Source organism: Pleurodeles waltl, chromosome 4_1, assembly GCF_031143425.1.
Source record: "Pleurodeles waltl isolate 20211129_DDA chromosome 4_1, aPleWal1.hap1.20221129, whole genome shotgun sequence".
NCBI lineage: Eukaryota > Metazoa > Chordata > Amphibia > Caudata > Salamandridae > Pleurodeles > Pleurodeles waltl.
Window position 1 is genome coordinate 1015171467 of NC_090442.1, and position 72089 is coordinate 1015243555.

Genomic DNA, 72089 nt, shown 5'->3' on the forward strand with positions numbered 1-72089 from the left:
GAGGCGTTTATGTCAGATAAATACAAGAGGATGTCATCGGCGTATAACAACACTCTCCCCTCCCACCCAAAATGTCCCATCCACCCCCAGATCCTGGCATCGATTCGCAGCAGTTCTGCCAGTGGTTCAACTGCGAGCGCAAACAGCATTGGGGAGAGAGGGCAGCCTTGCTAAGTGCCTCTCCTTATGCCAAAGGTATGTGAGAGCTGTCCATTTGCCTTAATTCTAGCCAGGGATTTCTCCTTTCACTGATTGTTGACCCTAAAGCAGGCATTAGTTTGTGGCTGCCCTGGGAGAGATTTTATCTGTATTTTAATGTTGCACAGTGGCACAGACATAGGGTCCCTATAGTCTTTATCATTTAGTTTAGATTTAGTGTAACGTTATATCTGAAATCCTGATGTGTCTTTCTTCACTTTGTTTTGTATGTTTAGACATGTATATTTTCGTTTCATCTATATGATTGCTCTTTCTGACTTGTAAATGCTGTCACTTACAGATCAATGTAAAGCACTCTGATGCTCTTGAGCGTTGACCTTGCTATAGAAAGATGTTAAGAAATTAATTCACAAATAAATGTAAGTATTACACTGTCTACTATGTAAAGAAAAGGGACATACATGAGAAATAGGCAAATTCAGTTTAATTCAGGTATTACTGCTGCTTTGAAAATGTAGAACACTGTGCTGCCTGCATAACTAACAGTGCTGTGCATATATTTTGGTGATAAGAAAAGCTTTTCTGATTATATTTGCAAATGCTCATTGGATTGCTGCCTTTTCCAATCATATATTGAGCTCACAGTATAATAAATTGAAACGCGAATAGGGTTACGCGAGGCCCGCACGTCTCCATTCTCATCTTCAATCTGTTTTTAATGCTAATGAGAATATTCCCTCAGATTTATGTTTGTAGCCGGGTTTTTCTGGCTACAAAGTGCACTTTTTAGTGTCGGCACACCAAGGAAATTCAATTTTATTACCTTTTCCCTGTGACGCCAAACAATGGAAGTTTGAGCATTATTGTTTGTTTTGTGTCACTGTTCCGACTCAAACACAGCAGTTAAGTGGATATTTGCCCTCTACCAAAATAAGTCTTCTATTTCTGCACAGCACATAATAATTGGCTAAGTAGCTATTAAGGCTTTAGAATTGTACATGCTTTCTGCAGAGTAGGATACCTTGATACATCAGCATCTGTATTTAATCTGAGGTTTGAAAAAACTGACATCTTCAATGTATATTATGTATCACAGCTCACTGGCACTGCCAGGCGTGCCAGCTTGAAAGGGCAAGTGTGTGGGCTGTTTTTGTGGTCCTCTCACGGTCCATCTGGAAGTGCCAGGCTACTCGAAAGCCGAGTCCAAAACCGCCCACTGTCTTCAGTCCCTAAAACTTTTAAAAATACGAGCGTTCTGATTCTAATTAGCTATCCTAGTTTGCTGGTGGCATGGTGCAATGCTGGCCCTCTGCCTTTCCTTCCAAGGGCCTCTATTGTTCAGCGTGCTTTACCATGAGGTTTTGTGGAAAGGTGTCCATGCACAGGAAAACTGGCAGAAAGCACAGTGCCCTGTAACCTCCCGACCCACATCCCCGTCTCACCCAAATGCAATCTGGATTTTACTACATCACATAAAGTAGTTGTAGGGCTATCCACTTTAATAAAATGATTGATAGTTTTATTGTGAACTAGATAATAATTGACAAAAATAATCCTCCACATTATAAAGTATAAAAAATAAAGTATATAATTATAAAAAAGTACAAATGCATAAAAATATCTAGACTAATAAATACGAAAATATATCAAATGTTTTATACTTTATCTAATATATTGGCCGTATTCAAATCCAGTAGCAAAACAAAAATATTAAACTGCTAAATAAATGAGTAAAAATATAAGACAACTGAACAGGAAAGCCATCGCATAATTTCACTTTTCGGTTTATCGTTAAAACTGATTGGAAAACTACTATCATGGATAAAATCCAACTATGTTTGGCTAGTACATATCTTCGCACCTCACCAGACAGGATTCTGGGTTGGCACAGGAGTAATGAGCCGTAAAGGTATTAAACTTAACTCACTGATCGCACAGACATGTGATATGGACGCACTATTTAAATCAAGTGTTTTGTTCTGTGAAAATATTAGAAATGTGTAAGTCCATTGTTAGGGAGGACGTGGATCCTGTCAAACTGAGATCAGAAGAGCAACTTCACCCCTCCATGTTAACTAGGTCTCCTTTTTGCAAGAGTGGAGAGGTGAAATTCCCAATAGTGAAAGGAGATAGTATGGCCCTCATTGCAACCCTGGCGGTCGGTGTTAAAGCGGTGGTAACATCGCAAACAGGCGGGCGGTAAAAAAAGGAGATCACACCACGGCGGAAACCCCCAACATAGACAGCCACTTTAACACTCCGACCGCCACGGCGGTAGCAACAAACACCGCGGCGGTCACCGCCAACAGACAGGCTGAAGACAACGTACCGCCCAAACTATTATGAGAGGCCAATCCGCCAGCTTTTCCGGGTGGGTACCAACGACATCAAAAGCACGGTGGAAACTGTACAACAAATGGGAACCACTCACCTTTCGACACTCCACAAAGAACCAGGACGCCATGGAGCCCGAATTCCAGATCCTCCCCATGTTGATGTATCTACTAATACACCAGAAAGTCGAATGAAGGAGGTAGCAGCGACGACGGTGAGTACTGCACCTAGCACACAGGGGAAGGGAGGAGGGAAAAGAGAGTGACACACACACGCGGACGCAACACCCCCACCCCCCACCCTCACCCAGAACTACATACACACAAACACATCCAACACAATACAGATACACCTTGTCACCCCCTGGAAGAACGCAAGGACAAAAGGAAATGAGTCTAACCAGTGTTATATTGGAACATTCAGATATAGCAAGAGAAAATCAAATAATCAGTATATACAAAAGTTCACATTATATACACAAGGCCGTACACTGTCCTTGTAAATATCCATGGACCAGTGGTCCCAAAAAGCATGGGCGAAGCCCACACATGACACCTGCCTCAAAACGGAGAAAACACCACAGGAGCATCAGGTCGAAAAAAACACAGGCACCTTAGGGGGAAGGGGAGGGGGGACACGTCAGCCGGATGATGGTACGACGCCACTGCCCCTCGAGGGGGCTCCATGCCCACTGCTTGGTCCTGGGGAGTGCAAAGCCACAGTCTCTCAAGTCTCTCAAATGGGTGGTTTACCCACTGCTTGGTCCTGGGGAGTGCAAAGCCACAGTCTCTCAAGTCTCTCAAGTGGGTGGGTTGCCCACTGCTTGGTCCTGGGGAGTCCAAAGCCACAGTCTCTCAAGTCTCCCAAGTGGGTGGTTTGCCCACTGCTTGATCCTGGGGAGTGCAAAGCCACAGTCTCTCAAGTGGGTGGTTTGCCCACTGCTTGGTCCTGCGGAGTGCAAAGCCACATCTCTCTTGTGGGTGTCTTTCTTCACTGGTTCTGGAGGGGGCTTTGTGCCCAGAGTGCTTCATCCTGCCAAGGATTGGGTGAGTGGATGCCTTTCTCCACTGGTTCTGGAGGGAGCATTGTGCCCAGTGATGCTGCACTTGGGGTGTGGCAGTTAACATCCTCTCACCTGGGTGTGTGAGCCACGAGATGTACATGGAACAGGTAGCATGATACTCCATGGAGGCAGTGCCACACTCCATCCTGTGGCGACTTAGGCTGCCAACTGCTGGTCGTGCCAGTGCTGGTGGTGGTGCCTCAAGTGGTGTGTCCAGGGTCCAGGACGTCACCTGCAGCCTCGGACAGCTGCCCATTGGTGATGCTACTGATGTCTGATATAGTGGTACCAGCTGGGCACGTGGCGGTGCAGATGGTGGTGCAGATGGTGGTGCAGGTGGTGGTGGCTGCAGCGGTGGCTGCGGCAGAGATGCTGCAGGTGCTGGCCGTGGTGCAGGTGTCTTTTGTGGCGGAGGGAGACACCATACCGTCTCCGGCAGCCTCAGATGGCTGATCCTTGGGGAGGATGCTGCAGACTGACGTTGTGGCAGCGGCGGTGCAGGTGGCGGTGCAGGTGGCAGTGCAGGTGGCGGTGCAGGTAGCGGTGCAGGTGGCAGTGCAGGTGACGGTCATTGCGGCGGTGGTGACTGTGGTACAGGTCGCTGGCATCCCTGAGGAAATGGTGGTCATCAGCCCCTCACCAGGAGGCATCGTGTCCTGTGGTGACTTGCCCTTTGTCTAGTGTCCCTTCCCCACCTAGGCAGTCGCTGCTGGGACCTTGGCACTGTCCTCTCTGTGTTTGGGTGGGGCCCTGCTGGTTGGGTGGTGCGACCTTCCCCTGCTGGAAGCCGGCTCCTTTTTGACCTTGGCAGGTGGCGGAATTGGGTGGTCCTTCACATCTGTAGGTGTCACACTGGCAGCTCTGATGGGTGCCCCCTTCGATCCACCCCGACTTGCACAGATCACAGCAGACGCAGATGTGGTGGCTGAAGTGCTGGGCTGGGATCTAGACATCCTGGCCCTAGGGGACGGACGGGGGGAGGTGTAGGGAAGAGGTTCAAGTCAGCTAGGAAAAGGTTTTTAGACACACTGGGATGGGAAGATGGAGGGGGTGTGGGAGTGGAGGAAGAGGTAGTGGTTGTATGAGGTTTACGTCTGCTGAGTTTGGGTGAAGGTGCATGGGCTGGAGGCTGTTGTGAGGTGGATGGCTGTTGAGTGGGTGTGTGCCTGTGTTTGTGTACTTTGGGAGGAGGGCTCACAGACACACTGGGAGACGACACAGGGGACGTGTGAATAGTAGTGGGGCTTGTGATTGCACATGAGCGGTGTGTTGTGATGAGCGTGCTGGTGATGGAGGCAGTGGCTGATGATGTAGTGCATGCAGGTGTGAGTGTAGACGAGACTGGGAGGGAGGTGGAGGACATGCCGGAGGGGGACACAGTGGACGAAGTGGATGTTGTTATGTGTGCATGGGTAGGGTGCTTGTGTGAGTGCCTGTGTGATGTGTGGTGCTTATGTTTTCCTGAGCCACTTATGTGTGTTGATGTTTGTGCATGCTGGTCTGAAGGTGTGCTTGGGATAGGCTGAGGTAGAGTGGATTGGGTCTGGGTAGTGGAAGTTGGAGGGGGGAGGCTGGACACAGGGACAATGGCTGCCATCAGTGCTAAGACCAGAGCCTGAAATGCGCTCTCTTGGGCCACCATGCCAGAATGAATGTCCTCCAGGTATGCATTTGTTTGCTGCAAATGACTCTCGACACCCTGGATGTGTAAGGAAATGCCTCCTTGGCATCGTTACCCTCTAACTTTTTGCCGTTGCTGATGCTAAGTTTTGATTGAAAGTGTGCTGGGACCCTGCTAACCAGGCCCCAGCACCAGTGTTCTTTCCCTGAACTGTACCTTTGCTTCCACAATTGGCATTGTTCCTGGCACTCAGATAAGTCCCTTGTAACTGGTACCCCTGGTACCAAGGGCCCTGATGCCAGGGAAGGTCTCTAATGGCTGCACCATGTCTTATGCCACCCTGGAGACCCCTCACTCAGCACATACACACTGCCTCACAGCTTGTGTGTGCTGGTGGGGAGAAAATGACTAAGTCGACATGGCACTCCCCTCAGAGTGCCATGCCAACCTCGTACTGCCTGTGGCATAGGTAATTCACCCCTCTAGCAGGCCTCACAGCCCTAAGGCAGGGTGCACTATACCACAGGTGAGGGCATATGTGCATGAGCACTATGCCCCCACAGTGTATAAGCAACACCTTAGACATTGTAAGTGCAGGATAGCCATAAGAGTATATGGTCTGGGAGTTGGTCAAACACAAACTCCACAGTTCCATAATGGCTACACTGAAATTTGGGAAGTTTGCTATCAAACTTTCCAGCACAATAAATGCACACTGATGCCAGTGTGCAATTTATTGTAACATGCACCCAGAGGGCATCTTAGAGATGCCCCCTGAATACCAATCCGACTACTAGTGTTAGGCTGACCAGTTCCCGCCAGCCTGCCACAACCCAGACATTTGCTGGCCACATGTGGCGAGTGCCTTTGTCACTCTGTGGCCAGGAACAAAGCCTGTAATGGGTGTAGGTCCTTCTCACCTCCCCCTGCAGGAACTGTAACACCTGGCGGTGAGCCTCAAAGGCTCACCCCTTTTGTTACAGCGCCCCCGGGCATCCCAGCTAGTGGAGATGCCTGCCCCTCCAGCCACTGCCCCCACTTCTAGCGGCAAGGCAGGAGGAGATAATGAGAAAATCAAGGAGGAGTCACCCACCAGTCAGGACAGCCCCTAAGGTGACCCCTGCCTTTAGAAATCCTCCATCTTAAGTTTGGAGGAATCCCCCAATAGGATTAGGGATGTGCCCCCCCTCCCCTCCCCTCTAGGACAGTAGCCATTGGCTACTGCCTTCCCAGACCTAAACACACCCCTAAATCTAGTATTTAGGGGCACCCCAGAACCCAGGATATCAGATTCCTGCAACCTGAACTACAAAGAAGGACTGCTGACCTACAAGCCTGCAGAGACGACGGACGAGGACAACAGCTTTGACCCCAGCCCTCCCGGCCTGTCTCCAGAGTCAAAAACCTGCAACCAGCGACGCATCCAACAGGGACCAGCGACCTCTGAAGCCTCCCCGGCTCGAGGTCCAGGGAAACAACACCACAGGGAGGACTCCCCGGCGACTGCGACCCCGTGAGTAGCCTGAGATGACCCCCCTGGACCCGCACAGCAATGCCTGCAGAGAGAATCCAGAGGCTCCCCCTGACCGTGACTGCCTGTAACAAGGGACCCAACGCCTGGACCAAGCACTGCACCCGCAGCCCCCAGGACCAGAAGGAACCGAACTTCAGTGCAGGAGTGACCCCCAGGCGAGCCTCTGCCTAGCCCAGGTGGTGGCTGTCCCGAGAAGCCCCCGTGCCTGCCTGCACCGCTAGAGTGACCCACGGGTCACTCCATTGAATCCTATCTAAAACCCGATGCTTGCTTTACCCACTGCACCCGGCCGCCCCTGTGCCGCTGAGGGTGTGTTTTGTGTGCCTACTTGTGTCCCCCCCAGTGCGCTACAAAACCCCACTGATCTGCCCCTCCAGGACGCAGGTACTTACCTGCTGGCAGACTGGAACCGTAGCACCCCTGTTCTCTATAGGCGCCTATGTGTTTTGGGCACATGACCGGCCCTGAGCTGCTGGTGTGGTAACGTTGGGGTTACCCTGAACCCCCAATGGTGGGCTGCCTATGCCCAGGAACTGAGACTTGTAAGTTTCTTACTTACCTCAAAATCTAACCTTTACTGACCTCCCCCAGGAACTGTTGATTTTTGCACTGTGTTCAAGGACTGTCTATGATATTGCTTTAATTCAAAATTCCTAACTTACCTGTGTGAAGTACCTTCCATTTTATGTGTTTACTTCAAATCTTGAATCTGTGGTTCTTAAAATAAACTAAGAAAATATATTTTTCTATGTAAAAACCTATTGGCCTGCAGCAAGTCTTTGAGTGTGTGTTCCTCAATTATTGCCTGTGTGTGTACAACAAATGCTTAATACTACCCTATGATAAGCCTACTGCTCAACCACACTACCACAAAATAGAGCATTAGAATGATCTAATGTTGCCACTATCTTACCTCTAAGGGGAACCCCTGGACTCTGTGCACACTATTTCTTACTTTGAAATAGTATAAACAGAGCCAACTTCCTACAGGATTGCATTCAGAATGGTTGACTGCCCAACAGTGAGGGATCTCTGGAGGTCAATAGCCTCCTCACTGAGGGCAGCAGGGCTGACTGGGGCGGGCCTGAGGTGCCTGGGGCGAAGGAGATGCCCACTCTCCTGGGTGAGCGGGCACGGGAAACACGCTGAGGGGCTGCTGGGAGGGCGGTGCTGGTAGGGGGGGGTGGCAGCTGTACCTGTAGTTGGGGTGGGTACAGAGGTGTCCACCACCGCCAGGGAGCTTCCATCAGAGGAGGAGTCGCTGTCGCTGGTATCCCCTCCTGTCCCTGTCGTGGAGCTCCCCTCGCCCTCCATCCCACTGGTGCCTTCACCCTCATGGGCCATATGGGATGCAGCTCCCTCCGTCGCCGGTGCCTCTGCTCCTCCGCCAGATGATGCTAATGCACACAAGGACAGGGTGACAAAACAAGAAGGGGGAAAAGACAGAGAAGACACATGGTCAATGCCAGCAACACCACTACCGTTGGCCGACACAACACACACTGAGCTGCCCTGCGCACTAGGCCTTGCCCAACCAGTCACTATGGTAGTCACCACCCCATGGGGTACAATGCCTAACGCCAACACATGCACACCTGACACCCACAGGACCCTGCACACTAGTAGCTGCCCAATCGTACCATTGGGGTAGGGGTACTTCTGAGCCTGCAAACAAGGGACCTACCCTGGCTTGACCGCCCTGGCCTAGGGGCACCCACAGCCCACACCCCCCACCCAGATCCCTCCTAAACAGAGTCAGCTTTATGACATTGTACTCACCCCCTTGTGGCTGCTGCAATGCCCTCAAGCGCCCATCCAACTCCGGATAGGCCACAGCCAGGATGCGGAACATCAGGGGGGTCATGGTGCGATGGGCACTCCTTCCACGTTGGGACGCCAGCCCCAGCTGGGCCTCCGCCGTCTTCTTGCTCCAGCGGCGCAGGTCCTCCCATCTCTTGCGGCAGTGGGTGCTCTGTCTGTGATAGACCCCCAGGGACCGCACTTCCTTGGTGATGGCACGCCAAATACCCTTCTTCTGGTGGGCGCTGACCTAGAGGGAAAGTACTTGAGGAAAGGAAATTACTCCCCCGTCGGGACCGTCATACTCATTGCCCAGCAGTTCCCACCCATGCCCTGACACACATACACTGACCATCCTTACATGCAGCACTCAGACCACTCCAAACAGGCATTGCCCACGCATCATGCTCACAGTCTACTCACCTGTTTGTCTGGAGGACCGTAGAGTAGCGTGTACTGGGGGAGGACCCCATCCCCCAGTTTGTCCAAGTCCTCTGCAGTGAAGGCAGGGGCCCTTTCCCCAGACACTGTAGCCATTGTCGCATCCAGACTCAGGTCACAGCAGCACTTGCTCTCCTCTCTTGTTGATGGTCAGGTATCAAGAGAGTGAACACATAGAAAAGATAGAAAATGGTGGTCACGTCCGCGGCGGTGCGTACCGTCACCGCCGGCGTACATGGCCATTGGCTCCTGGAACCCATAGGGACCAATGATAACCAATGCTGAGTTGCGACCGCCTACCGCGACGCTGCACAACGCCAGCGCAGTTACCTCATTTCCCCTTGTCTCTCCTCACAAGTCAGGCAGCCGCCATTTCAGGGGTGCACATGGCATGGCACCTAACTGCATCACAGCACATATTGGCACATATGCGGACTAACTATTTCACACACGGATTGACTAACATTACTGCAGACACAGTTGTTCTACCTATGTGGTAAATTACTCTCTGCTCACCGTTCTCCTCCATAGGCTTCAACCGCTGGGGCAGCTGATGAGATGGTGGCATCCTTCGGCGTACAGACCCCTGGTGGACCTGTCGACAATGGAAGACAGACACATCATAATGACATACAGACTTGATCGTGCCACAATCCAAGAACTGTGTGCCCAACTGGAGCCAGACCTGATGTATTCTATCCATCAGCCCACAGGTATACCCCCTCTAGTGCAGGTCCTGTCAGTGCTCCATTTCCTGGCAAGTGGCTCCTTTCAAACTATAGTGTCCATGGCATCTAGGATGTCTCAGCCAATGTTTTCAAACGTGTTGACCAGAGTTTTGTCTGTCCTGCTGAAACACATGCGCAGCTACATCGTGTTCCCCCGGGTGGAGGATTTGGCCACAGTGAAAGCTGACTTCTATGCCCTGGGACATATCCCCATCATCATTGGTGCTATTGATGGTACACATGTGGCATTTGTCCCCCCGCAGAAATGAACAAGTGTACAGAAATAGAAAAAGCTACCATTCGATGACTGTGCAAATGGTGTGTTTGAGGACCAGTACATCTCCCATGTGAATGGCAAGTATCCTGGCTCTGTGCATGACGCCTATATCTTGCCGAATAGCAGTATCCCTTATGTGATGGGCCAACTCCAGAGGCACCGGGTGAGGCTAATAGGTGAGCCTAAGGCCCCCACACGGTATGAGTAGGTGTCTGGGTATGGGGTAGTCCCTAAGGGTTAGTGTGTGTCTAACAGCTGTCCCTCGAAAGTTGCAGGTGACTCTGATTACCCCAACCTCTCATGGCTACTGACCCCAGTGAGGAATGCCAGGACAAGGGCAGAGGACTGCTACAATAAGGCACATGGCCGAATTAGGCGTATTATTGAGAGGACGTTCAGCCTCCTGAAGGCTCCCTATACTACTCACCGAAGAAGGTGTGCCAGATAATCGTGGCATGCTGTATGTTGCACAACCTGGCATTGAGACGCCAGGTGCCTTTTCTGCTGGAGGATGAGCCTGGTGATGGTCTTGTGGCAGTGAGGAAGAGGAGGCATAGGAAGAAGTTATTGACAACAGAACAAACATCATCATGCAGTACTTCCAGTGACACACAGGTAAGAGACTGTAACTCCTCCTCACATTTCAGTATACTTTAGGACATTGTACATGTCAGCCTCTTAACCTCTGTCTGTTGACACTGGCTGTTCCCTTTGGATTTCCTTTTTTCAGATCTGGGTACCCCATTCTGCCTTCTGCTACATGTACTGCTGCCCAACAACTGTCATACATTGGTATGAGTAAATGAACATTTACATTGCTATTTGTTGCTAATGTTGTAACAATACATTTGTGAAAGTTCAGACTGACTCCAGATTGGTTTTTGATTAAACAGTGTTTATTTAGGTGCTAATGGGTATAGGGGTATGTGCAAGGGGCTGGGGTGATGGTGGAGGAAGGTCCATGGTAGAGTCCAGTCTATTTGTATCACAGGTGCATTGTCCAATGGGGCATAGAAAGGGGAGTAATGGCAGTTCAAGTTGGACAGGGTGACATAGTGGGACAGAAGGGTGACAATCAGGAGAGTCTTATTTCCTGGCGGGGGTCTTGGCAATGTTCTCTGTCTTGTGCCTGGATCGCAGGGACCGTTTGTGTGGTGGTTCTCCTTCTGCAGGAGGTGGGGTTCTGGTGGCCTGTTGTTCCTGTGGTGGGGCCTCCTGTCCACTAGCGCCGGCGGAAGTGAAAGGCTGTTCCTCGGTTTGGCTAGTGTCAGGGGCCACTGCCTCCCTCATGGTCTTGCCCATGTCAGCCAGCACCCCTGCTATGGTGACCAGGATGGTGTAGATTTTGGTGAGGTCATCCCTGATCCCCATGTGGTGTCCCTCCTGCAGCCGCTGGGTCTCCTGAAACTTGGCCATTACCGTGCCCATGGTCTACTGGGAATGGTGGTATGATACCATGATGTTGGAGAGTGCCTTGTGGAGAGTGGGTTCCCTGGGCCTGTCCTCCCCCTGTCGCACAGCAGTCCTCCCAGCTTCCCTGTTGTCCTGTGCCTCTGTCCCCTGAACCATGTGCCCACTGCCACTGACCCCAGGTCCCTGATCGTCTTGAGTTAGCGGGGTTGCCTGGGGTCCCTGTAGTGGTGGACACACTGCTGATGGACGTGACCTGGTGAGAGTGGCATGGGCCCGCTGGGTGGGTGCTGTGCTAGTGTTTCCTGAGGGGGGAGGTTCTGTGGTGGTTTGGGACTGTGGCAGGGTAACCGACTGTCCAGAGGTCCCAGATGGGCCAGGCTGGTCATCCTGATCCAGGCGTGCAGAGCTGCTGTCATCACTGTGGGCCACTTCTGTGGTGGGGGACTGGATATGGCTGGCACCTCCTGTCTGGTGACGTTGCGTAGGGGTCCTGTTGGGATGCAAATGCATTGTTATTGTATCTGTGTGTGCCATCTTCTGCAATGGGTGTGTTTCCCTGTATAAATGTGCTTGCACTCGCACCTTGGCCTTGTGTGATTGGTGATTATGTGGGCTGGGTGAGTCTATCGAGGGTGCATGCTGTGGTGATGGGTGTCCATGCAGGTCTGTGACGGGTGTCCATGCATTGGTGTTGCATGCAGGGCTTGGTATTGGGATGGGTGGGCTGTCATAGTGGGGTATATGTGAGGCATTGGAGTGATGGGGGTGAGGGTAGGGGTAGGAGTTTGTGATGGCATGCAGGTAGGGTGGGGGGATAAAGTAGTGAAGATTTGCCTTACCAGAGTCCAGTCCTCCTGCTACTCCTGCGAGGCCCTCAGGATGCATGATTGCCAAGACTTGCTCCTCCCATGTTGTTAGTTGTGGGGGAGGAGCTGGGGGTCCACCACCAGTCCTCTGTACAGCAATCTGGTGTCTTGAAACCACGGAATATACCTTCCCACGTAGGTCATTCCACCTCTTCCTGATGTCATCCCTGGTTCTTGGATGCTGTCCCACGGAGCTTACCCTGTCGACGATTTGCCGCCATAGCTCCATCTTTCTTGCAATGGAGGTCTGCTGCACCTGTGATCCGAATAACTGTGGCTCTACCCGGGTGATTTCCTCCACCATGACCCTTAGCTACTCCTCAGAAACCTGGGGTGTCTTTGAGGTGCCATGATATGCTGTGAGTGATGTGTGAGGTGATGTGTGAGGTGCTGTGTTGTGATGTATTATATGATGTGCGCGGTTGGTGTATGTGTGATGGTGTTCTGTGCCTCTGGGTGATGGTGTGGTTTTTGCTTTTCTCTCTCTCTGCTTGTTCAAATTTGTTTGTTGAAAGAGTTGTGGGTAATGTGGGTGTGTGTTTTGTAGTGGTGTGAGTGTGTGGTGTGTGTATATGTGTCAGGTGTGTGTAGTTTGAATTGTCCAATGTGGTGGTGTTTTGTAAATGTGTGTGTATTTTGAGCGTGGCGGTGTGTACTGCCAATGGTTTACCGCAGTTCTAAGACCGCCGTGGGGATTTGTGGGTTGAGATACTGTGGGCATATTCCTGTTGGCATGACGTGTGGGTTTTGCTATCACTAGTTTATCACTGACCTTTGGTGTGGCGGACTTGTGTGGGTGTCTGTATAGTGGTGGACTTCTCTGTGTGGGTCATAATACCCGTAGCGGAATACCACCGCAGTCACGGTATGTTGGCGGCCGTTGGCAGGGCAGTAAGCGGAATTTACCACCAGGGTTGTAATGAGGGCCTATGTGTTCTGGCCTCGATATAGTTCAACATCTTTATCAATGATTTAATAAAGATTTTATTGAGTGTACATTCAGGATGGTGGCCCTCCATATGCTGTACTTTGGTTGCCCAATGGTGCCACATTAGTTCCTAAAGAGAGAGGTCACTCTATATTCATGAGACTTTTGAATGCTGCAGTGCAAATTATCTTCAGTTTAATATAAAAACAAGGCATTACTCTTTGGGAAATATGTACTTCCCATGTAAAATTAATTTATAGTGACTGAAAGCCATGAGATGTGTTGACTATATGGGGAAAAGGTGTTCTACATGAATATACAAGCCAACTGGCTCTCCTACCAGCATTACATTCAGTAGGACATTATGCAAGTACCCCATTCAGTCAGCCTTAATGGCATGTGATGTCTATGTATGGTGCAGTTATAGGACTACACCACAGAACACAATATAACCAGGGGAAAGAATACATGGTTAGTAGCTTCATCTGGAATATTAAAAAAACATTAGTACCTGAATAACAAAGCTGGAAATTCAGCACATCAAAAATGCATTTCAATTACTCATTCTTCAGTAAACAGTACGTCCACAACTCAAAACAAGGCACTGAATGTGGCAAGTGTGGTATGCCACAAAATTCTTTTGCATGGAATGTGGCTTGGAAACTGGAATGATATTTGTCCAGGAAGTTCATCAAGAGTAGACAAAAGAAGTTTAAATCAATCAATCAATCAGGGAATTTGTAAAGCGCACTACTCACCCATGAGGGTCTCAAGGTGCTGGGGGGGGCTGCTACTGCTCAAACAGCCATGTCTTGAGATGTCTCCTGAAGGTAAGGAGGTCCTTGGTCTAATGCAGGTGGGTGGGAAGAGTGTTCCACGTCTTGGCAGAGAGGTGTGAGAATGATCTGCCGCCGGTGGTTGTTCTGCGGATGCGTGGGACAGTGGCGAGGGCAAGGTCGGCAGAGCGAAGCTGTCGGGTCGGGTGTAGAAGGAGAGTTGTCTGTTGAGGTATTCTGGTCCGGTGTTGTGCAGTGCCTTGTGAGCGTGGGTGAGGAGTTTGAAGATGATTCTCTTGTTGATGAGGAGCCAATGTGGGTCTCTCAGGTGGGCTGTGATGTGGCAGTGGCAGGGGATGTCCAGAATGAGGCGTACAGAGGAGTTATGGATGCGCTGTAGTCTTTTCTGGAGTTTGGCCGGAGTTCCTACATAGAGGGCATTGCCATAGTCCAGTTTGCGGCTCACAAGGGATTGGTTGACTGTTCTTCTGGTTTCAATGGGGATCCATTTGTAGATTTTCCGAAGCATGCAGAGGGTGTTGAAGCAGAAGGAGGAGATGGTGTTGACTTGCTGGGTCATAGATGGTGAAGATTCTAGGATAAATCCCAGATTGCGTACGTGGTCGGTGGGTGTCGGTGCGGTTCCCAGTGTGGCAGGCCACCAGGAGTCGTCCCATGTGGAGTGGGTGGAGGCAAAGATGAGGACCTCAGTCTTGTCGGAATTCAGCTTCAGGCAGCTGTTCTTCATCCATTCGGCGATGGCCTTCATTCCATCGTGGAGGTTGGTCTTGGCGGTGTCCCTGGTGAGGGAGAGAATCAGCTGGGTGTCATTGGCGTATGAGATGATATTGAGGGTGTGAGATCGGGCGATGTTAGCGAGCGGAGTCATGTAGACGTTGAAGAGGGTCGGGCTGAGGGACGAACCCTGGGGTACGCCGCAGATGATTTTGGTGGCTTCAGAGTGGAATGGAGGGAGGCAGACTCTCTGAGTTCTGCCGGTGAGAAAGCAGGTGATCAAGTCCAGGGCTCTGTCGCGGATTCCTGCGTCGCTGAGGTATGTGTGTAGGGTGTGGTGGCAGACGGTGCTGAACGTGGCTGAGAGGTCCAGGAGGATGAGGGCCACTGTTTCGCTGTTGTCCAGTATGGTTCTGATGTCATCGGTGGTGGCATGAGGGCAGTTTTGGTGCTGTGGTTTCTGCGGAATCTGGTTTGGGATGGGTCCAGAGTGTTGTTCTCAAGTTAACAGGTCATTTGTTTGTTGACAATTTTCTCTATGACTTTTGCCGGGAAGGGGAGCAGGGAGATGGGCTGGACGTTCTTGAGGTCCTTTCGTTCCGCCTTGGGTTTCTTAAGGAGGGCGTTGATCTTGGCATATTTACAGCTCTCCGAGAAGGTGGCGGACTCAAAGGAACTGTTGATGATCTTCCGGAGTTGGGGTGTGATGATTGAGCTTGTTTGTTGAAGATGTGGTGAGGGCAGGGGTCAGATGGGGAGCCGGAGTGGTTGGTGTTCATGATTTTGATGGTGTCATTGTTGTTGACGTGGGTCCAGGAGAGCAGGAGACTGCTGGGTGGTGAGTCTGTGGTGTCGGTGGTTGATGGGGGGCTTGAGTACTGAAGCTGTCATGGATGTCTGCAATGTTGCGGTAGAAAAAGGTGGCTAGGGAGTCGCAGATGTTTTTTGATGGCAGGATGTCACTGACGTTGGAGCCGGGGTCGGAGAGGAGCTCCTTCACGATGTTCAAGAGCTCCGTGTGGCTGTGTGCATTGTTGTCGATGCGTTCTTTGAAGGTGGTTCTCTTGGCGGTATGGATGAGTTGGTGGTGTCTGCAGATGGCATTCTTGAAGGCTGTGTGGTTCTCTAGTGTCTGATCTTGGCTGTACTTCTTTTTGAGTCTTCGACATGTTTGCTAAGATTCTTGGAGGTCGGCGGTTAACCAGAAGGCCTTTCTGTTGGTCACAAAGAGCCCAAAAGCTTGAATTAAAGAGTTCAGGACGACTCCAAGGGCCAAGGACCTGAGAGGCGCCTTTTGGGGTCATGAACTCGTTGAAGATGGGTCAGGGAGCTGTGGGGAGTCTGTCACATTCCTGAGGCTCAGCTCAGGAGTCTAGTTGGCTCTTGGTTCCATTGGGGAGATACCTGTCCTCTAGCACTAGCTAGAGTTGAGAAGCTTTGGCTTGCCACTTGGGGGCTAGGACTCATTCTCCCACAATGCACCTGCACAATCCAGAAAAAATCCAGTTATCACTGGTCAGCTGGGGTGATCCTCTCTTTGGGCTTGCAGGTGACTTCTTCCAGCTCTGTTGTACCTGTTGCTGATCAGGGAGTCCACTCATTGTTCTCTGAGTCAGGCACAGTCCTTTCTTTGTGGAGTCTTCAGAGAGCAGCAGGTGTAGTACTTTTGAGTGCAAGCCTTATGTTTTGCAGTCTAAGGGTACAGCAAGGCTGTCGTTCTTCTTCTTTAGTTCTATTCAGTGTTCTGAAGGGCTCCTGCAGCTCTCCTGTTTTTACTCTCAATTCTGGGCTGATAAAAGGGTGGGGACACCCCAACCAATAGGGGTAAATTTACCACCCTCTGCTATGACTACTCCCTGTGAAGTTTGGCATATTCTTGGCCCAGAAAGCACTGCTCACCAAAAACCAAAATGGAGAAAATCTCTTCTTGGTGTGTGTGTCTTGTGTAACCCAACCCAACGGTGTGGCTAACAATGCACTACCCTCCCCTTCTACCCGTCCTCCTAATCTAATTAGGGGGTCCCCATATGGCTGGGGATCAAGGAGTGGGGGTTTGCGTGGGTCCTGTGACATCAGTTCTCCTGCCTTTGAAGTCCAGCTTATCTCCCCAGCCTCTTTTATCTCCCTAGCTTCTCCAGAAAGCAAATCTCCTCCCACCACATGGCTGTATTGTTACAGCCCCAGACCTCTTCATACCTACTCAGGGGGCAGCTTGGCTCAGGCTGTCAAAGGCTGACAATCAGAAGAGACTATGACAGTGTTGTTTTCGGTAACTTCAGGATAGTAAGTTCTAAAACTACTTTACTGTAATAGTTATAATAAATCTGACCTTTGCAAGTTGTTGGATCTATTGTATTAATTATTTTGGTGTTTTGAATACAATTGCTAGCTAGTTCCCAAGTAAAGATAGACTTTATTAAAGTTTAAGTTAGCCTTCCCATGTTAGCCTGTGAGGTTAGCAGCGCTACAATAGGGAAAATACTATTTTGGCTGTTTTTCCCTACCAGGGCACATACAACATATTTTATATTGTCCCTGCTTTTTATAACAATGCACACTACCCTTGGGGCACCTAGGGTAGACATTAGGGATGACCTAAAGGTAATAAAAAGATAGTTTTGTACTTTGAAAGTACTTTTCATTCCAAAGTTGAATTTGGACACAGTAGGCAGACCTGGCTTCAAAATGACAGCAGACACCACATCAGTACACATTTAGGTGCATCAAGTCCACTGGGGGTCTCTAAACCTACATGGTCTACCATATACTAGAGACTTACAGGGAGGTTGTCTTGGCCAATTAGAATTATACTAATTACCATATACCTTTAGAGGACAGAGCACTAGCCCTGGGCCTGGTTAGCAGAGGCCAGGGCACTTTCAGAGTCAATAACCACCAGCATCAGTGAAAAAATAGTGGTAATCAGGCAAAAAGTATGACTTTCCTACAGAAAGAAACAGTTGACAATTAGTCAAAGAGGAGAGCCTGAACACAGTGTTGCTTAGCGGGGGTTTCAGCCAGTGAAGCACCCCACGCCTTTTACTAGCTGCTTACATTGCCTCTCTCCGCTGAGGTAGCCACGCGCGGACAAAAGGCACCACAGGCGAGTGCCTGTGCATGGAGGGGCTAAGCACACCCTTCCAATAGCCGGGGAGGAGGCAGACCACCAGCAGCAGAAACAAAGGCCGGGTCCGAGATGGCTTCCCTGAGTCTCAGCTTCTCCCGCAAGAAAAGCATCAGTAGGAACGTGACGGTGGAGTGGAAGAACCTGATCAAGGGGCAGTAACTACTGATTCAAAATGAACAACCCTGGGCCACAAACCTGCTAAATCTAACCTTTACTTACTTGCAACCTCACAAACCATAACCCTTTGATGCAGAGTGTGAGTTCCTTCATGCGGATTCAGGCATTCTTTGGTACTAAAATCTGGGTTAAACTGGTCTCTGCCGTGCATGAGCTCGGCCACAAGTGTGTCTTTGGATTGCAGCTGAGATAGCACTGTTACTGATTACTCCGTCGCACCTGTGAGCTTGAATCCTTAATTCCCTCACCAGTCACAGCCCCAGCTCACACTGTGGGCTTCAGTGATTGCAGTCCTCTGGGAGCCTGTTAGCGTTATTGCCAGCACCTGTGCTTTTTTACTTTTAAAGCATTGAAAAAAGCAAAGGTATGATAGGTCGCAGATGTTCAACTCATTGTCTTTTTATGGCATGAAATACATGCATTCAAAACTCTCTTACAGCACTCATTTGGTGCACCAGACTCACAGGGGAGGCCTTGAACCCGCCCTCCCTCCCAGCAGCAGTTGGGGCAGGGGGCACACCGCCCTCCAACACGAAAGCACCAGGAGGCGCTTAGAATCAGCGCACTTTGCCCACGGCACGGGAAGCACACCAGACTCGCGGGGAGGCCTTGAACCTGCCCTCCCTCCCAGCAGCAGTTGTGGCAGGGGACACGCCGCCTACCACCATGAAAGCGGCAGAAGGTGCTTATAAATAGCGCACTTTGCCAAGACTGGGCCAAAAGCAGGCCCGTCTGCGCCCATCCTCAGCAGTGCGAGGCTGGGCTGGGCCACCCCCCTTTTTGGTCAGTTTATTTGTATTTTATTTTTCATTTCATCTTTGGTGTCTAGGGTATAAGTTATACTCTCAATGAATTTTAGTTTTTAGGTTAATCCTTGGAGAAATTTTAGTGATTGTTTGGAGACGAAGAGGGTCATTATGACCCCGGCGGTCGGAGATAATGTGGCGGTAGTTCCGCCAACAGGCTGGCGGTACTTACCGCCACATTATGACATTGGCGGGTTGGCTGAAGCCAACCAGCCAATGTACCACTCCAACCGCCATGGCGGTAGCAGCCGCTACGCTGGAGATAACAATCTCCAGCCCGACGGCTGCTATTGTGCCACCGGCCGTAACATGACCCTGCCTACCACCACGGTTTCTGTGGCGTTCGTAACGCCACGAAAACCATGGTGGTAGGCTCTATCAGTGACAGGGAATTCCTTCCCTGTCATTGATAGGAGGACCCCTCCCCCCAACAGTCCCCAGACACCCCCCACACTCCCTTCATCCACGCTCCCCCTCCCTTCCAACCTCCCCCATACACACACACACGCAGACACACACTCATCCACACAGACATACAGGCATGCATTAATTCATTCACGCACACATCTGCAGACACGCATTCACATTTCCATTCATACACGCACTCACACACATTCATACACGCACTCACACACCTTCATACACGCACTCACACACATTCATACACGCACCCAAACAACACCAAACACACACTCGCATTCATGCACCCTCACACATACATGCACACACCCCCACACACACAACATCCCCCATTCCCCTATCGGAAACCCGACTTACCTGTATCCAGAGGGTCTTCCGGCAGGGGATGGGACGGGGCGCTCTGCTACCACCAGCAGCGCCCGCCAGCAGAACACCGCCAGGCCGTATTATTTGACATAATACTGCTGGTGGCAGTCTACAGGCGAGGCGCTGCTAGTGGTAGCAGTGCCACCTTACCACCATCCGCCAGTATGGCCACAGTCGGACTTCCCCCATTCTTGTGGTGGAAATCCGTCTGTGGTCATAATTCGGCAAACTGATGGTAGCCACGGCGGCGATCTTTTGTCGGCCGTTGCCACGGCGGTAGGCGGGTTTTACCGCCATTGTCATCATGAGGGCCTAACTGTTTGAGAGGTCTCCTTCTTTTATAAAATATCAGTAAACATGGGTAGGAGTAAGATATCATCAGTTGCGCCCACTCCCAATTCACACACTGGATAGTTACCTGAAAAGAGAGGTGGGTGCTCTCAGCAAGGAGATCGAATTGGCTGAGAGAAGACTGTCCTTGTCGTCATCCTTATTGTGTAGTTCGAGTTCAGCTCAGGCTCCTGTTTTAGCCCTTAGTTCGTTGCAGGATTTGGGCTATGAGGAGGAAGGCGCACAGCAATCCACACTGGCAGCATCCCTATCTGCTACATCCGCCCCAAATGTTAATCATGGACTTCCACCGATGGTCTGTGACCCTCATATCATAATAGGGGAATCAACACTCATAGTGAATCCCAAACCTACTATTGTGAAAAGGAAAAGTGTGGAGAGTTCGACAAGATCTGAAAAGCAGAAAGTCGCTGCCCATAAGATCGACCTATGTCCTAACAGGGAGGAGGCTTCGGGTGTCCAGCAGTCGGCAAATGTGGCCAATGAGAGTTTGCTGTCTCTGCAGGCGGTCCTCCTATCGAACTTTAGGAAGATGATTATTGATGCTATGCATCCAATATTGGCGCACCTAGAACAGACTGAGAGCAAAATGGATCGACTGATGTCTTCTCCAAAAAGTAATTCTCTGCCCGATCTCCCGGGTCAGGCCCTCCCAAGTACTATTGTTGATAATCAGAGGGTCCAGGCAAATGCAGGCCCCTTGTTATTTGTTGATTCCACTGTTACTGTTGTTCCTGATAGCGCTACACTTTCTACTAATAGTCCTGGTCAGGGGGCTAGGTTTTGCTCTAATATGCAGCGTGAACAAGTAAATCATTTATCTAAAGCTAAACCTCCACAGTATAACTCACATCCTGCCCTCCAGGTTGAAGGGGCTTCTGTCTGCTTGCATTTACCCCCTGAGTGTACTCCGTATACAATAGTGTTAACCCGGGTCCTGCTTCTGGCTGTTGATCTACCCGAGGATACTCAAAGCCTAATGAATAAAGCTGCAGATTGGTATAAGAAAAACTTTAAATGTTACCATACAATAAGTGATAATATCATTACGGCCCATAGAGTAAGTTGGGTGGGCCCTACATTAAAGTCTATTGAAGGGGACTGTATTGTGTTAAATTTTAAGAATTCCAGTTGGGTTAATTCCCTGTTATCTCGGTTGAGTCATAAAGACAGAACACAAAGTAGGATAGTGGTCAGACTGTTTTGTTTCTTTTACTCACCCCTTATCAGATTTATCCCAGAAGGTTGAGTATAATGGGTCACGCAAGTACACTAGGCCGCCCAGTCGTTTCGATTTTGTAGATCCATGTGTCAGCTCTAATCGTTATGAAACCGTATGAAGCCCTATCAGACCTATTGGATATTGACTGATGTTTGATTTTGTCAATTTCCAGTGACCCTAGGGTTGTGACCAAACCATTAGAGACTGCACCCAAAGTTAGCAACCCCCATCCTGGCCCTGGCAAGTCGCCTTTAGGGACGCACTTTGTCATGAATAGCCCAGGAAATAGGTTGGGTATACAGTTTCTATTCTGGAATGAGGCTGGGGTAAGAGATAAACTCGATAATGAGGACTGGCTGAAATATGTTGCCAACTATGATGTTATATGCTGTCAGGAATCATGGGCTATTAATCCTGTGTTTTTGAATGGGTATATGTGTTATTGCTCACCCGCCACCCACTCGTTGTCGGGGAGAGGAAAAAGGGGTTCAGCAATCTTTCTTTCTTGTGGCTAAGATAACCCTAAAGTTACTGTGGTGGCGTTCACTCACAATTTTCAAATTGTGTATTTGCAAATAGCTAAAACCTTAAAACTGATTTTAGTAAAATATTATTATAACCAATTCTCATCCCAAACCGCAGAGATTGTGTAGGTATTTAGAGAAGAAGCTCGCAGCCTTCTGCCGGACAGCAAATTTTGTGGCCATTTCAATTATTTGAATTCGGGGTGAGCTTTCGTGGAACCTGTGCTCCCTAACCCCACTATGTTCATTTTAATTAATTTTAGTGATTTTTGTTGATACTAAAAGGCCCATTATCATAGCTGTTTTTTATCAGGCTACATACTCACGTCAAGTAGAACGCAATGAAAAGAAAGTTATATTTAAGTTGAAACATCTTGTGTTTTTAGGGTAAGTAACGAAGAATCAGTGAGGTACTAGTTTGTTGGTTCTTCAAAACATTGTTTGGCTATGTGAGAAGGCAACTAATAGGTGTTTTTCGGTTCTTTTTAGGTGCTACCTGAAAATATAATAATTTCTGTCCTGATGATGCCCCCTTTATGATTGGTTCTGTTTGTGGGGTCGAAACGTCGACACAACTTACTGTGGGTTAAGGTATGATGAAATAGGTGGCTTCTGGACACCTAGATTGAAGGGGTCCGTTTTGAAGCTTGCCTTAATTTTTAACAACATTGTTTGTATATATTGTATATAGCACTTGGCACAAATTTGTCACATTATCCCCATTCACTGTGCCGTCACTATAGGAGCACCTGAATAGACTGACTAATGATTGTATTGTGTGAAATATTATCTAAATAAAAGGAACATGTTTTAGATCAACTTGGAGGGTAAGGGTTATACTTCCCCCTTGGGGCCTCAAAATTTCTAATATTGTGAAATGTCAATTCAGTGGGGAGCGTGGTTGTGGGTTTTCTATCCTACATAAGAATCTTAGTGGTCACTTTTTACATTCTGCATATGGCGAAGCCATGAATACATTAATCTTGTCTTATAACCTGGTCGATACTTCAGATGTAATGGATATAGAAGACAATAGACCCCCTACTTTAACAGGGAGACGTAGAGGCAGTACGATCGACTTTGTTTTGATATCTTCTAACTTGGTGTTCAATTTGAGTTACTTCAAAGTTCATCGGCTCCTGTTTAATGATCATAACCCTATTCATATTGTTCTGACTGGTAATTATTCTGTAACACCAATAAGATCTATTTGTCCCCCTATCACTCACACAAAAAATAAAGGGGTTAGTCTAAATTGAAATAACGTTAACCCGGATAAATTTTTTAATAATTTAAGTACAAAAGACATCCTTAAGAGTTTTTGTAAACTCATTGGTGAGGTAGCAAACCAATGAACCTCTAAAAAGCAGATAAAAGAGCACCCAATGAAATCTTGGTTTAATAATGAGTGTACTAAGGCACTCAAATCACTAAAAAAGGCTACTGCTCACGTACCATTTAATCAAGAGGTCATAACTAGCTCCAGAAGGGCCTATAAAGAGGAAGTGTGAGCTGAGGAGCAAAGCTTGGGAAGATCTGGATTGAGCGGCCAAACTAAAAGATGGTAAACTCTTTTGGGAGACTGTTAATCGCCCATTTTTTACTAACTATTCTTCCTCTGGAATTGAGTGTTACATTAGTAGTTAGGACTGGACTGACCACTTTGCAGATATTTTTAAACCTGGGGACGTTTTTTCTACTCAAAGGGAAGTTGCAGTCTTTCCGTCTACTTCAGCTGGAGAGGAATGGTTAGCCGATCTTATTAATCTACCCTCTGTAATTAACACAATTCAGAGTACTGCCAGTGGCAAGGCTCCAGGCCCAGTTGGGATTCCAATTGATTTATTTAAACATAAATTGAGCAATGGGCCCCGTTATTGACTAACGTTGTAAGGGCAGCCATTACAGGCATCAACAAAGGGAGGGACTGGGAGATTAGTTGGTCCAGTGTACGGTCTCCCAATTAACTGAACATACAAAAAAGGTATACACTGTTCCAAATGGAAAAATATAATCACTAGGGGAACATTAAAGTTCAGGAGCAAGAGCCCTCACACATCCTAGAGGATGTCATGCTTCATCATCGGGTAGCTCCTCGTCAGACCGGCGCTGCAATGTCTGACGGGCTCCCCGTAAGGGGGCTCTTTGCCGGAGATCTTTTAGGTAGCAGCCGTGGTAGCGGACACTACAAGACCTGGTGTTGCGGTCAGGTGCTAATCCTGGCAGGAGAGTGAAAGCTAAAATTGGTTCCCAGTCTTAATAGGAGCTAGTCAATTTAATTAATCAATGGAATAAGACCGGGACCAAGATTAAAAACAGAAGGAAAGTGTAAAATGAGGAATAATGCTCAACCACTTTCTGCATGGTGCTGGAGCTTAAGGAGATTATCGTCGGGCTCCTAGGACATGGTCAACATGTTTCACGTACAGTGGTCTAACAAGATCCTATGACGCTTCTCCAGGACCAATACATAATAAGACTTCTCCTGTCTATATTACCGAAAGTTTGCAAAAATATCAAACAAATCATATAGTCACTTACATTGAAGTTCACTAATGGTCAGAAACCTCTAATGGTCGCCCTAGAAAAATACAAACAAATCATTTTGATCAAAACACACGGAAAAATAAGGAAGGACACCCGTGACACAACAGTGTGTAGTAACCAGTTGTGTAAAAACATAATAAGACAATATGCTTACCATCCCTTGGTACATCGGGGGCCCCTTGGGAAGTAGCATGCCGAAAGCGGTCACTACGAATAAAGTGGTAAAGCAGACACCATGAATGCAGTGTAATCAATCAGAACCAAAACAGTCACATTCACTACTAGAGGTCGGTTGGTTAAATTGATTATGAACATCAAGCACATTATTAGTCCATGTCACTTGGAAATTCATACACAGACTCGTCACTAGCATTTATGACATTTGTTGAAGGAAAACTGGGAGGAATAAAACAGTTTTACAACAGAAAATATTTCTAAAAAGGCTTGGTGAGTACTGTAGCAGAGTGTAATAGTCTGCGTGGTGATTTACAAAGGCAAAAACACACTGGCAAAGCGTGGTTATCCATAGAATATCAAGGGATTACCCCGACCTAAGTCTGTTAATACTTTGAGAGATGTCATTAGTTGAGCTCAATATACGTCCCCAGAGTAAATAAGTAACCGAAAAAAGCGATAAACACACAAACGCAAGGTCACTTACTTTGTGGATGACAGCAGTCTGCAGGGGAACCTACCCTGACGTGATCTCCCGAAAAGACAACTTCCCGACTCGGTGGGAGTCTTTTAAAGAGAAGTTTTCCCGGCAAAAATGGGAGAGGGTGGTCAAAACTGTAGAAGGACTACACTCCGGGAACAGGTCTCAGAAATAAAAGAAGGACTCAAGCAAAATTACGGCGGCCATCTTTGTGAACAGAGATATAATAGACTAGAACGAGCATTACTCCAATAGCCTCGTGGGTGGTAGTCAAAACAAACAATGGACTAAAAACATCGTCGGCCATCTTGGAATGGCTGGAACTGGATAGTGAGTTATGTCAGTTAATACAATGAGTGGTTTGGAGTGGGAAGCCGGAAATAACCGCCCTAGTAGACAAAAGAAAGGTATGGGCCACAGAGTAATACATAAAATGGGGCTGCCTAAAACCATAGTCTTTCACAGTCAGTCCAATTAGGATGGAAATAAAAAGTGAAAAACAGAACAAATATAGATTGAAGATACTGAATACTCTGTGGTAAATCCTTAAAAGGGGTTGATTAGGCGGACAATGTAGTCCAGGGAATGGCATCATTCAACCCATCTGTATCAGTATGAAGCTTGAAAACCCACCGTTGTTCCAGTCTGAACAAGGAGTGTGGAGAGTCAGTAGTGATTCTAGGGGCGTCAAGTACGACCCAACTTAAATCATCAGGACTGTGGGGGGCATCTAGGAAGTGTGCGCATGATTTTGTTGTAATGCGTCCACACCTGATGTTGCTCCTATGCTCGTTAATTCGTATTTTAACTGGTCTAGAAGTCATGCCCACATAACGTAGCCCGCATGGACACGTAATCATGTAAATGCAGTTTTTAGTGTTGCAATTCGTGTGTTTTGTCAGGTGCCATTGGCCTATAGGTGCCAAATCTAAAGTTTTGTTGGGACTAGTTAATTGACAGACATTACAGTGTCCACAGGGAAAATGTCCAGTTACAGGTGGAAGGTTCCAGAGTGTAGTTTGTGTCTGTGTTCGCAATGTGTCTTTTGGACGGGTATGGACTATCAGATCTTTAATATTTTTAGATCGTTTCAATGCAAATAGGGGCCTAGGAATGGTATTGCCCCCACTGTTGAGGATAGGCCACCTTTCATTAATCATTTTTTTTATCTGGTTAGATAGTGGGGTGAAAGTAGACACACAAGTCAACCGTCTATTCGTGACTCTAGTATTAGTTTGAAGTAGAGAGTCACGATTATTGTTCCTTGCTCTCTTACGAGCTCGGTTGATGACGTGTTGGGGATAATGTCGTTCAAGGAGTTTTGTTTGAAGATCATCTGCTTGGGTATTGTATTCCTGTATTGAGGAACAGTTTTGTCGTAGTCGCAAGAACTGGCCAAATGGTAAGTTGTCACGGAGGGATTTAGGATGATGACTCTAGTACATTAGCAGGCTGTTGCGATCTGTAGGTTTTTGGTAAGTACAGGTTAATAATTTCCCCTGTTCAATTGTAATCAGTAAGTCAAAAAAATGAATCTCCTTATCCGACACCGTAGAAGTGAATTTCAAATATGGGTTTAGTGTGTTTACCCACTCGGTCAGTGAACTAGCTGTAGCCAAAGGGCCTTGCCATACAACCAAGATGTCGTCAATGTACCGACACCACAATTTTATGTTATCGGTGAAAGGATTAGAAGCTGGTAAAATGAATTATTTTTCAAAGTTATACATATAGAGGCATGCCAAGCTGGGAGCAAAGGTGCTTCCCATGCTAGTACCTCTAATCTGATGATAAAATTGATCTTCAAAGCGAAAGAAATTTTCTTTCATTGCTAATGTGGCACATTGCATGATAAATGAAATGGGTGATGTCAAATTGTCACTATTGTGCTGTAGTACAGATTCCACTACCTGTAGAGTTGCATCTTGGGGTATATTAGTATGGAGAGCCTACACGTCCATAGTAATTAGTGCTTGGACATCTCCTGTGTTATTAATAGTCTCAATCAGATTTAATACGTCTTTAGTGTCCTGTAAATAAGTGGAGGAGCCCTTTACAATTGGTTGTATAAAGTGATCGCAAAAGATCGATAAGGGCTCGAGGATCGAACCAATCAAAGACACAATTGGTCGCCCCGGAGGGAATTGTGTACCTTTGTGGATTTTAGGTAAGCAATAGAAATAGGGAGTTACCAGATTGGTTGCAAGTAGGAAAGAAGCTTCTTTAGGGGTGATCCATTCATTGTTGGATGCCTCCGAGATCATAACCCTTATCTGAGTTTGAAGTTTTGGGGTAGGGTCACGCGGAATCAAGGCATAGTAGGTCTCATCCCCTAGCAAGCGTAGGCATTCCTTGCGATAGTCGTCAGTGTTCATTAGAACAATAGCGCCTCCCTTGTCAGCTTGTTTTATAACAACGGAATTATCGTTAGACAATCCCTCGAGAGCCTTCTTCTCGATAGTCGAGATGTTGATGAAAGGACGTTGCGGGCGTATAGATGTGAAATCCGCAAGAACAGCTTTTTCAAATGTTTGAACTTCACAGGGGACAGCCGACAGAGGGGGGACAAATGTGGATTTGGGTCTAAGCCCAGAGTCCCCCGGTGTGCTATTCACTGGGCGGTCGTCATAATAGAAATGCAGTCGGATTTTGCGAAAAAATTGTGACAGTTCGCAATTAAGTCGAAAAAGATCCTCAGATGGAGTAGGGACAAACCCTAAACCTCGATTAAGTGCTGTTATCTCCATGTCCGTGAGAGTTCTTGTGGAAAGGTTTACTACTAAGTTTTCGGGGGCTGGTGCTTGCCCTGGCTCCTGGTGACCATTTGTGGTTCTTCTCCGGACCATTGCACACGTTTGCCTCTGCCTCTTCTTCTGCCTCTCCCTCTGCCCCGGCCTTGGCCTTAAAAAGGCATGAATGGCATCATGGGGCGGGGTTGATAGAATGGATAGGGTGGTTGCCAAGGCATTTGGTGGCTGCCAGGGAACTGAGGATAATTATAAAAGGGTTGCGAGAGAGTGCTCTCATCTGTACTCCATCCATCTGAGGACGAACTGTTGCTGTTGTTGCGGGGCTTTCTGTGGTAGGACTGTGACTCATTAGAAGAGCGTGATTGTGTGTCAAAATCATCTTGAATATAGTGATATATCTTTTCCCTACTGAATCTAGTGATATCCTTTTGGAGTTTAGACATTTTCTGGTTAGTCAAGAATTCTTTGGTTTAATTTAATTCCACATTAATCTCCGCTAAGCGGCTCTTGAAGGCAGCCAGGGTCACGGTGGTTTTTATGGTGCCTTCAAGGAGATTGATTTGAATAGCGATAGAATCTGCTAGACGCTTGGAAGTATTGATGATCAGGACTAGCCAGTCCCTGGTACACTTCCAAGCAATCTGGGCCCAGTCTTTTCTAAATGCTAAGTCTTGAAGAAACGGGGAGCCCGTCAGACATTGCAGCGCCGGTCTGACGAGGAGCCCAGATTCTAAACTCCAAAAGGATATCACTAGATTCAGTAGGGAAAAGATATATCCCTATATTCAAGATGATTTTGACACACAATCACGCTCTTCTGATGAGTTACAGTCCTACCCCAGAAAGCCCCGCAACCACAGCAACAGTTCGTCCTCAGGTGGATGGAGTACAGATGAGAGCACTCTCTCTCAACCCTTTTATAATTGTCCTCAGTTCCCTGGCAGCCACCAAATGCCTTGGCAACCACCCTATCCATTCTATCAACCCCACCCCATGATGCCATTCATGCCTTTTTTAGGTCAGGGCCGGGGCAGAGGGAGAGGCAGAAGAAGAGGCAGAGGCAAACGTGTGCAATGGTCCAGAGAAGAACCACAAATGGTCACCAGGAGCCAGGGCAAGCACCAGCCCCCGAAAACTTAGTAGTAAACCTTTCCACAAGAACTCTCACGGACATGGAGATAACAGCACTTAGTCGAGGTTTAGGGTTTGTCCCTACTCCATCTGAGGATCTTTTTCGACTTAATTGTGAACTGTCACAAATTTTTTCGCAAAATCCGACTGCAATTCTATTTTGACGACCGCCCAGTGAATAGCACACCGGGGGACTCTGGGCTTAGACCCAAATCCACATTTGTCCCCCCTCTGTCGGCTGTCCCCTGTGAAGTTCAAACATTTGAAAAAGCTGTTCTTGCGGATCTCACATCTATACGCCCGCAACGTCCTTTCATCAACATCTCGACTATCGAGAAGAAGGCTCTCGAGGGATTGTCTAACGATAATTCCGTCGTTATAAAACAAGCTGACAAGGGAGGCGCTATTGTTCTAATGAACACTGACGACTATCGCAAGGAATGCCTACGCTTGCTAGGGGATAAGACCTACTACGCCTTGATTCCGTGTGACCCTACCCCAAAACTTCAAACTCAGATAAGGGTTATGATCTCGGAGGCATCCAACAATGAATGGATCACCCCTAAAGAAGCTTCTTTCCTAGATGCAACCAATCCGGTAACTCCCTATTTCTATTGCTTACCTAAAATCCACAAAGGTACACAATTCCCTCCGGGGCGACCAATTGTGTCTGGGATTGGTTCGATCCTCGAGCCCTTATCGATCTTTTGCGATCACTTTATACAACCACTTGTAAAGGGCTCCTCCACTTATTTACAGGACACTAAAGACGTATTAAATCTGATTGAGACTATTAATAACACAGGAGATGTCCAAGCACTAATTACTATGGACGTGGAGGCTCTCTATACTAATATACCCCAAGATGCAACTCTACAGGTAGTGGAATCTGTACTACAGCACAATAGTGACAATTTGACATCACCCATTTCATTTATCATGCAATGTGCCACATTAGCAATGAAAGAAAATTTCTTTCGCTTTGAAGATCAATTTTATCATCAGATTAGAGGTACTAGCATGGGAAGCACCTTTGCTCCCAGCTTGGCATGCCTCTATATGTATAACTTTGAAAAATAATTCATTTTACCAGCTTCTAATCCTTTCACCGATAACATAAAATTGTGGTGTCGGTACATTGACGAAATCTTGGTTGTATGGCAAGGCCCTTTGGCTACAGCTAGTTCACTGACCGAGTGGGTAAACACACTAAACCCCTATTTGAAATTCACTTCTACGGTGTCGGATAAGGAGGTTCATTTTTTTGACTTACTGATTACAATTGAACAGGGGAAATTATTAACCTGTACTTACCAAAAACCTACAGATCGCAACAGCCTGCTAATGTACGAGAGTCATCATCCTAAATCCTTCCGTGACAACTTACCATTTGGCCAGTTCTTGCGACTACGACGAAACTGTTCCTCAATACAGGAATGCAATACCCAAGCAGATGATCTTCAAACAAAACTCCTTGAACGACATTATCCCCAACACATCATCAACCGAGCTCGTAAGAGAGCAAGGAACAATAATTGTGACTCTCTACTTCAAACTAATACTAGAGTCACGAATAGACGGTTGACTTGTGTGTCTACTTTCACCCCACTATCTAACCAGATAAAAAAACTGATTAATCAAAGGTGGCCTATCCTCAACAGTGGGGGCAATACCATTCCTAGGCCCCTATTTGCATTTAAACGATCTAAAAATATTAAAGATCTGATAGTCCATACCCGTCCAAAAGACACATTGCGAACACAGACACAAACTACACTCTGGAACTTTCCACCTGTAACTGGACATTATCCCTGTGGACACTGTAATGTCTGTCAATTGACTAGTCCCAACAAAACTTTAGATTTGGCACCTATAGGCCAATGGCACCTGACAAAACACACGAATTGCAACACTAAAAACTGCATTTACATGATTACGTGTCCATGCGGGCTACGTTATGTGGGCATGACTTCTAGACCAGTTAAAATACGAATTAACGAGCATAGGAGCAACATCAGGTGTGGACGCATTACAACAACATCATGCGCACACTTCCTAGATGCCCCCCACAGTCCTGATGATTTAAGTTGGGTCGTACTTGACGCCCCTAGAATCACTACTGACTCTCCACACTCCTTGTTCAGACTGGAACAACGGTGGGTTTTCAAGCTTCATACTGATACAGATGGGTTGAATGATGCCATTCCCTGGACTACATTGTCCGCTTAATCAACCCCTTTTAAGGATTTACCACTGAGTATTCAGTATCTTCAATCTATATTTGTTCTGTTTTTCACTTTTTATTTCCATCCTAATTGGACTGACTGTGAAAGACTATGGTTTTAGGGAGCCCCATTTGATGTATTACTCTGTGGCCCATACCTTTCTTTTGTCGACTAGGGCGGTTATTTCCGGCTTCCCACTCCAAACCACTCATTGTATTAACTGACATAACTCACTATCCAGTTCCAGCCATTCCAAGATGGCCGACGATGTTTTTAGTCCATTGTTTGTTTTGACTACCACCCACGAGGCTATTGGAGTAATGCTCGTTCTAGTCTATTATATCTCTGTTCACAAAGATGGCCGCCGTAATTTTGATTGAGTCCTTCTTTTATTTCTGAGACCTGTTCCCGGAGTGTAGTCCTTCTACAGTTTTGACCACCCTCTCCCATTTTTGCCGGGAAAACTTCTCTTTAAAAAACTCCCACCGAGTCGGGAAGTTGTCTTTTCGGGAGAGCACTTCAGGGTAGGTTCCCCTGCAGACTGCCGTCATCCACAAAGTAAGTGACCTCGCGTTTGTGTGTTTATCGCTTTTTTCGGCTACTTATTTACTCTGGGGACGTATATTGAGCTCAACTAATGACATCTCTCAAAGTATTAACAGACTTAGGTCGGGGTAATCCCTTAATATTCTATGGATAACCACGCTTTGCCAGTGTGTTTTTGCCTTTGTAAATCACCACGCAGACTATTACACTCTGCTACAGTACTCACCAAGCCTTTTTAGAAATATTTTCTGTTGTAAAACTGTTTTATTCCTCCCAGTTTTCCTTCAACAAATGTCATAAATGCTAGTGACGAGTCTGTGTATGAATTTCCAAGTGACATGGACTAATAATGTGCTTGATGTTCATAATCAATTTAACCAACCGACCTCTAGTAGTGAATGTGACTGTTTTGGTTCTGATTGATTACACTGCATTCATGGTGTCTGCTTTACCACTTTATTAGTAGTGACCGCTTTCAGCATGCTACTTCCCAAGGGGCCCCCCATGTACCAAGGGATGGTAAGCATATTGTCTTATTATGTTTTTACACAACTGGTTACTACACACTGTTGTGTCACGGGTGTCCTTCCTTATTTTTCTGTGTGTTTTGATCAAAATGATTTGTTTGTATTTTTCTAGGGCGACCATTAGAGGTTTCTGACAATTAGTGAACTTCAATGTAAGTGACTATGGCGGTCATTCTGACCGCGGCGGGCGGCAGTCGCCGCCCGCCATGCGGTTACCGCCAAATGCCCGCTCCGCGGTGAGGAGACCGCGGATGCCATTCTGGCTTTCCCGCTGGCCCAGCGGGAAAGCCCCTGCAACATAGAAGCCGGCTCCGAATGGAGCCGGCGTGTTGCAGGGGTGCGACGGGTGCAGTAGCACCCGTCGCGATTTTCACTGTCTGCAAAGCAGACAGTGAAAATCTTCATGGGGCCCTGTTAAGGGGCGCCTGCACTGCCCATGCCAGTGGCATGGGCAGTGCAGGGGCCCCCAGGGGCCCCACGACACCCGTTCCCGCCATACTGGTTCTGGCGGTGTAAACCGCCAGAAACAGGCTGGCGGAAATGGGGTCGGAATCCCCATGGCGGCACTGCATGCAGCGCCGCCATGGAGGATTCCCTGGACCAGGGGAAAACCGGCGGGAAACCGCCGGTTCCCCTTTTCTGACTGCGGCTTTACCGCTGCGGTCAGAATGGCCCTGGAAGCACTGCCAGCCTTCCGTGGTCATGGACCGCCACGGTCGGAATGACCCCCTATATGATTTGTTTGACATTTTTGCAAACTTTCGGTAATATAGACAGGAGAAGTCTTATTATGTATGGGTCCTGAAGAAGCGTCATAGGATCTTGTTAGACCACTGTACACGAAACATGTTGACCATGTCCTAGGAGCCTGACAATAATCTCCTTAAGCTCCAGCACCATGCAGAAAGTGAGAAAGTGGTTGAGCATTATTCCTCATTTTACACTTTCCTTCTGTTTTTAATCTTGGTCCCGGTCTTATTCCATTGATTAATTAAATTGACTCGCTCCTATTAAGACTGCGAACCAATTTTAGCTTTCACTCTCCTGCCAGGATTAGCGCCTGACCGCAACACCAGGTCTTGTAGTGTCCGCTACCACGGCTGCTACCTAAAAGATCTCCGGCAAAGAGCCCCCTTACGGGGAGCCCGTCAGACATTGCAGCCCCGGTCTGACGAGGAGCTACCCGATGATGAAGCATGACATCCTCTAGGATGTGTGAGGGCTCTTGCTCCTGAACTTTAATGTTCCCCTAGTGATTATATTTTTCCATTTGGAACAGTGTACACCTTTTTTGTATGTTCAGCCATTACAGGCAACCTGAGGGGTTCATGGAAAGAGGCCTTTATTGTCCCAATTTTTAAACAAAGGAGATCGGAGTTCGCCTACATGTTATCATCCGATCTCCCTATTAGACTCCTCAGTGAAGATTCTGGCCGGGTAACTCTTGATAAACTAGAAATCTGGGCAGAAGCCACCGTTTTTCTTTTCTCTGTTAAAATATGGCTTCAGACCCAGCCGAGGGACAGTAGAGCAGGCACTAAATTTAAATCTTATTTGGTGCAAGTATGTGAAAGCCAGGACAGGTGCCCTTCACATGGCATTCATGGGACTCTTCTGTGCTTTTGACTTAGTGGGGCATGTGATTTTATGGGACCTAATGGATCAGGCCGGTATTGATCCCGCTTTGGAGGATCTAGTGCAAAGATTGCATACAGACACAACTACCAAGATGCGTTACTTTCTGGGGAATGCACAAGCTCAATTAGGGTGTCTAGAGGGGTAAGACAGGGTTGTATCCTCGCCCCATTTTTATTTTTATTGCATATCAAGTCACTAGGCACTTAGGGCCAGATGTAGCAAAAGGTTTTTCCCATTCTGTGTCAATGGGAAAATGTGTTCGTACATATGGCCCTTATTTAGATTCATATAGTTTGGACATTCCCCGTCTTGGTCCACAAGCAGTCCCAGTCCTCCTTTACGCAGATGATGCTGTCCTTTTAGCATTAACTTCTAATGGTTTACAAAATTTGTTCAATGGATTTTATAATTTTATGACCAAATTAAAGCTTAGGGTCAACTTCCAAAAATCATTTATATTGACCAGTGGCCCTAAATCCACAAAAACAAAGGCTTTTCAGATGGAAGGAACCCAGTTAATGAAAATACCTCTCTTTAACTATTTGGGTATCCTGTTTGATGCCTCTGGATCTTGGGATAGGCTGATAGGCCAAAGAGCATTTAAGATGGGGGCAGCATCTGATGCTCTTTTTAGATTTCCTAACAAGCTTGGTTGTAAACCCTTTAGTGAATTGATCCAGTTGTATGAAAGCAAATATATCTCTCTTGGGACCTATGGTGCAGGCGTGTGGGGTTGCTTTTCTCCTGGGCGACTCCGATTCATAGAAAATAATTTTTTATCCCGCCTGCTGGCTTTACCTCAAAGTACAGCTAGACTGATTCTCTACCTTGAATCAGGAGTAGACTATATTGATTACCTTGTGAGTTTGGCATCTTTGTTATTGTGGATTAAAATTTGGGCCACACAAAAGGCTGCATTTTCCCATTTAGTTATAGCAGATTGCTTAAAATTGGACAATTGGCAAGCCATCACCCGGTTGGCATATGTTAAAAATAATTTTCATGATCTTGAACTAAATACCCTTTTTGACCGCCCTGGAGAGATTTGCATTCAAACTAAAGAATGTGTTAAAAACGTTTTCTATCTCATAAGGAGGAAGGGCACATAGCAAGGGCCCTTAACATGGTTTCTGCGATGAATTTTATGCAGCTGGACAACATTTCAGGGGTGAACACTATTTGTTATGGCTAACCAATCCCCAATTTTACATAACAAGGCTAAGACTCAATTTAATCCATCATTTGGTAGCCTTTCCAGTGGTTGGGACTAGAACAACAACCTGTTCTCGGTGCCCATGCTATAAAACCTCAATACAATCTACAGTACATTTTATGCTTTTTTGCTAATTATATTCTGTATGTCAGGCTCGTTTTCTTTTTCCTATTTTGAAACAGATGCATTTTTCAACATATAAAGACAGTTTGAGGTATTTGCAATCTGCTGCTTTACAGGAAACCTGTTATGCTATTGTGAGCTTTATTAGATCGGCCATAAAACTACGGAAGGTCTACGGTAATGAGATTTGATTTTTTAAGATTGTTCCATTTCTACATGTATATGCTATCACCTAATTATTTGCACATTGCACTTTATGTAGACGGAACTGGAATGTATATTACTGTGAGTGGGTTTTGCCAAAATTGTGTTTTTCATGTTATCTAATTTTGTTTTATTTTTACATGTATGTGACATCGTCCAACTACATGCACACTGAACGTTATGTAGATGGAATTTGGAATGTATTTATTGTGAGTTGATTTTGCTAAAATTGTGTTTTTTTGTTTTCAATCATGATTATGTTGGTCTTGAGGTAATATATTAGGAAGGTTTTTAGCTATTTTGCACAATTATATTGAGGAAACGACTGTAATAGTTCATATTATCCGCTATTTGGCACATTTTGTATGTGTTGTTTTTATTGTACTTTGATGGTCTAAATCTAGACCGAATAAAGATATTTTTGATGATGATGATAGTCAAAGACATTGATGGTCTTGGCTCACGTTTGTTCTATGTCACAAAGTAACTTACCAATTTCTATTGTGTAAACAGTGGGTGAGGTATTTATTTGTAAACAGGTAATCTAACTGTGGGACCAAGAACAAGAGGAGAGAGACTAACCAGTTGACAAAGAAGAAGCAATCCAAATTTGTGAAGGGTTGCAAGAATAATTGTGGCAGGGAAGCCAATGGTTATTGTAATTCCTTGGTCAATGGCCTAGTGGTGCAAAACAGCTTGGAGATTTCCCAACCTACTGGGGGAACAACACTAGGAAAAGATATTGTGGCTGAACTTAAAAATGCTTTATTGGCTACTTTATCTGCTGAACTTACCCCTTTTATTTCACGTTTGAAAAAATTGGAATTGGCTTATAGGGATGCACCGAGTATAGTGTGTGTGAAGCCTAGGAGTGTGACAACAGAAAGCACGCAGACCGACCCAGTTGATTGGAGTGGGGTCAGAGATATGAGTATTACTTGTCGTTCTGCTACCACAAAAAATGTGCAGTCTATTGGTGGTAGCAGTTTGAGGCAAGTGGGTTTGTGTGAGGTTAGTCTAAGTTCGATCCAGGGTTTAGGTGGGGTTAATGGTCAGTCTTGCCAGGGGAGGGAATATATGGTTTCTGTTATTAATAGCGATATGAATGATTAATTTACCTCCTGCCTCCTGTCGTTACGTTGTGGTGTTTTCTGGGGTACCTGAATTAAAAGCGGGCCAAAAGGAAACACAGGTAAAATTAATCAACAAATGTTTACACTGGTTCACGCGCAATAGGAAAGCCTCCCCATCACTGCCAGCTAATTATAGGCCCATTAGCATGACTGACACGATGCAAAATATATTTACGTGTGTGATTCTAGGAAGACTACAGGACTGGATGGAGGATAATAATATCCTCAGTATCTCCAAGCTGGTTTCAGGCAATCCACTTCCACTATAGATCAAGTATTTTGTCTCTAACTCCTATATTGGAAAACTGTTGTGCTGGAGCGTGCAAGCCTTTACATGATTTCTGTTGACCTATGGGCCGCATTTGACTTGGTCCCAAGAGACATTTTGTGGCTGGTGTTGGCTGACATGGGGCTCCTCCTTTACCTGTACAAAATTCTATAGAGACTCCATGAAGGAAATTTTGTACAGGTGCGCTATGGCAAATTGGGAGAACCTACAGATCAATTTCCAATCAGAAAGGGCATTAGGCAGGGTTGCGTTTTGCCACCCACATTGTTTTTATTGTATATCAATGGCCTTATTGAAACATTGAATAACATTGTTAATGATGCCCCAGGATTGACCTTGGTGAAGGTGCCCACGTTGATGTTTGCGGGTAACACCCTTCTTTTATCAAAGCCCTCAATAGGCTTACAAAGGGTCTTAGATAGCTTTAACGATTTTTGCAAGGTTAGGGGGTTGGAAATGATTGTGGTTAAAACCAAGTATATGGTATTTAATTCTGCCCCATCAACCAGGCCTAGCCCTATATTGAATGGGGTATCTTTGGGGAGGGTGTCAGTGTTCAAATATCTTGGGATACTGTAAAAAAGCGCATGGACTGGTCGCTCCACATTGATAAACAAAAGCTTAGATTGGCCCAGTTCTCTGGGGGGCTGGTAACAACCGTTAGAGGTTCTTTTTTAAGCCAATTAGCCCTATTTCCGAAATATATAGATCTCAAGCCCTGGGACAGTTATGTATGGGGCAGAGCTCTGGTGGCACAAAGTGGCGCATTGCATTTTGCAGGTGGAGAAGGCTTTTCTCAGACAATTATTAAATCTTCCCCTTAGCACACCTCTAGTATGCCGGAGGCTCGATATGGGTATTAGATCAATTACAGAGAAACTGAGCCTTAGAACACTTCTTTTTTGGATAAGAGTATGGGTTACCCCTGAACTAAACTCTTATAGAAGGGGATTGGAAGAGATTATTGAATCCCCGGGTGCAGGAAAACTGCCCTGGCTATGGTACATCAGGGACACATTGAAAAACTTGGGTAGGCCTAGTCCGTGGGAGCAGCCAGGGGTGGCTTGTCAATCCATTACTAAGAAAGATCTTGTTATGTCTTACAGGTAATTTAAATTGTCTGCACTTTTAATAAATTCATCTCATGGTTTTATGACTCATAGATTTTTTGATTTTAAGGACTTTTACGGTTTCAAACATTTCCTAGATGAGGTCCAACCAGTGCTTGCACAAAAGTTATTCTTACAATTTAGACATGGTTTACTGCACCCTGTAGTCAATCATATGTTGTTTAATGGGAAGCAGGAGTTAGCTTAGCCTTCTGGCTTGCAGACTTGTGCCCCGTCACCCAGTGGATTTTACCCTACTTTGCTTGCTCTGTTTGAGCCATGTATTTAATTATATCTTCCCAAGATGGCTGCTTTGTTTCTAGTTAGGAAGATGTTTTAGTTTCATGTTATCAGTGCCACCCTGCTAAGGCGTCACTATCAGCACCAATGATAAATAAGATGTAGGTATTTACATTAGGTACTTTCTTACTTTGTGCTTTTCATGGAACTGTTTATGTAATTTCCACCCTAAGCATGTCTTCTTATCTATTGTTTGGGAACATACCTATGTTAGGGGTCCAATCAGATCTGTATAAATACACCTTACACAGATAGTCAGAGGGGTTCCTACCAGATGCCATCTACGCTTTCTATGCTACACTTTGCCTTGATGCTGATCCAGCCTTTGTGTCCCCAAGGAGTTTGATCTAAAGACCTAATTCCAAAGTAATGAGAGTTGGGGCTTTTCTCATGGACATGAGACTGGCAGATTGGGTTTAACACACATAGCTCTCTTTAGGTTAGAGGTTAGGTTCATCATGCTAGGGTATTAGGGCCTATTTCACATCTGTAAAATTTTCAGTTATTGCAAGATGGTGGGGGTCTTTGTATTCATGACTTTTGTTTTTACCATTCTGTTCCTTGCATTATTCATTATCCTAATCATTGCAGCCCATGCAATTTATTGTAGATTGCGGTCTTGTTAATAAAACCTATTGAAACTTTACTGCATTTCCTTGATTGCCTGTGTTTGACTGAGACATGTTGTTCATGTGAGAAAGGGGTAATCTCTGTTTAACCACGACCTCCCTGAGATGTCGCACTCTTGAGTCCATGGGTAAAGGCTGCCACAAATCACCTTTTACTGTTTGCGTTTTTGGTGAGGTACTGCTTGTGAGCCGGGAGAGTTGGGACGACAGTTGCGACTTGTTGTAAAATTGGCTTAGTCAACTACAAGCATACGTGCTGTCATTCTTAAGCAGTCTTGCCTAGAGCAAGAGTCAAACTATGACAACGCTGACCAGCAAGTGGAGGAATGGTGGTAATATAGCAACCACGACTTGCCCCGCTTGTGGTCTAGGGGATGAGACTGAGGCTCATGTTCTATTCTTTTGCAAAATATATAAGCATCTAACAGCCAAAGGGCTGCTTCCTATTTGTAGTGTGAAATGCTGAATGGTAAGACATTAGCTATTAACTGGAAGTGCCCAACTTTTCTGTCTCATAAATATGAGAAAAATAGACTTTTTTGACCTATACTTTTATGTGTGCAGGGCATTCGGGATAAGAAAACCTGCTGGGAACCACACTAGCCACACCACCCTGAATGTCGTCCAGTCTCTAGGTTTCAGAAATGGAGAGGGTTGGTAGGGTTTCTTGGTTGCTGGCTGACCTATGTCCCAAATAGTGCAGCCGTTCAGCAGGACAAGTGAAAGGAAGTTAGGATTTAACCCAACCCAACCATTCCATGTGTCAAAACTATGCCCAAAAGAATGCAAATTTAGTTTTGTTCGCATGGGGATGCTCTAGGACCCAGGGGTCAAACAGACTGCTGGGACTTTAGGAGTGGAAGTACACCCTGATTCCAGAACCAGTCAACTCCCACTCCATCCTTTTTTTCTTATCTATCCCTGACATCCACTGGGATTTCTGCATCCCCAAAGGCAAGATTGAGGGCACATTTTCCAATCTTCCCTCAGGGTGGTGCAGAAAGCCTGTTGATCTCTTTCAGGGTGGGGATAAGGCCTGATGCATGGGCAGGCTGCCCCCTGCCCCATTTTTGTCATAAAAAATCATCTCTGGTTTCTAGTTGGCTTTTTGCCCCTGTGCCCTCCCCCCCCAAGGAGGCAGATTTAGGGTAAATGCTCCTATATGTCGCCTCTGGTGGACAGAAAGACTGTAGGGCCCACTGGAGTGTGAGACATGGCACAAAACCAAGCTAGGCCACCCACAGCTGATGCTTTTTCAAAAATAAGTCCTTGGTATTATGGGGCACGCTGTCCCCTCCTTTGGGCGACTGTGGGTGAAGCTCAAATCACTCTGCCCTACACCCCAATGGCAGAAAGAATGAGTAACCCTTTTATCGAGAAGGTGAGATTTTGAACATGCTTGGGAGGTGCTCCCCCCTGGTGTCTAGTGTATCCCTGCTTGGGGATGGCGCTCCTGTGCTGATCCACAATCCACTAGTGAGAGACAGCTTTGTTAATAGAAGATTTTCCCCTTTCCCACAATGCCTCTCTCATCAAAATTGATGTTTGCGGCTGAGATATGACCTCAAGCACTGAAGGAAGTGAAAGTTAAATAAGCCCAAAAGCTCATTTTACTTTTGCATTTGCTCTGATGATGGCAGCGAGCATGCACAGTGATCTCCACTCAAAAAACTAAAACTGACTTTGGCTGTTAAATCCCAGAATTGAAGATTTGTTAAGATCTCTTCAGAAATTTGGATTTTAAAATCATAAGATCGTCTTTGCTATCTGGACAAAAGTCATGATATGAACACTTTTGAATATTGGATAATGAATTTAGACAACAGATTGGGATTGTGGTCTTTAAAAGAAGAGCCACTTTGATCTATTGTTAGTCTAATAGTTGTTGTTCTAATACATTTGAATATTGTTCTACAAGTGTGATAAATCATTATTAAGGGATCTGGTAATGAGTTGTTCACCCAGATGCTGGGCCATACTACCTTTCTACCAACGTGATATTATTGTGCACAGTGCATTAGTGTTTTACCAAGGTGGCTGACTCTTTGCTTTCAATCTTGTGGTCAGACTGCAATTTCAGAACAATGACACGCTATAGACAATACCACTCCAAGAAGGCCACTATCTGTCTTGTTTAATGTTTTACTTATTTTTATTGCAAGCATTTATGCAGTGCCAAGTTTTTATTTTTTCTACTTGTATCATTTAAATGTCTTTTACATGAGCTAGTGAAGTGTTTGTGTGTGCTTTATTGTGGATGGGTAAATGGGTGAATGAAAGAATGAGTCAGTGCTTAATAAATGACAGAGTGCATATTTGAGAAGTTATTGTGCGCCTAAAGTCAATAGTCATCTAAAGAGTTGCCTTCAGCTATACACCAGTGTTCTTTGCATTGATAATGGTCATTTTTTGTGGCATTAATTGATGCCCCTGTTTAGACACACCACATTTATAGTGCTTATGTATAAATAAAAATGTATTTTTCAACTGAGTATGATATTAATTTCTTCTCCTTTGCTAAATGTAATGACTTCACCTGAGGAAAACACATGTTGATAAAGGATATCTGTTTAAATATTTGTTTAGGTGAAATGGTGTTTTCTCATTTGCATGTAAGTAAGCACTTTCTATAAGCGCTATGAAGGAGTGAATTTACCTGGGTTTATATTCCTCACTTGTCCTGATCTGTCAGGCCAGATTCAGAGAAGCCTAGAAATAGAAAGAGGACAATATATAAACAAGCATTGTCAAAGAATTGGCAAAGCCAATAGGTCTCGCCTATGCAAGAGATACTGGCTTTGTCAATATGTCTTAGCCATGTTGCTGCTGTTCAGCATGACTAAAAGTTAGTGGCATAAAGGACTGTGGCATGGAGTGGCGTGCTGTAAAGTGAAGTATCATGGAGTAGAGTGGAGTGTTACAGAGTGGGACCAAGTGGGAAGTGCCATGGAATTGTGTAGAGAAGAGTTCAGTGGAGTGAAGTGGAGTGGAGGGGCATGGAGTGGCAGAGTGTTGTGGAGTGTCTTGGAGGGAGTCAAGTAATAAGATGGGAGTAGGGTGGAGTAGAGTGTCATAGAGTTTAGTGGCACAGAATGGAGTCGCATAGATTGCTGTTGAGTGTCCTAGAGTGGAGTAGAGTGTTGAGAAGTGGAGTTGAGTGGAGTATCCTGGAGCAGAGTGGTATACAGCAGAGTGGAGTGGTGTAGAGGGTTTTGCAAAGAGTGGAATAGAGTGAAATAGATTGTCATACGGTGGAGTGGCGTAGAGTGGAGTAGGGTGGAATGGCAGAGTGGAGTAGAGTGCTGTAGAGTGGAGTGATGTAGAGTGGAGCAGAGTATCGTAGAGTGAAATGGCATAGAGTGGAGCGGGGTAGAGTGGTATAGTGGAGTGGAGTAGGCTGGAGTAGGGTATTGTAGGATACAGTGGAGCAAATTAGATGGAGCGGCATAGAGGGATTTTTGTAGAGTGTCGTAAAATAGAGTAGTGACATAGAGTGCCACAGAGTGGAGTAGAGTGGAGTGGAGTAAAGTGTCAGAGTGGAATAGAGTTTAATGAAGTAGAGCATTAGAGTGGAGTATCATGAAGTGGAGTGTTGTAGAGTGGGGTTTCACAGATTGGAGTAGAGTTGCATGGAGTAGATTGGTGTAATCTACAGTGGTGCAGAGTGATTGGCATAGAGTGCAGTGGCATAGAGAGCAACGGTTTTGAATAAAGTGGTGTAGAGCGCATTGACGTAGAGTACAGTGACATAGAGTTCAGTGGCATAGATTACAGTGGAACAGAGTGGAATGGTGCAGAGTACAGTGGAGTGGCGCAGCATAGATTACAGTGGCATATAGTGCAATGGCACAGAGGAAAGTGGCACAGATTAGAGTGGAGTAGAGTGCAAAGGTGTAGAATAGATTGTTTCAGGGTACAGTGAAGTAGTTTAGAGTGGAATGGAGCAGGGTAGAGTGAAGTGGTGCAGTTTAGAGTGCAGAAATGTAGAGAAGAGTGGCATATAGTACACTGGCATAAAGTGGAGTGATGCAGAGTAAGATGGCATAAAGTGCATTGGCATAGAGGCCCTCATTCCGACCCTGGTGGTTTGAAACCGCAAGGGTGGAGGGCAACGGAAGCACCGCCAACAGGCTGGCGGTGCTTCCAGGGCTTTCTGACCGCGGCGGTAAAGCCGCGGTCAGAAAAGGGGAACCGGCGGTTTCCCGCCGGTTTTCCCCTGGCCCAGGGAATCCTCTATGGCGGCGCTGCTTGCAGCGCCGCCATGGGGATTCCGACCCCCTTCCCGACAGCCTGTTCCTGGCGGTAAAACCCGCCAGGAACAGGATGGCGGGAACGGGTGTCGTGGGGCCCCTGGGGGCCCTGCACTGCCCATGCCACTGGCATGGGCAGTGCAGGGGCCCCCTAACAGGGCCCCACCATGATTTTCACTGTCTGCTATGCAGACAGTGAAAATCGCGACGGGTGCTACTGCACCCGTCGCACCCCTGCAACTCCGCCGGCTCCATTCGGAGCCGGCTTCCTCGTTGCAGGGGCTTTCCCGCTGGGCCGGCGGGCGATCTTCTGGAGATCGCCCGCCGGCCCAGCGGGAAAGTCAAAATGACCCCCTCGGTCATTTGACCGCGGTACGGTCTTTGGGCGGTTTACGCCCGGCGGGCGGCGCCCGCCGCCCGCCGGACTCGGAATGAGCCCCAGAGTGTAGATAAGTGGCTGTTGGAAAATGGTCCTTCATGCAGGGTCATCCTCATACTATTTGCCTTCCTCCTCCAGCTTTTCTGACTGTGTTTTTGCTGGCTTTATGACTCTGAGCACTTTATCACTGCTAATCAGTGCTAATGAACATGTGTTCTTTCCTCAAAACATGGCAACATTGGCTTATACCCAATTGATATATTTAATTTAGTAAAGTGCACTACATGTGTTCAGGTCCTGTAAATTAAATGCTGCTAGTGGGTCTGCTCGCAGATTGTACCATTCACTTAACTAGCCCCTTAACCATGTCTCAGGTCTTCCACTACAGAGCCTGAGTGTGCAGTTCTTCACTGCAATGTCGACCTGGCAAAACAACCCTATTGCCATGCCTAAGTCTGCCCATTTTATACGTTACCCCTAAGGTAGCCCCTAGATAACTCAGAAGGCAGGGTGCAATGTATTTAAAAGGCAGGACATGTACTTTTAAGTTTCATGGGTAGGGAAAAAGTCTTCAATTTGTTTTTGACTGCTGTAAGGCCTATCTCTCCCATATGATTACATTGGAGTTGCCTTATTGCATTTTATAAGCATAATTTCCAAATTGGAATAGATAATCCCTCCAAATTTGGTGTCTTTGGAATCACAATCAAAAATCTGGGGCATGTTCACTCCAGAACCTCATCATTCACCTAGAAATCCAGCACGAGTCACTGCAAGCTCAGCTCTGCGCACAACATGCATCATCCACCGGCATGGATCCCCACTGTGAGGATCCAGTCTGCCCATCCGTGACACCCGGCCTGCTCTTCACACCCCACCAACCATCACCAGCAACCCTCTCTCTGCTCCTGGTAAAATTCATTCCCATGAACTGGACTTTTAGCACAATTCTTGAGAAGGCAAAACTTCAGCGGGACTAATGTGAGACTGTATCCGACCTTCTCTCCTATGGGGTCGGCTTGAACTTTTGCAGAATGACCAGATAGACGCAGTTGACGCTTTTTGCTTTTAGACACTATGGCGGTCATTATGAACATGGTGGTGTGGCCCGCCATGCCGGCGGTGGCGGGTAAAACCACCAGCCGGCATGGCGGGCCACACCACCACATAATGTACCCCATGAGGGCCGCCATCGGCAGCCCTCATTCACCGCCAGTCTGCCTCCGTCACCAGTCAGGGAAAGGCTGGCAGAAGGGGTGCACCGGGGCACCCGTGGGGGCCCCTGCACTGCCCATGCACTTGGCATGGGCAGTGCAGTGCCCCATCGCGCAGGTCACTGCCAGATTTTCCGGCAGTGATCTGCGCAACGGGTGCAGCTCTGTGTTGCCTCATCCTGCGCAAAGGAGGTGTTACATGTGCATTGCAGTGCGTGTTCCCATGCATCACCCCTGGATTTTGAGGCATCCTTAGATTTACAAAACCTTGTAAACCAGGGAAAGAGCCAAAACCTTCAACCTCCCCAGGGCAGGTGCAATTTCTTCTCTTTTTCCTCCTTCTCTGTGTTGCATTCTGCAGCACACATAGAAAGAAGAAAAGCCTCCCAGGATTGTTTTTGTGAAGGACGGTGCCCCTTTTTGCACAAAAACAATCCTGCCTACATTGCAGACACCCTTGCACCATGGTGCAAGGGTGACTGCATTGGCGCTAGGCAGCCAAAACAGCACCAGCACAGTAGGAAAAGACAGGAATGCACTGTATACCATATATAAGGTGCATTCCTGCCCTTTCCCTTTGATGCAGGGCAGTGCAGCAAAGTCACTTCCACTTCACTTCACTTCAAATGGGCCCTAATTGATAACACTGGTGATCAGCGGTGAGGATAGGACTGTACTTTGTGTACACTACCATTCCATACTTAATACCAATTCGAATTCTTTTCAGTTTTCCCTGATTGGCATTTTTTATTTTTTTTAAATTCATGTATCTGTCTGCTGGATATACATTCTCACCTGCAAAATTGAATTTGAACTGGCCAACCTGGAGGTCTACACAGTGGCCCATCTCAAAGATTTCTGCAAGGGATTTAGGCCCTCATTATGACTTCGGGTGTCTTTTCCTAAGACTGCCGAAGCCACAGGCACCAGAAGACTGCCAGTGCTGGCGGTCTTCTGACCGCCATATTACGAGTACTGAAAGTTTTCCACCACAATTTGGGTGGAAATCTTCCAGTATTCGTGCTGGCAGTTGGAGGCACAGAGGCGGTTCCACTGCCGGTCCCGCTCCGCCAAACAGACTCTGCCAGCTCTATTACGACCTGTAATATGGCCTGATGGTGTCCTGAAGGTGGGGCGCTGCCAGCAGTGGGAACGCCGGCTCCCCTCCCCTCAGGGAGGAGCACCTCGTCGAACAAGGTAAGTGTCCTCCACAAGGGGAGGGGGTGGGATGTGTGAATGGATGTGAGTGAGTGTGTGTATGCATGTCATGAATGGGGGAGTGAGGGGGAGTGTTTGTGAGTGTGTGCGTGTGTGTAAGTATGGTGATGGCGATGCGTGTTGGTGGGTGAATGTGAATTCTGGGTCGGTTGTGCGTGTGCATTCATGTAGACAGGGGTGGGGGTTGTGTGTGTATGTATGTTGAGGAAAGAAGGGGGTGGAGGGATGGCTACCGGCAATAAATCCCTGGCAAAAAGGGGACTCGTGATACTGCCGGCGGTATTGGGTGGACCGCCGGGCTGGAGATGCTTATCTCCAGCCCACCAGTCCAAGCCCCCAGGCGGTAAGCACAGGAAAGTGCAGGTTTGGCACAAGCCAAACGGCCACACTCGTAATTTGGCGGTCCACACCGCCGGCCCATCAGCGGTGGGACGACCACCATGAGTCTGGCATAGACAGCCAGATTCATAATGATGGTCTCAGACTTCCTACCAAGAGCACAGACAAGAAGGTGGAGTTGCAAAAGATGCCGAGGCCCTGGGCAGCAGCTCCCTCTTTATTGGGTGTAACTACAGGAGAGGATAAGGCGATGGAGGAACCTGAGGAGTTCCCTTTAGAGGAATCACCTGCAGCAGAAGGGGAGGAGTTGACCACTGAATTGGAGCTCCCTACCCGGGCAGAGAGCAGTGTCTCTCCTTGCAGCCTTTCCCAGAGGAACTGGAAGAGAGGAGGTAGAGGGAATTCAAGTTGCAGATGGCTAAATTAAAGATGGAGGCTCAGGACAAAACGGCTGAGAGGGAGGCAAAGAAGGCTGAGGCAGAAAGAGCCTTGCAGAGGAGAAAATTATACCGGCTCATGAATTGAGTCTGAAAAGACTGGATATCAAGGCCAGGCAGGCAGATTTCAGCAGTGATGGTGGCAGCAAACATGCAGTGTCTGAAGGAGAGAAAAGGGTTTGCATACCCAAGAATCTGGTTACTATTTATGTGTTTGAAGATGCCATAGACAAACGGTTTTCTGCCAATGAGGTAGCACTGAGGGGTCATACGGTTCCTGAAGAACATGGAGAGGGGTGTACACATGCCTACTGGGGGGAGGGAAACACTTCTGACTCTAGAGGTTGAGGACAAAACCAAGTACACCCCCATGAAGGTCATTCTACTTGCCAAACTTGGGCTGACCCCTGAGAAGTAGTGCCAAAGGTTCGGGTACAGCCAGAATCTTCCCAAACAATCCCAGGTAGATTTTGTGGACTACTCCAGTAGGGCACACAATGGTTGGGTGCACGGCAGCAAAGTTAATGATTATGTTGCATTGTACAATTTAATCAAGAGAGAGCACATGCTCAGTGTATGTTCAAATGAGTTGCACCAGAACCTACTTGACAGTAGGCTGGCTCACCTCAGCAAGCTTGCTGAGGAGGAGTACCCCTGGGCTGGTACCAGAATGTCCAAACTGATACCTGGGAGTGACCCAACAAGGGTGGTTCAGATTCCCCACAGCAGAGTGAGGGGGAAATTAAAAGATAACCCAGACAAGTCCCTGCATAAGGGAGGGTTCCCATGCCCTATCAGAGAAACAGGGGGGCAATCCTGGTGGGCACTCCATTTCCAACCCCGCTTTGAGTGCTCCCAATTAAGACACTAGCAGGGGGACTCTGTCCAAAGAAACCACCCACTTGTGGGGCCTCTAAAGGCATGGCCAATGTGGCCTTCGGAGTAAGTAGAACTCAGGAGCAGGTCATACACAATGCAATAATCTCTCTTAGCTGTGAGATTGACTCAGAGGATGAACTGGTGATACCTGAGGGTAGGAGTCATCACTTTCATCAGGTGAGGGTGAATGGTGTCCCAGCCACTGTTCTGAGTGATACTTGGGGTAGCCAGACCATGATAGCGAAAAAGTCCCATGGGCAGGACTTTTTTGGCATATGGCCTGGAGTGGGCTGGGTGGTGAACCAGAGTGTCATAGTTAGTTCCCAGATGCTTATAGACTGCGTACTGGAAAATTAGTTGCCCCCCATGTCAGGAGAACTGAGGGGGTGCAACCCAGGGTTCTCTGACAGTTGTTTTCTGGGTGTACCACTCCCAAGTGGAGGGTACGGGAGCCCAGATGTAGAGCAAAGATGATGGAGGACTCACCCGTGTCCCCTGTTCAGCGTCAGGGGTATCCTCAGAATGCTACCCCTCACCTGGGGCTACTAACCCCCACTCTGAAACACCTCAGAGAGAAGAAAAACCTCGGAAGCCCTTAGGGAACTCCTTGCCAGCCGCAAGGCTGAAAGAGAGACTTACGCAATGTCCCTACTTAGGGCTTCCATCTTGCAGTGGATGGCATGGGGCCTGGCTCTTGGCAATGACAGCTGTCAGTTGCCTCTATTGGTTGCTGTATTTATCGGCAGAGCTTTCCTTGGGTTGGGGATAAAAGTCTGACCGAAGGGGTGGAATGGGCAACATCACTTTGTTGGCCATTGTGGAACTATCGTCCTACTGGGGTGCTTCTGTGAGCAAGTTAAGGTTAGGTGCTGCACAGATGGGGTCCACCGATGAGGAGAAGGCATTCCACATAGGTCAGTTCAGTGGCTCAGGAGAGTATAGACAGAGGGATCCAACTAAGTAGAGAAAGGTGTAGAACTGGTAAGTGCCCCTATCGTAGAGCGCCATTGTCCATGTTCTATCACCTAAGCAGGGAAGTCCATCAAGGTATTGATTAGTCTATCCTGGCTTTAGGCTGGAGGGCACTCATGTTGGAAAGTGGTTGTTTCTGCTGGGTCATCTTCAAACCTTTTGCCTTCCTCCTCTACTTTTTATGAGGTTGGTTATGCTGGCCTTAGGGCTCTGAGCACTTTACCACTGCTAACCAGTGCTAAAGTGCATGTGCTCTCTCCTTAAAACATGAAAACATTGGCTTATGCTCAGGGCTAATGGAATTGGGCAATTGGGTGACTGCAGTATTTTTCACATCATTATGGGTCTACCACATTTGGCACATAATCCATCACCTGGTGCATATTCTGCAGATTTTAACAAAAAAAATGTTTCTAGCTCAAATAATTCAAAAGTTCCTAAAATCACAGCAAAACATGTTGCCGTGTAGTTGAAGGTTCTTTGGAAAGAATTACTTCTGACCTTTCTATTGCTTATTGCCATGTTTGGGTGCTAAACTGTTGTGCAATCTATACCCAGACAGTGTTGTCAAGTGTAAAAATTAAAAAATAATGAAATAATACTATCAGACATTGTGCTGCGTTATGCTGCATAATTTGATTTTTCTTGCCTCATAATTCAGTCAAACCTGCCACATAATTTGGCCCTCTCCTGCGCATAATTTCAGTGCTCTGCTTATACCCAATTGGCATATTTAGTTTACTTATAAGCAGGGGCGGCTCCTTTGCTATGGTGAAGTAGCGTAGCCCCACTGGCTGCACCAGAAGCAGAAAAATAAAACAATAGTTTACTATCATTTTATTTTTCTGCTTCTGGCACAGTCAGCAGTGCAGGGAGGGGCAGGGCTGGGACATGGGAGGGGGAGGAGGGGAGGGTGCACCTAAGTGTACATGTGTTTTTGGCGGGCCGTCTGAGGCTGGCCAAACACACATCTGCACTTAAGGTTTCTACTGCCTGGCTGTGTTTAACAGCTGGGCTGGAGAAACTGCACAGATCCCAGGGCTGTGTCTGAGCTGCAGTCACTGGCACTCAGCCCAATCCTGGCGCTGCTTTCATGGAAGGTTTTGCATGAAAGCAGAACCAGGATTGCTGGGGAGCCTGTTCTGGTGTCCCAGCAGTGAATTCTGGGACACCGGAAGAGGAGGCGAGCGAGGAGGCAGGGATGGATTCAAGGTAAGTGCTTTTTAGATTATTTTTACCTTGTCTCTGTGCCCCTCCTCTTGAGTTATGCGGCAGTTGCCACTGCTTATGAGTCCCTAATAAAGAAACTACATGCGCCCAGGTTCTATAAATTAAATGCTACTTGCAGGTTTGCAAAACCCACTTAAGTAGACCCTTAACCATGTTTCAGGCCTGCCATTGCAAAGACTGTGTGTGCAGATTTACACTGCAATGTCGACCTAGCAAAATAACCCTTTTGCCAACACTAAACCTTTCCTTTTTATAAATATAACTTAGTCCTGGACAACTCAGAAGGCAGGGTGCAATATATTTAAAGAGCAGGACATGTGCTTTTAAGTTTTATGTGTCCTGATAGTGAAAAACTCACTCTTAAATTAATTTGTCACAACTGCAAGGCCTATGTCTCCCATTGGATAACATTGGGGTTGCCTTATTACATTTTATAAGCGTAATTTCCAAATGGGAAGATATAATCCCTCCAAGTCAAGTTTAGTGTCTCTGGAATCACAATCTAAAATCCTAGCATATACTAAAATACGATTTTAAATTGCAATTCAGCAAATGCCACTTTTAGAAAGTGGGCATTTTCTTATTTTAGGTTTTTGATGCCTGCTACCTGTCTCTGATCACATGTTTGGGGTGGGTGACATCTAGGCTTTGTGTATTCCTCTGAGACAGCTACACACAATGGGAGCTTAGATGTGGCTTGATGGGGCATCCTGGCAGGATGGAAGGGAGGAGCTGGACCCAGCCTCACTTATACCTGAATAGACTGTGTCCTGTCCTCACACAAAGGGCTGCATAACCCCCCTCTAGTGAGTCTGGAGCCAGGGCAGGAAGGGAGGAACTCTGTGCACTTCAAAGTCAAGGCTTTGAAGTCTCCCTCACTTCAAAGGCACCACTGGGTATAAGGACTGGACATCAGACACCACAACTTCAGTACACTTCTGGACCTGTGGATACTCTGCCAGGAAGAAGGACTGCTGTGCTGCTACAAGGACTGCCACTCTGCTCCACTGCCACTTCGAAGGAGCTGCTGCCTTACTGTGCTGACCTGCTGCCTGCTGTCCTCTTGCCTGGAAAGAAAGAATTGGACCTGAAAACCATATAGGAACCCAGGTCTCTAGAGTGATTCAAAGGTCAGTTCTGCTGGCCTCCTGATGTGAGCTTCAGGGACATAAAAGGCTCCTCACAGCTCCTGGAGCCGATTTCAACATGCTGCTGACCCCCAAGAGGCGCCTCTTTGATCCTGGGCCTTGGAAGTGGTTTTGAAGCTCTTAAAGTCAAGCTTTAGGAACTCAGTGAATGCGAATGGGCCCGTTCACTACGGAACCTCATTGCTTGCCTGTAAATCAAGTGCGAGCCTCCACAAGTTTGCCTTTTCGCACAGTAAGCATTGTCCACCGACACAGATCGCCATCTCAAGGCTCCAGCCCGCCTATCCACAATTCCTGGTCTACGTGCCATAAGGACCATCGCCAGTGACACTCTCCTTGCTCCTGGAGAACTTCATTCCCATATATGGGACTCTTGGGACAAATCTTGAGAAAGTAAAATTACAGCTAGACTAATCTGGGACTGTATTCAACCTGCACTCCATTGCCGCTGGCTTGAACTTTTGACTTTGACCCGGTCCAGCACAACCTATGAATTTGATTTTTTTCATTTTTGTTTTATTTATTGCATTAAGTTATGCTTTTCTAACCAGGTGTGGAACATTTTTTGTGGTGTCTTCACTGTTTTACTGTTTGAAGTGTTGCACAAATACTTTACACACTGCCTCTGAGTTTAGCCTGACTGTTCTGGGCCAAGCTTCTAGAGCATGAGCACAGGATAAATTGGGGTTTGCTTGTGCCTTAACCTGACTAGGATTGTGGTTCCTGCTTGACCAGTGTTTATACCTCAGTCAACCAGAAACCCAATTTCTAACAGTGATGTAGAGTTGAACGAAGCACAGTAGAGTACAGTGGCATCGAGTGCACTGGCACAGAGTGAAGAGGCATAGAGTTCAATGGCCAAGAGTACAGTCTTGCAGAGAGAGTGTCATAGAATGCAGTGGTGTAGAGTGCCTTGGCATAGGGTGCATTGGCACGGAGAGCAGTGGTACAGAGTAGAGTGGTGCAGAGTAGAGTGGTGTAGAGAGGAGTGGTGTAGAGTACAGTGGAGTAGAATAGAATAGAGTGGTGTAAAATGCAGTTACATAGAGTGCAATGATGTAGAGTGGCATAGCATGCAGGCCATAGAGTATAGTGGTGTAGAGTGCAGTGGTGCAGAGTAGTTATGTAGAATGCAGTGGCATTGAGTGCATTCGTTTTGAGTAACTTGGTGTAGTGCAGTGGTTTAGAGTAGATTAGAGTAGAACACAATAGCATATAGTAGAGTGGTGCAGAGTGGCATAGAGTGATGCAGCATAGACTGGAGTTGCATAGATTGGAGTGTTGTAGAATGGAGTAGAGTGGCATAGCGTGCAGTGGCCTACAGTGCACTGGTGTACAGTGGAGTGGTACAGAGTAGTGTGCACTGGTGTACAGTGCAGTGCTAAAGAGTGCAGTGTTGTAAAGTAGAGTGGGATCAAATGCAGTAGCATAGAGTGGAGTGGGGCACAGTAGAATAGATTGACATAGAGTGCAGTGGCATAAAGTGGAGTGGGGCAGAGGAGTAGAATAGATTGTCATAGAGTGCAGTGGCATAGAGTGCACTGTCATAAGTAGAGTGTTGCAAAGTACAGTATGGTGGCATACAGGGCAGTGGTGCAGAGTAGATTGGAGTAGAACAGAGTGGTGTAGAGTAGAGTGGTGCAGCGGAGAGTGGCGCATGGGAGATTACAGTGGCTTAAAGTGGAGTGGTGTAGAGTGGAATGTCACAGAGTGGAATAGAATGGCAGAGAATGCACTGTATGTATGTATGTATGCATATGAAGATTTATATAGGGCGTTCCGGCCTTAGCATCGAAGCACTCGAGGACATAAATAACGAGAGGACGACTGAAAGTCAGTAACCCTACCGTGGAAACAGCCAAGTTTTCACCCGATTCCTAAATATCGTGAAATTGTGTTCTTTCCTGATGTGTAGCGGTAGAGCATTCCAATATCTGGCAGCCACCACTGTGAAAGCTTTGTCTCCCCACCTGACTCTACGCGTTCGACAGACCTGAATCAGGTAGGAATTGTCCGATCTTAGGACTCGTATCCTGGACGATACCACCTGAGTCTATCAGCCAGGTGTTCCACACCGTCACCATATAGCGCTTTAAAGGTTAGGCATAGGGCTTTAAAAATAATCCTCTTGCCAACCGGAAGCCAGTGAAGACACTTTAGGCTATGGGAAGCCGACGCTAAGCGCGGAAGTGCCAAAATCATACGGGCTGCATTATTCTGAATTAGTTGCAGTTTCCTCAAAGAGCTCTCATCAATATCCAACAACAGAGAGTTGCAGTAATCCAATCTGGACAGGATCAATGCTAACATAACCGTAACTCTTTCCTCCTGCTTCAGGAACGGTAAGATTTTTCTCAGGATTTTCAGTGTCCAATAGCTAGATTTCACTTTAGCACTAACCTGAGGTTTAAAACTTAATGAGTCATCAAAGATCACTCCTAAATTTCTAGTAGCCACGCACGGGACCAGTAATTGCCCACATTCATCCGGCCACCATCGCGGACTCCACAGTTCCTTACTGCAGCCATACAAGACAATCTCCGTCTTGTTTGTATCAAGCTTAAGCCAATTCTGTCTCATCCACGATTAATATTCTGCATACAGCTATTAAACCAATCCGCCACTTCCTCCCAGTTGCTCCTAGACACCTGAATGATAAGTTGTGCGTCATCAGCATAAGAGGATGGGATAAAACCATATGATCGGATAAGTCTTGCCAAGGGGGCCACATAGACATTGAAAAGCGCTGGACTGAAATAGACTATGTTGCTTCAGAGTAGGGGGATGTAGTGTAGAGTGTATTGTCATAGGGTGCAGTGGTACAAAGCAGATTAGAGTAGCTTAAGTAGACTGGCGTAGAGTTCAGTGGCGTGGAGTGGAGCACTGTAGAGTAGTGGGACATAGAGTATTGTACTGTACAGTGCACTGGCCAGGAGTGCAGTACAGTGGAATAGAGCAGAGCTCAGTGGCTTAGATTGGAGTGGTGCAGAGTAAAGTGGCATAGAGGTCAGTGGTCCAGAGTGCACTGTTCCAGAGTAGAAGTGGTGTAGAGTGAATTGATGCAGATTAGAGTAGGGTGGTGTGCATAGGGTGCAGTAGCATTGAGTGGAATGATGCAGAATGCAGTGGCATAGAGTGCAATGGCATAGAGAAGATTGTTTCAGAGTAGAGTGAAGTAGCACACAGTGGAATGGTAAAAGGTAGAGTGGAGAGGTGCAGAGCAGAGTGCAATGGTGCAGGGGAGAGTGCAGTGGCATAGACTGCAGTGGTGTAGAGTAGACAGGTACAGATTTGAGTGGTGTAGAATGGATTGGCATATAGTGCACTGCCGTAGAGTGGAGGGGTGCAGAGTAGAGTGCACTTGCAGAGTACAGTGGCATAGAATTTAGTGGTGCAAAGTAGATTAAAGAGGCAGAGTGCAGTGGCATAGAGTGCAGTGGTGCAGAGTAGAGAAGAGAGGCATAGAGTGAAGTGGTGGAGATTAGAGTGCAGTGAAGTGGAGTTGTGCAGAATAGAGTGGGGTAAACTGGAGTTTGCATGGTGTGGTAGTGCATTTACATTACAGATAACACATCTTCAATTGAAATGACCATTACATGTGTATAGACATACAGTTATGTTGATAAAGTATACAGCACACAAACGATAATGTGTGGAAATGTCATCACCTTGTGTATTCATTTGCTTTGATCATATACAAATATTTGTTTCCAGCACACTTCACAGCTTTCCTCCAGCACACCCTAAGTAGCCAACATGACTGTCACATAGATCCTCTCACTTCTCTCACTCACTCTCAGAGAAAGACAATTAAACACCAAGTTCCCTGGAAAACATAGCCTGACACTTGACCTCTGTGTTTGAATGCACAGCAAATGTGACAATATAAGAACAAGATTTAAAGGCCTGTTCACAGAAATTGAACACTGGGAAAAGGATATAGTTAATAAGGTATGGGCCACAGAGGGGACTAACCCAAGCTTCACTGCCTAAAACTAATAAAGCCATCAAATAGAAAGCAAGCAAATGTGAGTTACAAACCACAAAGCCAATGGTAAGAATGGGCAGAATGCATTCCCCAGGGAAGCGTTCCAAATGTCTCCAAGATGCTGTTACTAAACCAGACTGCTTAGCTATTTTGCTGTTTGTAGGCTTTGACCTAATTAAGGCTTAATAAGAAGAAAGAAAAGAAAAGACAGAGACAGGAACATGTAGGGTAAAATAGGAAAGGAAACACAAACTAAAACATTGAAAAGGACAACATTTTACATCCCAGAGAGAATGAAGATGCAAGGAGAAGCCAGGGTTGCGAAAGAGGACTCCACCGTGAGGGAAGATCTGACAGTCTGAAGATGAAGACACAAAGACTGCAAGAGCGGCTGCTGCCAAGCAGTATGCCTGACAATGCAGATGAAGACACTGACAGCAAAGAGGACATGGAGGGCACTGACGACATCTGGCCGACGACTGGTGGATGCCACTGATGGATAATCACTAGCACAATACAGTCCTGGAGGACTGTGGCTACCCAGGCGAGTTCAACTGGGTTGGGAAGAGGGGAATGAGAGTGGGAAGTGTGAGAGGCTGTATGTTTTTGGATAATTAGTGTTTCAGTGAGTGCTAAGCTCAGACAGTCCTTGGGAGTAAAACGGTGCCATTAACTGAGTGCAATTATACCTATGAGAACCACACACCATTTATGTTTTTTTCTAATGACACTTGACTTCCCTAAGGCTTGGGAAACTTTCATGGTTATAAGTCCATGTGATTTAGGGGCTTCTTGGGAGAATTAACCCCGGGTACCCCATATCACCTGATGACTAAGGCTGATGCTGATGGGTCATAAAGGGCACCAGTTGAATAAGACTATAATAGTGTCTATTCACATAAAGGCAATCCTAGACTTGCAGCAAGAGGAAGAAATAAAATGGCTCTAAGACAATCCAGAAGCCACCATAAGGGACATTATTAATATTGCTAGTATACATTTGTTATTTCTAAACTTTTACGCTTACCTGGGGTACCTGTTCTTTTACGAGAGTACCGTCGACCCACCTTTCCCCACTACCACCTTCACCTAGATGCAGCGGCGGCCTGTACCCTTTCAACATGGTGGGACAAGTGAAGTGCCCCACCACTTTGCAAAAAAAAAAGCACCCCCGCCCTCCAAAACCCTAAAGTAAACCACCCCTTCCATCAAAAGCCCAAATATATATAAAAACACTAAACTTACATGCACTACACATTTCCATACATTACACACATGCATTACACACACGTGCATCACACATTAAAAAAACAAAAAGATACTTACCTACGGGCTGCGCGTCCTGATCCTGTGCTTCTGCTCTCCGATAGAAGAAAAGCTCCCCTAACCAATCCAGACGCTGCTCTCATGCGGTTAATCAGCATGAAAGAAGCACTTGGATTGGATAGAGCGTCCTGGCTGGACATTCGTTTAGACTCTGGAGGCTGGTGCCTAGTCTCCACCCAGCTATCTTACAACAGTTGGGTGGCGAGCTTCAAAGTGCGCATGTCACTTTGGCCGGTGCAAAGCAGCCTGCCAAAGTGACATAGGAACTTTGAAGCGTCCAGTCGAGGCACTGTTCCAGCCTGCTGCAGCTAGAAGCAGAGGCAGTCCTCTGCTACCTCTGCTTCTGGCAGCAGAGGGCACGCCCAGCATGTCTCTGGGCTGGATTGCGCTGCATAGGAAGAAATAAAATAGTAATTAAATATTTTCATTGCAATTCTATTTTGTCCTGCTCGGCTCAGGTGGGGAGGGTGACACTCTCCCGCCCTCGAAGAGAACCGCCACTGCCTCAATGGCATACAGACACTGGACACTTGACTGGTCTGACTATAACCATTATTTCTTTGGGTTAAGTGGAGAGAAATAAAAGAGTGGGGCGGAATCTGGCCATGAGAAAAATGGCTGACATCTGCTGAGATTCCCCAGAAGCCCCTCTGCCACTTGGCATGGACTGGCGCTCCCAGTCCATGCAGAATTCCAACAGAGCACCTCACTTATGCCTTTCTGTCTCCTCTTGACCCCTGCCTCAAGTACACAGGGGGAGAGCTCAGACGAGATAGCCGGGGGCAGAGGAGCGGGCGGGAGACATGCCGGTGGACTGAGGCTGCCCTGGAATGTCCTATACAGTATTCCAACCTCTCACAGCCCTAGGACAGGTGCCAGCAAACCTGCCTGAGCCTCAGAACCTAGGGAAAGAACCCATGAGACTGAATGGACCCGGGGACTAGCAGGGACTCGACAAGATGGGGCCCATACTAAAAACACAATTTTCTTTCAGCCTTGCACAGAGGAACTTTTTCTCTGCAGAGCAGCCGTTGACCACTGACAAGCCCTGCGTGGCTAGCAGCCACACTGCATAGACCAGAGGCCACAGGATCATCACCACATCCCCTCACATAAGTATCCTCAGCCTGGCACAATAGCCTTTTGTGACAGTATGAGAGAAATATCCCTTGTCCTGGGCAATGGGCGCTGCAAGCCATTGGATCTGGACCAAGTGAGGAGTATTTGCAGTTCACAACAAAGAATTTGAGAGATGAAAAAATCAATAGTCTTGGCCCTGGATGGCCATCTTATGACACTAAAAAGAGAGACGGTCCTAGGTCAAGACCTATGGTACCTACGAAGGAAGCTGGTGGTTATGGAGGATCGCAGCAAACGTAACGTTTGCTTCCTACCTGTAATTCTCTTTTACAGTGGTATTACTATACCCAGGGCCTGTAAATTAAATGCTACTAGTGGGCCTGTAGCGCTGCTTGCACCACCCACAGAAGTAGCCTTTCAAACCTGTCTCAGGCCTGCTAGCGCAGTGCCTGCGTGCGCAGTTTACTGCCACAGGGACCTGGCATCTAAATGTGCTTGCCAGACCTGGAACTCTCCTTTTACTACATATAAGTCGCCCAGGTAGGCCCTGACTAGCCCTATGGGCAGGGTGCTATGTATGTATAAGGCAGGACATGTGCCTGGTTGTGTGGCCTGTCCTGGTAGTGACAAACAACCTATTTCGTATCTCACTGTTGTGAGTGCTGTCTTGTTCATAGGATTGCATTGGAAATGCCCTGCCTTATGTCTAAGTGCTATTGTCTGATCTATGAGGGGTAGCGTAGGCATGTTTGGTATGTTTGTAATGGTAGTGAGAAATGCTGCTTACTGGTGTAGGTGTTTTTTTTATTACCATTATAGAAATGCCACTTCTAGAAAGGGAGCATTTTTCTGTGCTTATGCCTCTGGTGTTTCGCAGTTTAACTCCAATCCACCTCTGGGGCAAAGTGACAGCTGGGCTTTGTGCATACTTTTCAGACAACCTGTACCAGGGAGAGTGGAAGTGTCACAGAGGTGCATCTGCGTATTGAATGGTCTTCCTGGGCTGAGAGAAGGAGAGGCAGAGCACGCCTGCATTTGTAAAGGCTGGGCCCTGGCCTCACACAAAGGGCTTGTTTACCCCCAGCTGATGTCTGGAGCCTGTCCTGGCGGAGAGAGGGGACATTCCTAGAACCAGTTGGAACTGGTTGGAACCTCTCCTATGCTTCTTTGTGAAAGTTGTGCAAAACTGAGTAGAAGTACAAGAAGTGTTCCCCATATTAAGAGAGACACTAATGGACTGACCTGAACACATTTCTAACAGTAAGGATATAAGGGCCATATGTACGAACACTTTTTCCCATAGACACAGAATGGGTAAAACCCTTTGCTACATCTGGCCCTAAGTGCCCTAGGGGTTCTTCGTGGAACTTGGTCAGATGTTACAACACTTTATTTGGCTCGGGAAAAAACCTCGGGCCCAGCTGGAAACCCTATGCTTAAATTTAGAGGAGGGAGGACTAGCGCTACCTCAATTTAAAAAGTATTATCAGGCCGCTTTCCTAGACTGGAGTATCAGAGCAGCATCTCCACAGCGCCGCTCAAACAATTTTTGTCTTGAAGAAATGCTTACTGAAGTAGGACTGAAGCTCCCCCCATTTCTTAAAATTCCAAAGCTCCTGAAAGGTGTCAGATATAAATTCCCTTATGTTGTACTTTCCAGATATACGCAACTGAAAGAGGAATTTTGCTATCAGCAGTTTCATCCAGATGTTTTGCTAAAGGATTGCGACCTATTAGGCCTTCAAGTTAAAAAAGAAACTACTTGCGATTGGGGGGAGAATTGAGATATCTCGATTTAGGGACTTCTTTACGGTGGGTGCTGTGAAGTCCTGGAGCCGGATTAATTTGAGCAATACAGCAATTCCAGAAACACTTTTTTCCATATGCTCAGTTTAAAAATGTCTTTCAAAATGTTTCATCCCCACATAATCCTATGGCTTCCTCTTTCGGCCAAGACTATTTTCCTATGGCTTTGAAGGGAGTTGGTAAATGATATCAAATTCTGATACGGCAGCTTAGTGCGAAATAGGTTCTGGCCACTCTGTTGTTGTATTATACACTATTTCGACTCCACAAAATGTTCCCTTCTATATCAGACGTATGCTTTAGATGCAGAATAGGCAAAGACAATTGGCTTCATTCATGCTTTACTTGCTCCACTCTGTTTAGCTTTTGGAGCCAGCTCTTCCAGACGACTGAGGATAAACTCCGTGTTTCATTAATTCCTGAACTCATAGGCACATTATTCGGAGTGTGTAGTTCACCAAATGTATCCAGATGTCAAAAGCAGTACTTCTTTATAGCATCTTTAGTAGCCAAATCAACGATACTTAAAAAATGGAAAACTGTAGAAATTCCGACTTTCGAGAGTTGGCTTCGTTGGCTACGATGATGCAGCAGGTATACTAAAAGGGGAAAGCTCCATGCCTTACATGCGGAGGCCCTTTCACGATTTAGGAACATATGGGAGAGTTACTTTCGGATATTAGTTAAGTTCATATTTAAGATATGGTGTCGAGATGCTTCAAATTTATGAATTTATTACTGTCTTTGTATATCCATCTTGTATGTCCCACCTTTTTGATGAATTGTCTTGGGTATTAATTTGTATGTATCCACCTGCTTTATATATTAAAAAAGAGTAAATATTTTTCCTTTAGAGGGCTGCTTACGATTTAACAAGGAGATACATGTTGGGGATCATCAAGCATTGGGGAAGCACAGATAGGAGTAGGTTTGCTCAATCAAAGTTAGTTAAGGGGGATGCACAGTTTCGTGGGTGAGTGATGATCTTAGTTGCCCTTTTTTTTTTTTTTTTTTTTCTCTTTGCCTTGGTGTTTGTCGTAGTTTACTGGCCCCCATGTCTGCATTTTCTAGGTGTTTTCTAAATCGCTTTGTTCCATACCCCTCAAGGTCATCTCGAATGTGGGTAGACTGTAACAGCTATTGATGCCACCCCATTGCGCACATTGGACTTACATTCTGAGTTGTCACTGCAACTTGACATAGCTCTGACTGGATGTGGCACTGCCCGAATTGGCCGTTTTTGCCACACTCATCCATCCCCCCCCCGACTTACGAAGCCTCTGGGTGTTATCTTCTTCCCCCCTCACACCACCCCTTCCTTCTTCAACTCGAAACCAGAGACTAGACAGAGATATAATGGAGGAAGAGGTAGCTGTGGCTATCTAAGAAATGCCATATAACAGACTTTAACCCCACTGATTGCCGATGTTTCCCAATTGACCCAAGAGTCTATGCATTTGTTGCTTACTGTGAATGGACTTACCCATTTCATCAAATGGATAAAGGCTCTTGCCTACATAGCTACCAAATTTAGGACATTGTGCTCACCTCTCACGACTGGAAGCAGACAAACTGAAACAGGACTGGGAGGGGATAGTCACCCATGCAAACCAAAGAGGTGAATTGGATGTACCTTAGGGAGGGCAGGGTTCACCTAAACACCCTAAGAAATGCGGGGTTGCTATATTACTGAGGAAGTTGCTCCAATGTACAATCCAAAAAAACTTGGGTCGGTGATGGGGGATGCTATGTTTTTGCAAAGATCAGCTCTATGGGCTCAATGATGGTGGTGGGGTCAGTTTATGCACCAAACACTGATAAACGCAACTTATTGTCTTTTTGTCACCACTATTTGTCAAATTTGGGTCCACCCAGCTGGTGGTTGAAGGAGACAGGAACCTGACCCTAGACACGTACCTTGATAGGACAGGCGGTTATGAAAAGAGGAATGCAAGGACTGCATTCTCTTTATAGACGTAATATCAGACTATGGCCTAACAGATCCATAGCGCCTCATTTACCCCCGAGAGGGAATACACCTAAGAGTCTCAGGTGCATGGCACCTGTTCAAAGATTGATTACTTTCTCCTGAACCACTTCACTATGGCAACATAGAAGGGCTGAAGAATCCTGGAAGGGGGAATAGCAGATCATGCTCCAGTGCTGTTAGAAATGGATTGTAGCCCCAGCTGCCATACACTGGCGTTTAAACACATCCTATTACAAACAATCCCTGGACAAGCAGAAACTGGCCGACCTTTTGTGCCAACACCTGGCCGACCTTTTGTGCCAACACCTGGCCGAGAACGAGGAATCAATGTCTTCCACCCACACTCTCTAGGCTGCTGGAAAGGTTCCACCACAGGCAATTTGATGAATGATTCTGCCATCCGTAAGCAGCAAGTCTGACAGACAGCAATGCTTAGAACAGAAAGTGCAAGCCCTGACAAAACAGTATGCTGACCTCTCCCAGTCCTCCGACAACTTGAAAGAAAATATGGATCTCAACTTGCTTTTTACATCCAAGGAGGAGTACACCCTTTTGCGTCTAAAAATATGCCATTATGAACAGGGCGATAAGGCAGGCAGACTACTGGTGGTGCAGCTTAAAAAGCAAAAAAGCTCACCTTGCTTTACTTGCGGTCCACAAAGCAAATGGTCATCTGGTCATGCACCCAGTACGGATATCAAAATCTTTTGCCAACTTCTTAGGTGCCCTGTATAGTGCTGAAGCTTCAGACGACCCGAGGGGCAGTGGCGGCCAGCAGCTTTAGGAGGGAGGGGGGCGGGCAGGAAGCACACACACTTATTCTTTCACACACACACACGCACGCACACACGCACATCCATTAACAACACTCATAACATTTAAACATGCACGCTTGCATCAAACATTCTTTTTAAAAGACACACACTCATTCTTTCACACACACACGCACCGATGCACGCACATCCATTAACAAAACTCATAACATTCAAACATGCACGCACGCACCAAGCATTAATTTTAAAAGATCACACACACACACACACATACACTTACCTTCAGCCTTGGAGGTCCCAGGAGGGTTGGGACTGCTGCCTTCCCTCATTCCCTACCTTAGGTCAGCCAATGAGGGAAGGCAGTAGTCCCAGCCTCATCACAGAGTGGGATGGGGTCAGTGAGACTGCTGACCCCATCCCACTCTGTGACGAAGTGTTACTGATTAACACTCGACCTGGGAGCCTCAGGGTTTAACCCTGAAGCGCCCAGGTCGAAGTCAATGGGTGACACTTTCCTCGTCACCCAGGGGAGGGCCTCGAGGCACCTTTGCTGGGACAAGGATGTCACGCCCATAGGAGCTGTGACGTCCTAAACCCAGCAAAGTTCAGCTCAGGCAGCCAGGAGTCTGCGCAAATCACGCATGTCTGTTCCCGGCTGCCTGAACATGAAGAGTGTCTGTCAGGCTGACCTTTGTTCAGCCTGTCAGACACTCTTCATGAGGGGCAAAAGGTGGGGGGGCGTGGCCCCCCCACCATAAAGGACGGGCCACGAACTGGAGTTCCTGGACATTTTCTGCCTTCAGACCATGCTGCTGGCAGGCAGGCAACTGCTAGTCAGAGATATAATGGAGGGAGAGGTAGCTGCGGCTATCTCAGAAATACCATGTAACAATACTCCTTAAGATGATAGCTTTCCCACAGAGCACTGAAAACATAATAAACAAACAGTGACGCCACTCCTGTGCAGGGTATTTAAGAAAGCCAAGCAATGTGGCAGCTTTTCGGCAGAGTACAAAAAGACAATCCTATGCTTCATTTTGAAAGCAGACAAGGTCCCCACCCACAACACCAGGTACCGCCCAATATCACTCCTTAATACAGCTATGGAAATTCTGGCTAATTTGCTAGCGTCCTGGCTTAAGAAAGTCCTGCCTAGTCTGACACATTACTCACAGGTGGGATTTGTCGCAGGCCGCTCCTCCAGGAATCACATGCGTATGTTAGCAAACCTACTGAAAAAGGTGCGAGAAGACAGGGATGAGTAGATCCTACTTTCTTTGGATGCTAAGAAGGCATTTGATAGAGTTGAATGGAGCCACATGCTGGAAACAGTAGGACTGGGTCCAGGCTATCTGGACGAACTCTGCTGGATGTACCTAAGCCCTACAACACAAGAACAATTTGACTGTGGGGGGTTTCTGTCCCAAATGTTTAGGATGTGCAGAGGGGCCCAACAGGTTGCCTGTTGTCCCACTTCAATTTCCCCTAGATTTCGAACCTTTGGCAGCAGCTATTAGACAGTGTTACGTGGTCCAGGGTATCGCTAGGCTGGCGGGGGAAACAAAGATCCTACTATACGCGGACGATATCCTCCTTTCACTTTCTGGCTCAACTAAATCCGTCCCGGCTCTTATGTCCCTCATAGATGCATTCTCAGCTTTTCTGGGTATAAAATGATCTATGGGAAGAGTGATGCCCTCCCCGTCATGAACTGACAGACATGGACGTCACTTAGGGGTCGCCAGGTGTCGCAGCTGCGACCCCTGACTTGCCCATTGCGACCCCGGCACTGCCTCTGCGACTTCTGGCCTCAGAGGTGGCAAAATCTGTGCCAGGAACACAGGGGCAGCTCCTCCTTATGGACGTTTTGAGTGCTCCACTTCCTTGTTTTCAATCAGATTTTTTATTACACTAATAGTGAATAATATATTATTCATTATTAGTGTAATATAAAATGGAATATAGTTAGCTGGAATGTGACCCTCCTTGGTAGCTAAGTGAAAAACACTTTTAAATGTATGTTGTGTGCATGCTTGCGGGTGAGAGTGTGCTCATGTAAAAGAGAGTGTGTGTAGGAGTGAAGATGTATTTATGTAAGCATGCGTGTGTGAGTAAAAGTAAAGACAAAATGGCGTGTGGTGTCACTTCCGCTACCTGTGGCATTTTGGTTTTATGTGGAAGACAGTGAATCTGAAAATCACTGGGGATTTTGGTGAACATCAAATAAAAAATATGGAACTGGACAACTTGCAGTATATATGACTTAGAACAATCCTGCCAAGAGACATAGGCCCTCATGACAACCGTGGCGGTCGGTGTTAAAGCTGCGGCAATACCGCCAACAGGCCGGGGGTAAAAAAAAATGGGATCCTGACCACGGCGGAAACCGCCAACACAGACAGCCACTTTAACACTCCGACCGCCATGGCGGTAGCAACAAACACTGCGACCGTAACCACCAACAGACAGGCGGAAGACAATGTACCGCCCACCCCATCACAACCCGCCAATCCGCCAGCTTTTCCGGGGCGGTACCAATGCCATCAAAAGCACAGTGGAAACAGGACTTGGAAGGGAAAACACTCACCACTCGACACAAATGAAGAACCAGGACGTCATGGAGCCTGAGCTGCAGGTCCTGCCCATGCTGGTCTACCTCCTCATCTACCAGGAATACGAAAGGTGGCGGCGACGACCACGGTGAGTACGGCACCTAGTACACAGGGGAGGGGGGGAAGAGAGTGACACACACATGCAACACACAACACCCCCTCCCCCACCCTCACCCACAACACCCTACACACAAAACATGCATCAACATTACATTTACACTCCGTAACCCCCTGGAAGAACGCAAGGACAAAAGGAATAGAGTCAAATCTGTGATATATTAGAAATAGGCAGATATACGTAATAAATAGAAAAACAGTATTTACAAAAATGTACAATATGTACATAAGGCGGCACATTGTCCATTCAAAGTGTCCGTGGGCCACAGGGCCAAAAATCATGGGCCAAGCCCACACTTGACTTCTGCCTCAATACGAAGAGAACACTGCAGGGGCATCAGGTCGAAAACACACAGGCACCTCAGGGAGATTGAGAAGGGGGGGGGCACCTCAGCCAGAAGATGGAATAACGCCACTGCTCCTCAAGGGGGCTCCATGCCCACTGCTTGGTCCTGGGGAGTGCAAAGTCACAGTCTCTAAAGTCTCTCAAGTGGGTGGTTTTCCCACTGCTTGGTCCTGGGGAGTGCAAAGCCACAGTCTCTCAAGTGGGTGGTTTTCCCACTGCTTGGTCCTGGGGAGTGCAAAGCCACAGTCTCTCAAGTCTCTCAAGTGGATGGTTTGCCCACTGCTTGGTCCTGAGGAGTGCAAATCCACAGTCTCTCAAGTGGGTGGTTTGCCCACTGCTTGGTCTTGGGGAGTGCAAAGCCACAGTCTCTCAAGTGGGTGGTTTGCCCACTGCTTGGTCCTGGGGAGTGCAAAGCCACAGTCTCTCTAGTGGGTGCCTTTCGCCACTGGTTCTAGAAGGGGCTTGGTGCCCAGTATGCTTCATCCTGCCAAGGATTGGGTGAGCGGATGCCTTTCTCCACTGGTTCTGGAGGGGGCTTTGTGCCCAGTGTGCTTCATCCTGCCAAGGATTGGGTGAGTGGATGCCTTTCACCACTGGTTCTGGAGGGGGATTTGTGCCCAGTGTGCTTCATCCTGCCAAGGATTGGGTGAGTGTGTGCCTTTCTCCACTGGTTCTGGAGGGGGCTTTGTGCCCAGTCTGCTTCATCCTGCCAAGGATTGGGTGAGTGGATGCATATCTCCACTGGTTCTGGAGGGGGCCTTGTGCCCAGTGATGCAACACTTGGGGTGTGGCAGTTCACAGTCCCTCACCTGGGGGTCTAAGGCACGAGATTTGCAGGGACCAGGCTGCATGATAGTCCATGGAGGCAGGGCTAGACTCCATCCTGCGGCGGCTAAGGCTGCATACTGGTTGTAGTGCCGGTGCTGGTGGGGGTGGGGGTGCTGCCAGGGGTGGTGGGAGGCTCCAGCCCTTCTCCTGCAGCCTCGGACAGCTGCACACTGGGGCTGCTGCTGGTGGTAGTAGTGCTACTGTCAGCGGTGCAGGTGGCGGTGCTTGAGGCGGTGCCTGAGGCGGTGCTAGCGGTGGTGCTGGTGGCTGTGCTGGCCGTGGTGCAGGTACCAGTGCTGCCAGTGGTGGGTGGAGGCCCCAGCCCTTCTCCTGCAGCCTCGGACGGCTGCCCACTGGGGCTGCTGCTGCTGACAGTAGTGGTGCTTGCGGCGGTGCTTGCGGCGGTGCTAGCGGCGGAGCTGCTGGCGGTGCAGGTGGCGGTGCTGGCGGTTATGCGGGTAGCCACCAGTCCTTCACCTGCAACCTCCGACGGCTGAAGTGCCTTGCCTGATGTTTTCTGCCCCTTCCTCACCTTGGCAGATGGTGGTGTCACCTTGGGACTGGCAGCTTGAGTCTTTGAGGTGGCCTTGCTGGATGGTTGGTTCTCCTTCCCCTTGCTGCATGCTGTCCCCCTCTTCACCTTGGCAGGTGGCGGAATGGTTTTGTCCTTGGCAGGTGTTGGTGGCACACTGGCTGGGCTGACAGGTGTCCCCATTGAGCCTCTGTTAGCTGCAGGAACCACAGCGGACGTTGACTTGGTGGCTGAGGTGCTGGGCTGGGTTCTGGACACCCTGGCCCGAGGGGAAGGATGGGGGAGGGGTAGGGAAGAGGTCAATATTGCCAGAAAAAGCTTCTTAGAGACACTGGGGAGGGAAGAGGGAGAGGACTTGGGAGTGGAGGAAGAGGGAGTGGTTGTAGGAGGTGTCTGTCTGCTGTGTTTGGGTGAAGGTGCATGGGTTGGATGCTGTTGTGACGTGGATGGCTGTTGGGTGGGTGGGTGCTTGCGTTTGTGTACTTTGGGAGGAGGGGTCACAGGCACACTGGGAGAGGACACAGGGGTCGTGTGCATGGATGTGGGAGTGGTGACTTCCAGTGAGGGTTGTGTTGTGATGGGCGTGCTGGTGATGGAGGTAGTGGATGAGGATGTAGTGCATGCAGGTGTGAGTGGAGATGCTACTGGGAAGAAGGTGGATGACGAGGAGGAGGGGGACACAGTGGAGGCAGTGGATGTTGATGTGTCTGCATGGGGATGGTGCTTGTGTGAGTGCCTGTGAGATGAAGTGTGGTGCTTGTGTTTGCCTGAGCCACTTTTGTGTGGTGATTTGGGTGAATACTGGTCTGGAGGTGTGCTCGGGATAGGCATGGTTGAGGGGATTGGGACTGGGTAGAGGAAGTTGGAGGGGGGAGGCCAGAGACAGGGACAAGGGCTGCCATCAGGGAGGAGGCCAGAGCCTGAAATGCTCTCTGTTGGGCCGCCACGCCAGAGTGAATGGTTGACTGCCCAACAGTGAGGGATCTCAGGAGGTCAATAGCCTCCTCACTGAGGGCAGCAGGGCTGACTGGGGCAGGGCCTGAGGTGCCTGGGGTGAAGGAGGTGCCCACCCTCCTGGGTGAGCGGGCATGGGAAACACGCTGAGAGGCGGCTGGGAGGGCAGTGCTGGTAAGGTGGGTGGCGGCTGTACCTGTTGCTGGGGTGGGCACAGAGGTGTCTGCCACCGCCAGGGAGCATCCATCGGAGGAGGAGTCGCTGTATGTGGTGTCCCCTCCTGTCCCCGTCGTGGTGCTCATCTCACCCTCTGTCGCACTGGTGTCCTCACCGTCGGTGGATTTGGCCTCCAGGCCCATGTGGGATGCAGCTCCCTCCATCGCCGGTGCCTCTGCTCCTCTGCCAGATGATGCTAATGCACACAAGGACAGGGTGACAAAACACAAAGGGGGGATGCCAGCAACACCACCACTGTTGGTGTCCACAACACACAGGGAGCAGCCCTATGCACTAGGCCATGCACTACCAGTTACTAAGATAGTCACCAGCCCAAGGGGTACAATGCCTACCGCCAATCAGCTTCACACCTGAAACCCACAGGACCCTGCCCAGTAGTAGATGTCCACTAACACCATTGGGGTAGGAGTGCTCCAGAGCCTGCCCAACAAGGGACCTACCCTGCCTTCTTCGCCCTGGCCTAGGGGCACCCACAGCCCTCATCCCCCACCCAGGTAACCCTTAACGTGCACCAAGTTAGGATTCAGAATCTGTACTCACCCCCTTGTGGCTGCTGTAATGCCTTCAAGCGCCCATCCAACTCCGGATAGGCCACCACCAGGATGCGGAACATCAGGGGTTCATGGTGCGACGGGCACTCCTTCCTCGTTGGGAGGCCAGCCCCAGCTGGACCTCCGCCGTCTTCTTTGCCCAGCGGCGCAGGTCCTCCCACTGGCTCCTGGAAGCCACAGGGCCCAATGATAACCAATGTGAAGTTGGGTGGCGGTCTTCGACCGCCTACCACAACAGCGCACAACGCCAGCAGAATTACCTCATTTCTACTTGTCCCTCCTCACAGGTCAGGCAGCTGCCATTTCAGGGGGGCACAAGGCATGGCACCTAACTGCGTCACAGCAAACATTGGCACAGCAACTGATTTTCAGATTCACATACTGGTTCTGTAAAGGAAAAAATGCATCATTAGTGCAATAGATGTGTGAATATGACCCACTGATCACCGTTTTCTTCCTTAAGCTTCAACCGCTGAGGCTGAATATGAGATGGCGACATCCTCCGGTGTACAGACCCTTGGTGGACCTTGCAACAATGGAGGACAGACACATTATCATAACATACAGACTTGATCGGGCCACAATCCAAGAACTGTGTGCCCAATTGGAGCCAGACCTGATGTCAGCTATCCGCCAGCCCACAGGTATCCCCCCTCTAGTGCAGGTCCTGTCAGTGCTCCATTTCCTGGCAAGTGGTTCCTTCCAAACTACAGTGGCCATGGCATCAGGGATGTCTCAGCCAATGTTCTCCAACGTGTTGACCAGAGTGTTGTTAGCCCTGCTGAAACACATGCGCAGCTACGTCGTATTCCCCCAGGTGGAGGATTTGGCCACAGTGAAAGCTGACTTTTATGCCCTGAGACATATCCCCAACATCATTGGTGCCATTGATGTTACACATGTGGCATTTGTCCCCCCCCCCCCGGAGAAATGAACAAGTTTTCAGGAATAGAAAAAGCTATCACTCTATGAAGATGGTGTGTTTGGCGGACCAGAACATCTCCCATGTGAATGCCAAGTATCCTTGCTCTGTGCATGACGCCTTTATCTTGAGGAATAGCAGCATCCCACATGTGATGGGCCAACTCCAGAGGCACCGGGTGTGGCTAATAGGTGAGCCCAAGGTCCCCACCCAGTATAAGTAGGTGTCTGGGTATGGGATTGTCCCTAAGGATTAGTGTGTGTCTAAAAGTTGTCCCTCGATATTTGCAGGTGACTCTGGTTACCCCAACCTCTCATGGCTACTGACCCCAGTGAGGAATGCCAGGACAAGTGCAGAGGAACATTACAATGAGGCACATGGGCGAACAAGGCGGATAATTGAAGGAACCTTCGGCCTCCTGAAGGCCAGGTTCAGGTGCCTCCATCTGACAGGTGGATCCCTGTACTACTCACCCAAGAAGGTGTGCCAGATTATCGTTGCATGTTGCATGTTGCATGTTGCACAACCTGGCCTTGAGACGCCAGGTGCCTTTTCTGCAGGGGGATGAGCCTGGAGATGGTCTTGTGGCAGCGGTGGAGCCTGTGGACAGTGAGGAAGAGGAGGCAGAGGAAGAGGATGTGGACAACAGAAGTAATATAATAGAGCAGTACTTCCAGTGACACACAGGTAAGACACTATAACTTCACTTTACATTTCAGTTTTCTGTTGGACATTATACATGGCAGCCTGATTTTCCTATGTCTATGGCCACTAACTGTACCCTTTGGCATCTCTATTTTTAGATCTCTGTGGCCCACTCTGGCTCCTGGTGTGTTTACTGCTGCCCACTAAAGGTAATTCCAATGAAAATTTAACTGTACATATGACTTGCTATGCTTTGATAATGTTGTACTAATACATATTTGAATCATTGTAAATTAGCACTTGTATAGCGCACTACTCACCCGTTAGGGTCTCAAGGCGCTGTACTCATACCGCTATGGAACCCCTCCTGGCTTTTCCCTGTGAGGCGCCCACTCCTGAGCACCCCCAGGGTGAAGCCAGGCATCCAAGCGCTGTTGGGGCCGTTGTGGAGATTAAGCAAGCTATTGCCCAGAGTTGCAGAGTGGGACCCATGAATTAGATTAGGCACCGAGGCGAGAATTATCTGGTCAAGGGGAATTGAGCCCAAGACCTGCCGAAGCGGGACTTGAACCTGGTCTTGAGCCAGATCTCTGCTTCAGGGTCTGCCGCTCTAACCATTGAGCCACACTTCTCCACTAACATGGAGTCATTGTATCATGGAATCATTTGCCAGGCTCCAGATTTGTATTTGTGCCAAGGGTGTTTATTTAAGTGCTCATAAGTAGAGGGGGATGTGCAATGGGCTGGGGTGATGGTGGAGGAAAGTCCAGGGTAGAGTCCAGTCTATTTGTATCACAGGTGCATTGTCCAAGGGGGCATAGGAAGTGGAGCAATGGCAGTTCAAGGTGGACAGGGTAACAGAGTGGGACAGAAGGGTGACAATCAGGAGAGTCTTATTTCCTGGTGGGGGTCTTGGCAATGTTCTCTGGCTTCTGCCTGGATCGCAGGGACCGTTTGCAGGGTGGTTCTCCTTATGCAGGGGCTGGGGTGCTGGTGGCCTGTTGGTCCTGTGGCGGGGCCTCCAGTCCACTAGCGCCGGCGGAGGTGGAGGGTTGTTCTTTGGTATGGCTAGTGTCAGGGGCCCGTTGTTGTGCCACTGCCTCCCTCATGGTCTTGCCTATGTCAGCCAGCACCCCTGCTATGGTGACCAGGATGGTGTAGATGTTTTTTAGATCATCCCTGATCCCGAGGTACTGTCCCTCCTGCAGCCGCTGGGTCTCCTGCAACTTGTACAGTCTCAGGCCCATGGTCTCCTGGGAATGGTGGTATGCTCCCAGGATGTTGGTGAGTGCCTCCTGGAGAGTTGGTTCCCTGGGCCTGTCCTCCCCCTGTCGCACAGCAGTCCTCCCAGGTTCCCTGTTGTCCTGTGCCTCTGTCCCCTGAATCGTGTGCCCACTGCCACTGACCCCAGGTCCCTGATCGTCCTGGGTTTGTGGGGTTGCCTGGGGTCCCTGTAGTGGTAGACACACTGCTGATTGACGTGTCCTGGGGACAGCGGCATGGACACGCTGGGTGGGTGCTGTGCTGGTGTTTCCTGAAGGGGGAGGCTCTGTGATGGGTTGGGACTGTGGCAGGGTAACCGACTGTCCGGAGGTCCCTGATGGGCCAGGTTGGTCATCCTGATCCAGGCGTGCAGAGCTGCTGTCATCACTGTGGGCCTCTTCTGGGGGGGGGGACTGGATGTTGCTGGCAACTCCTCTCCAGTGACGTTGAGTAGGGGGTCCTGTGGGGATGCAAATGCAGTGTTAATTTTTCTGAGTGTGCTATCTTGTGCATGGCTATGTTCCCCACTATGGTTGTTATTCCCAAGGCAGCTTTGGCTTGTGTGAGTTGTGCTTGGTTTGGCTCAGTGATTGTCACTAGTATGGATGCTGTGGTGATGGGTGTCCATGCAGGTCTGTGATGGGGGTCCATGGATTGGTGTTGCATGCAGGGCTTGGTATTGGGATGGGTGGGTTGTGATAGTGGGGTATATGTGAGGTGGTGGAGTGATGGGGTGAGGGTAGGGTTAAGAGTTTGTGATGGCATGCAGGTAGGTTGGGGGATATAGTAGTAAAGATTTGACTTACCAGAGTCCAGTCCTCCTGCTACTCCTGCGAGTCCCTCGGGATGCATTATTGCCAAGACTTGCTCCTCCCATGTTGTTAGTTGTGGGGGAGGAGGTGGGGGTCCAGGCCAGTCCTCTGTACTGCTACCTGGTGTCTTGCAACCACGGAACACACCTTCCCCCATAGGTCGTTCCCCTTCTTCCTGATGTGATCCCTTGTTCTTGGATGCTGTCCCACAGCGTTGACCCTGTCCACGATTCTTCGCCATAGCCCCATCTTCCTAGCAATGGACTTCTGCTGCACCTGTGATCCGAATAGCTGTGGCTCTACCCGGATGATTTCCTCCACCATGACCTTTAGCTCCTCCTTCTGAAAACCTGGGGTGTCCTTGGGGTGCCATGAATGTGGTGTGAGTGCGGGTGTGTGGGGTGCTGTGTTGGGGTGTATGGAGTGAGGTGCGTGGATGGTGTATGGGTGAGGGTGTTTTGTGGCTCTGATTGAGTGGGTGCTCCTGGCTTCTCTCTGTCTCACTTGCCAAAATGTTTGGGTCGTAAAGGGTTGTGGGTAATGTGGGTGGGTGT